Raw genomic sequence first — 72,089 nt, forward strand, 5'->3', positions numbered from 1 at the left:
GCTTGCTGCTTCCAAAGCATCTTACTGTCAGTCTAGGTAACGAATAGGAGATGGCGCTGTTATCAGTTTCAATTATTTTACACCTAAAGCTAAATGTGATTCCACAACACAATTATGCCTTTACTTATGCATTGTTTTACGTCTTTTAATAGATTGGATCATGCATCATGCATTTTAGGCCCTTAGTCCTGTTGTAATGATAAGTGAGGATTTTACTGTTTTTTTTGTCGAACTAGATCAGATAGAAATGATGGATAGATGAGAGAACGGGGACAAATAATCAATAAACAATTAGTATTTCTGAGTCGTTACTGATTAACGGACATGGTGGCATATTTTCCAGTGATGCAGATCATCAGCTGATTGCAGCCGCAGACAAACTGCGTTCAGCTTCTCCTCGGCAGCTTGGACAGAAGGGAGGGAAGAGACAAATCTGGGCTATGTGCACATGAAAAAACAAAAAGACAAAAAACACAATTGTTGTTAACAGTCCAGATGGATAAGACAAATGGTGAACCGGATCTGGTCAAGTCACATTTATTTCAGAATCAATTTCCAGGAAAAAAAAACAAAAACAAAAACACACACACATACAAAAAAGACAAAAAACCCCAACACAAAACGCATGAGACTGAAAACTTTGCAGATGATAAAAACATGAAAGACAAGGACACAGCGTCACACATGAGAGTCAGAGTGAGTGATGCCAGTTCAGTCTGTTGTCTAGATGTACCATATGCCTCCTAATGGGAACAAGGGGGCAGACTGACTAATCATGAGTGTGTGTGTGTGTGTGTGTGTGTGTGCACGAGTGTGTGAGATTGAGTGAATAAATGAATGATTGTGCGAGTGAATCACTTAGTAGAGGCTCTGCATCAAAAAACAAATGATGATTAAAATAAGTACACAAGAACACGAGGAAGTCCAACAGATGGGAGCTTCCCTGATGGGTGCGGAGAGGCTTTGTGCAGCTTTTTTATATGACGCTGCAGCGCTCGCCGAGTGTGTGTGTTTGTGCGTGTGTGTGTGTACATATGAATGTGAGGGGATGAATTCACTATGTACCCCACTTGATACATACAAAAATGACAGAGTGCAGGTAAGTAGATAAACGTGAAAGAAGGGCTAGTGGATGATGCTGCTCAGGGAGGAGGCATCGTAGTGGAGGAGGGTCAAACAGACTCCTGAAGTGCATCTTGGCATGCGTCAGTGGGAAAAGCTGCCGAGTGTAAGTGCTCTATTGCATTGAAATTTTGTCATCAAGAGGTGGAAGAGGGTGGAAGGACACTGTCCATAATAGTAGACTGCAAACATCGTTTTCTCCACCACTACCCCAATTGTCTCTGGTTCATGCCTCTGGCAGGAAAGACTTTTTTTTTTTACTTTTTCCAATTCTCTCCAACTTGCACAGAAATGTGTGTCCCCTGAAATGATACAGCAACCCTCCCAACAAATAGCCTCAATCCTGCGAGAAAAGCTTTTGGACTGGAGTCACAACAGACTGACGGAGGATTAAGGCTGAAGCATTTGGACCTGTAATCAATCGCCAGTCAACTGCATGAATGAAAAAGAGAGCACATTATTTGCTCAAACCTTATAATGATTATTCATGCACTTCAGAGCTAACGGTCACAGCTGTGTTTTGAGCCAAACACTTACATTAACAACAAAATGTCACATGCATTTCTGAAGGAGGTCACAAGTTACTAAGATCATCCTGAGGGTTTTTTCGGAGGTTATCTGGTGCAAGATGAGGGATCCGTTATGTGCATTCATCGGGCATCCATGAACATCTTTTCTTCAAGAAGTCATTCAAAAGATTAATGGAAATGGCAGTACACAGAATCACGCTGCTACATGCTCATCTTACACAACATTGATCGCCCTGGATTTACATTACTGCCATCTGGTTGTGGATACATAAGTTGTGCCTTCCGTAACAGCACTCCAGGTGTTACTTTATCTACGAGCCAGTTTTCCATCCCAATGTATCCAGAATTTAATAAATACTGCCAAAGAGAATGATGTAAATTTTACGTGCAACTGTATCCGCTGCTTTTGTGTAAATATTAAGCATTTCTTTATTAAGACGCGCAGTAGCTGCAGAGGAAGAGGGTGCGGCGAGATGACGTAAAGAAAAGCGAATGAACACTTATTGATGAGCAAAGCAAAAGGAGATTTTGGATTTGGATTTTGTTCTACGAAGAGTTCTACGAAGACTTCCGGTAATCGCCTTGACGACCACGAGCTGTGACATGATGGTCAAATGTGTTGTCATTAATCTGCTGAATCTGTTACCACTGTATTTTTTTTTAACATTCATCTGTTATAAATACGACAGTTTTTCCACCTCTCCAAATGTGAAAACACACACACACACACACACACACACACACACACACACACACACACACACACACAACAATGCAAAAGATTTATTCGGTGGATGGAAAGTCTTACAGAAATGTTGCTGAACAGAGAAAAGTGAGCACGTATAGCAGTATGCATTTATAAAAAAAAGAAAACATCAGGGGCAACAAAGACTCGTCTGCTCATCTGAAACAATTCATATACATATGTGTCAGACTGTGACAACAAAGACTATTTTAAAATCTGGGACCGTTGACATAGCAACCACATCTTCTGGAGCAGCTGGTAAATTGTGATTATCATTTTTATCATGTCATTCGTATTTTTTCTGACAATTTCTAGCAATTGATTAAACTATGTGAGAGCTGTACGGATCATGACAATTAATTCTAATAGAATGTAAATATTCTTTTAGCTACAGTGCATACAGTAGCTTGTATGTACTGTACAACCTAATCATTTTGCTTAAGGCTCACTGGGTGGGTTAATTGAATGCTCGTCAGGGTCGGGATGATAGTACTTTTACAGCGAAATCATTTTTTCTTTTACACCTCCACAAAATTTCCGATTTTCTGTGCAGTTTCAAAAGTGACATATTCATGCAAAAGCGAGATATATGGCTCTGCCCACCGAGGTTTAACACAACCAAATTTGTGTCTGTGTCACCTCAAGAAGAATAGTCTGGGCAGTCATTTCATGTCTGTAATTTAGTTTTCTATTTCAAACTCTCCAAGTACTCAGAGGTTTGTTCTCTCGTCATATGGTCCCTGAAATCAGGGACTTCTTGTACCATCAGAAATCTAAAAAGGTGGAAATTACTGTGCTGTAGTTGGGTTGAGCTTGCAAATGTATTCTCATTCTCACTTTGGTTTGCAGCTTCTCCCTTACGTGGTCAGGAAAGTGATTCTCTCTCTTTTTCGATCTATATTATGAAGTATTCCACTTCTATTTTCATGAATGTCCAAGGAACTTATTATGAAGTACAACTTTACGATTGCATTTATTCATAGCTGGTCTTATTAATCAAAGCTTCAACATCAAATGCTTTCTCTTGTGCCGTTTTATCAAAGGATTTCTATTTAGACCTTAAATTAATCATTTAAATCATTGATTAATTTAGCGATTCACACACACACACACACACACACACACACACACACACACACACACACACACACATATATATATATATATATATATATATATATATATATATATATATGTATAATCGTTTTTTGAAGTGATTAATCATTTACTAAACCATCACCAAAATAGTGAAAATTACTCCCAAAGGCAGGATTGTGCAGAAACTGGTTAAATGAATCAATTATTGAAATAGATTCAAATCTTCATCAAATAATTGATGAATTTAGTCTCTGCAAGTATGTTGATAGTCCAGCTAAGTCATGATCAGGAAACCATTTAAAGACTGTTTTAGTTGAAAAATCATTGATTCCAATTAAGCCACTTTACCATCTTAATGAGGATGATGTTCCCCAATATGTACAACTACTACAAGTGTCTCCTGAACCAACAACGCCTGCAGCCAGTCTTGAGCCAGGGAGCATCTTTGCCACCAAGTGTCACTATTGCAACACTGTGCTGCCGTGCCGTTTGTCTTAAGAGGGGTGGATCAGGGTGGATTGAGGTAGATGAAGAAGACAGCGAGGGAGGGAGAGAGAAAGAGCGAGAGAGAGAGCTGGGCAGCTGCCTGGCGGATCATCACCATCTTCTCTCGCCCTCCACCGCCTCTCTCTCTCTCTTTCTGTGGCTCCTCATGCCCCAGAAACAAGGCAGTTCTGTCTAATTGCTCTAATGGCATCTCATCCACATTAGGCTCTTGACCTTGGCTGATCATGATAAGAGTAGGTTCGCATGGATTAGAAGTCCCCCCCTAGGTCTCCTGCACTCTCCTGGTGACCCATCAATTCCTCTTACTGAATTTCCTTCCCTTGAAAACCCCCCTCAAGTCTTTCCCCATTTGAAATTGGGTATTATTCTAATGTTTTTATCCGTCTTGCTGTGCCTGGTGGGCTTGTCAAGTTCCTTCTTGCATTCTTTATTCATAAAAACTGAATCATTTAGGTTTTTTTTTTTTTAATTAACCCATTTATGGAGTATGTGGACTGCCTGGAAAAAATAAAGATAAATAAAACAAGTGAATAACCTTTCATACTGGAATTACTGCGTCAACTTTTAATATGTGTGTAACTCAATATTTTGGTTAATTTCCTAATAGTATGCTGCGTTCATGGAACGTCGGATCAATCGGAGTCCCGCATATCAGAAAAATGAGTTGAACCTCATATATGCAGAAATATGTTGAACAAAGTCAATGTAAAGTGTAAGTTGCTCTCGGCAAATGCATTGCATTCAATTAGGTTCTCCAGCATCCAAGTTCCTTGCACATAGAGAACCTGGTGTGTGTTACAATTTTCACCTCTTTGATTTTTGAAGAGGGCGGCACAGTGGTGCAGTGGTCTGCACTGTCGCCTCACAGCAAGGAGGTTCTGGGTTTGAGCCCAGGATCTTTCTGTGGTCAGGGTTTGGCACCACGTTTGATTTGATGTCCCATTTGATTGCACACGTTTTCGTGAGAGTCCCTGGAATTGTCACTCTCTTGCTGCTGTGTGCATTCTTTTGATTCAAATGTTAAAATAACAATTGTTAAATCTGTTGTTCAGTCCGTGGTCTCCCATGTTTGGTTATGGTTTTAGAATCTACTGTGCACCAGTATTTAATTGGTGGAGACAAGAAGGCTCAACCACATGCTTTCAAGAGAATGAACAGACCAGATATTATGAGAGGTAATAACAGACACTTAATGTTGGGTTTGGACAAAAGCTGCATATCAGGAGACAGATTATTCCCTTAGAAAATGTCGTTTCAGTATGAAATCTTCCCAAGAAATTGCAATTGATACAAACCCATATGTTGATCCAAACCACCCACCAGTATGATTGAAAAAAGCCACAAAAAACTAGAACACGTTCACTGTTGTGATCTCTTGCCGTGGGATGCAATAGTCACACCTTTTCCAGGTCGTACTTCCTCTCAGCTCTGACAAGAGTCTGTGTTTGAGGGTCGTAGGATGCCTCTGCGGGAAACTGTTGCGAACAAACACAGAGCATGTAGAGTTGTATCCCCTCAGGACAAAAACTGTAACAGCTACATTAAAAAGACTGCACTGGAGTATCTCTCCAGGCAAAGCAGCGACAATTTGCTTCTATCAGACCGTTATTAGACACCTATGCAATTACCAATGGCCTGGCTGAGCGCTCCGAAGCCCCTTTTCTCACTCTGTGTCATCTTCATCATTCCTACAGGCTGATGAAAGTGTGTGTGTGTGTGTGTGTGTGTGTGTGTGTGTGGGTGTGCGTGTTCAGAAAAGCCTGGACTCATCTTTGCATCTTACAGCAGAGTGCCATGTCTGCATTCTTGTGGTGAGGTATGTATGAAAGGAGCAGAAACAGTGACAAGAGACCGAGCCGTGTTGTGTCATAAAATGAAAAACAGCACTTTCATCCCTTCAAAGAATCCGACCAGCACTTCCTATCCGACAGAAAGACTCTGCTACTCAGTGCCTTGAGCTTTTGAGTAAACGAGCATCAACATGCTCCATCTGTGAGGATCTCCAACTTAATGAAAGCCTCACTTGCTATGACCAGCAATGATGAGGGTGATGACTGCGAGTACTTGTGGCCCCTGGCTATCACCATATTATGGCTGACCATTTTCCTCCAGTAACGATCATTTCAAACTCAGCATCAGTTAATGAGCTGCAAATCTATGGAGGGCCTTTTCGGCCACTAAAGGGAAGAACAAAAAATCAAACTACAAATGTTACAAAGGTATAGTATGACAAAATGATGAGATCCAATTATGAGACGAGAAAAATCTGACATAAAACGATCGGATTCAGTATGAAGTTGAAATCTGGAGATACAGACAGACTTTGAGATGATAGTCACATGAGAGACAGAAAATGTAAATAATGAGATAACAAGGTCAAAACTATGAGATAATGTAGATACTTATGACATGAGAATCATAGGAGGTAAACTCTGACATTGTGACATAAAATAATCCAAATAATGAAGGAAGGAAGTCACAACTAAGGTGAAAAACCCAAATTAGGACATATAAATCTCATTCGATTAGTCTCATAATTTGGATTTTCATCTCACGCTCATGATGTTTCTACCAACACGAGTTGTATATCTCGTAATTTCGATTTTTTAACTCATAAAAACTTGACTTCGAATGAGAATGTTTTTCTTATCAGGGCTATTTTGTCATCTATCATTTAATTTAGCAGAAGAAATAGAAGGAAGCTACATATTGAAAGGTCATAAACTGACGGTCCCAGCAGTGCAAGTGTCATTTGTGTAAATTCCTTGTATACTCCTTTTTTTCAAATATTCAAGTATTTACCTCTGCTCTTCCGTTCACTGTTAGCTGAAGCGGAAATGTCAACAGCAGGACAGGAGAGATCATGATCTCATGACATTTGAAGCGTGCTCAGTCGTGTGTCCGTCTCCTTGCTTGACCCGCACCAGTCCAGGTTTCATTTACATCTGTTTTTGTGTGTTGGTTTGTTTTTAGTTGACATCTGGGATAAAAATGAAATGCTTCAATGAAGAAGAAAAAAATGGCACCTTGGCTCATTATGACAAATCAAGAGGGAACAATAGTGTCTGACTAAAGGACACACGTCCCTAAACAAAGAGAAAATAAAAGAATTATCGCCGCAATCTCACTGTATCAGACCTGAATCAGTTTGCACAATGGCAACAAACCGTGAAGCCGGATGATATCCTCGTTCAAAGAAAATCAATTTCAGCTGAAAATGATGGAACTGATGGATACTTTCAGTTGGGATATTTTCCATCCCTCATGTTGTCTTTTTCAATCTCTCTCTGTACATTAGTGTCAGATCCACTTGCCATAGCATGCTTCTTTTTTTAAGTGTTATCTCCCCCCCCCCCCGCTTGAATGCCCCCAATTTAACACATTTTCTGTCATGCTTGGAGATGAATGAAATACAATTATCAACACACTCAGATATTAGATCCATTCCACTATATTTTCACAGAGGATCATTTTAAAGTATTTTCCACGCATTAATTCACACAAAGCATAAATAAATCAAATCAGTGCTCATCGGCTTCAGGAGCCTTTTGATACCTCACAGAGTGAGCAATATGATAGTGGGAAAAACAAGCACACAAGCCTGAAAACCAATGGGCGTTCAGGAGAGAAAACCTTTGCAGGCTGATTACTGCATCATCCGCGTGTGTGTGCGCACGGTAAGGTTTGCTGTTTGTACACGAGTGTGTATGTGTGTGTATGGGGGGAGATGGACAAACCCAGGGGTCCGTTTATCTAAGCTGACAGAAACAATTTACAGCACTGCCACATAGGGAGTCTGAACCCCCCCCAACACATAGAGGGAGCTGGAGGGGAACTAGACGGGAATGCGGAGGCTGTGTGGCTTTGAGAACGAGCAGCTATGACTGACATGCCCACCCATGTAGCCATTGTTTTGTTCATTAAGTATTTATATCATTTTTTTTTCTTTTGGTCATGAATTTCCCCTAACATAAATATATTTACCACTTCTTTGTCTGTTATTTTAGACATTTAAATCCTTTTTTTAATGTTTTTTTTTCTTTAATTCCTACGATGTTTGCTATTCTTTACATTGATGGCGATGTCCAGTGTTAATTCAGAGCATGAAACATATCGAGTGTATAAATACATATGTGTATTTGTGTACTTTTACTGCATTTTTTATGTTTGCATGAATCCATAGAAAGAAAAACAGAAAAAGTTAGGATAGAAGAAAGACAGTTTTTGATACTGCTAATCTTATATCACCATTTATATTGTTGAAATAAACCACTCAGCGCCAGCACAGACACATCTAGAAAGACAACCATCCGAGATGCGCAATATTTTAGCACCTATGTGATGTCTCGTCATCCAAACTAGACAGCTATATATGGAGAGGTCGGTATAGGCTGGGTGGAGGCAGTTGGACGGTGCAGCGGGAGACCACTGTTTGATTCCTGTCTGCAGCCACAAGCACAGATTGTTGTAATTGGAATGGAAGACCATTATTCCTTCCTGTTAGGAAACACCAAGATTCTCATAAATTTCAAGTTTCATGATTGAGAACACTTTTCATTTCCTTTCTGACTATGATTGCTGAATTACAAAACCAGGGAACACTGTGTTTCTGCTTCCAGCTCTAACCAAAAAAACGAAGCCACAATGATTTTGTAACCTCTAGCCAAGTAAACCAAGTATCAAATCAAAGCAATTGAGTCCACTTGAGTCCACCGCGTCCTCGATCACACTTTGTGTTGCTTAGGCCTGAAAAGTACACAAATGTATGAGGGTGCAAAACCAGCCCAGACTGACACAATAAAGGCCAAGCGGTAAAGGCGAGTGTCTTATTCTCCACAATATCTATTTGCAACTTTTCCATCGTTGTGCCAAGTTTTAGTTGTGGAGATTTAGTGTTGGACTCTTTAAAATTTGTGTTGTCATGAATTGTTTAGTTTTGATTTTGGTCTTCCTTTTTTTGCTGTGTTGTATTTGTGGTTTGATCAAATCTTTTTTTCTCCTTTCCTGTTTCATTTTGTCTTGGTTTACTTTAAATTTCCTTTTGGTGTGTTTCCACCTTGTTTTAAAGTCACTCAACTGTGTCTTGTCAGCTCGTCCGTCCTCTTCAGCTACCGCTCCTTGCGTCTCTCATCCAATCAACTCCTTCTGCCCTCGCGGTCTCTCACCTGTCATGTGTTTTGAGATTAGTGGAGTTTATATTTAACTTCAGTTTCTCATTCTGTCACCTCGAATCATTTGGTTTTAGCTCACCTGCCAGTCATTCCATTGCTTTTTTTCCCCCCCGTTTGTGTCCATCACCTTCCCCCAAATGTGACATGCAGACTGTTGTCAGTTAAGGTTTGAGTCAAATATGTGTCTAGATAACGAGAAGGTGACAGCGTTGGTCTATAGCAATTACAGGGAGCAGTGAGGAATGTAAACAATTAGCTGAAAACTCGACTGGTCTCTTTGTGCATCGAGATATCATTAATGTGTCACTAATCCTGTCAATGTGAGAGCGTGTTGTCTGAGAAAGACGTCGAAGGAAGTTTTTATCATTGCTTAAATCTAACTGGACTGTAACGTGCATTAGGTTCGCCACATCACGGTCATGTCACCTAAACACACACACAGGACATCAACATCATCATCATCATCATCATCAAAGTAATCATACGTATTCTAACGTTCAGGTGTGAGGGTGTGTTTGTCAAAGGTACCAAACTCCAATCAGTACTGGATTTGGAAAGTTGATGCGGGTTTTGAGATTTAAAAAAAAAAAAAAAAAAAAAATCGGATAAAAATATATCCTCCAAAAACAAACATTTCCGATAAGAATCCCTGAAATAAGATTTTCTTAAGAACTGTGACCGAGATGTTACCAGAGCATTTCACATGAGGAAAAATACTGCTGACGGATTTGAAATAATCTTGTTAATCTCTGTTCCGACATTTTCTGTTTGATACAGGATGAAACACGTGCTCGTCCTGATATATCTCCTCATCATACATCCATGTCTCATAATAAGGACACATAATTATGACTGAGTTGTTTTCATTCGGGGATGGTGATTGAGAGATGCTGTTGATTGCAAATAGATGTTTATTTGCATTATTATTTACGTTTTCCGGGAACAGATATATCAATTGAGAAAGCACAAGTCTCTCAGGGCTTTCTTAAACAGAATATAACCCTAAATAAAACCTCCATGTTGGACTGCAGGTGTGACACGTTATATTTGATTGAATAGTTTATTTCATTCAGTGAAAAAAAAGAAAAATATGCACACAAAATTTTCTAAATTTTGAGTTAAAGGGAGCAGGAAGCAGAAAAAATGGTATTTTCTCTGCCACTTGATAAAAAGAAATCTATTTCCAAAATTACATGATATAAATAAAATGTATGCAGCCAAGACATCCACTTTAACTCCTGTGTTCTTTTTTACAATTCTGTAATTATAATCTGTTTGGTTCTCCAACTTGACCAGTGGCAGTGTATTTCATTAATTTAATGGTGTAAATTTATCATTTTAGCCTTAAATTTCATGTCTGAAATGTCTGTTCCTTTTAAATTATAAGGGTCAAATGTGGAACAATCACACTGTTATTAAATGCGCAATGCTTTGTTACCTAATGAATCCTTTAGTTTGCATACTAAGCAGGGAGTTAAGGTTTTAACATTTTCAGCTTCAGATTGTAGTGTCATCTGCAAAGAGAGTACATGACTCGTTTGATGTCAACGTTTTCTTTCACAATATAGTTTGGAATATTTGATTTTTTTTTTTTTTGTAGCTTTAGTAACACTGTCTACAACGGACTGGCGACTCATCCAGGGTGAATCCCGCCTCTTGCCCAGTGTCAGCTGGAAAAGGCTCCACCCCCCAACCCTTAACAGATAAGTGGTACTGGAAATGGATGGCCAGATGGATAGTTACACTGCTTATTATTCCCCATGTAGCCTCCATATCATTCATATTTTCAATTAATAAATCATTAACATATTCCTTTTCATGCCTTCTAACTATCCATACTAAGTGATTTTTTTATTCTACACTTGTCCTATTCTACACACACACACACACACACACACACACACACACACACACACACACACACACACACACACACACACACACATATAGTTTCTGTGACTGTAGTGACATAAATCATTGGAAGTTGTTATGGAGGGTTGGTATCAACCATTATTGGACTTGGTTGTGGGTACATGTGCACTTGTGTGTGCAATACACTGCAACAAGAGCAGCAGCCCATCAATTTTGAGGAGATTTTGTGGATCGGGATCCAGCATTGTGCTGCCAGCATCCTGATGACAGAGCAGAAATTCGAACGCCTTCACACCTGCTCTTCACTCATGACACTATTCCCTGTTTCCTCGTTCCCTCCAGTGTCCAGAGAGAAAAGTCACACATAACACAGACGTGTTTCCACAGCAATATCAGCTCCCTAGGATCCTCCCTGTAACCTCCATGCAGGAAAAGGTAGCACCAACGCCAAAATTCGGACCGTAGGAGGTCGTTTATAAAGAACCTCTTGTTAGCAACCCCTATTTTTGAGGCATAAATCCTTTGAAATTCAGTGCAATATTTACTGGTGTATTTTATTTTGCAAACCAAAATGTTAAATTATACAAAGCTAGAATGAACTACAGACTCTATTTCAGGCATGTTTGCATGTAACATCGATTGTGCAAATGTAATTGAATTTCTGTTTGTCTGAGGTGGAGCCAGCTATTCACATATCCATCTGTCTAGGAGTTTAATAGAGTTGTAACACAATGTTTCATTTCATAATATGAAAAACCCTCATTCCGATGATCACAGGGTGGTACATTACCTCCGGGTTGTCAGTGCTCTGTGAGTTAATTAGTTGGTTCGTTAGTGAAATTGCAATTTTCACTTAAACACACATCCCCAGACAAAACAACAACAAAAAAAACAACAACATGAAAACAAGACTCGCGGTTCCCTCGGTGAGTTGTTTAAGGACATCTTTGCTGGCGGGTGTCAGCCTTTTGCAGATACTTGCGTCATATTTTTCACCAAGTGATTTCAAGTACTGTATAGTATTGGGTTGTGGGAGAATGTGTATGAGGAGCCCTGTTATCTCGGCGGTGGTTTCAGGTCTGTATGTGAGTGTGGAAGAGAGAAACAGGAGAAGCAGTGGAGCGGAGTTGAACAATGTTTTAGTGCAACAGATGAGATGATGCGGGGCTACAAAGACTCCTTTGAGTTTGGATGGTCGTCTTTGATGGTTGCTTTTGAATGCTGGTCCGACTACATCGTCTGATCAGAAAAATAAAGGAGCTGACGGGCATCAGCATCCAAGCGATGAGTGCACTTATGGTAAAAGGCTGAGACCAGTATCACAGAGTAATGACCAAACCAGAATGCATCGTAGCAGATGCTGGCCAAATAGCCATGATTAACATGATGGCTCGTGGAACAAGAGCCAAGAATACAAAGTCAGCTTCTTCTCATGTCGGTAACATGCACAATCACTCAAAGGCTAATGAGAGCTGCAGCAACCAATAGGGAAGTCTGAGTGAACCCAGGCCAAGTACAAAATAAAATAAATTACCCTTTAATAGAATAAAATAGAGTTCAAATGGATTTGTTTGGACAACAACAAGACTAGAATTAACAGAATAAGTGAGTTTGAAATCATTCCCTCCTCCCTGTAACAACACAAACCCTGGAGTCAACTTTACATTTAGGACTCTTCACAAATCAACTAATGTCTGCATTACAGTCACCACCCTGCAGTGGATCATCATTCTGTGCCATCTCCGTAATGGTGCACCTCAGTCATTGAATGCTGTCAACAAGAGTGTACGTGCATGTGTTGTGAATTTTTAGGGCACTTAGTAGTAGATGCATTTTATCCTCAGTATATGGACAGAAGTGTAAAATCAATCTGATTCCTTGTTTTTTTTCTCAAATCCTGTTTATTAAACTGCCTTGTGTTAATTTTCCGTCCATCCATTTTCTTCCACTTATCCTTGTAAGGGTCACAGGGGGCTGGAGCCTATCCCAGCAGCCTTCGGGCGTGAGGCAGGGTTCACCTTGGACAGGTCTCCAGTCCATCACAGGACCAACACATAGAGACAGACAACCATTCACACTCACAGTCACACCTACGGTCAGTTTAGAGTATCAATCAGCCTCGTTCCCTCTTGATGTCGTTGGACTGTGGGAGGAAGCTGGAGTACCAGAGAGAACCCACACAGGAACAGGGAGAACATGGAGACTCACACTTGCCCAAGCTACCTCATTGGCCACCACTAGATGGCACTAGACACCACAAACTCATCCTTCCAAATGCAATCTACGTCTTGTTTAGTAAAAATGGCTGTCAATGCCAAGATGGCTGATGATTGCTGATTCACCTCGGGAAACATATTGGCCAGGTTTCTCTGGATGCAACAAAATCTTTTTCATATTCATTTTCCTGTCATTTTTAGAGAATTCCTAATTACTCAAATATCTTCCACCAATTCTAAGGACCGATATCAACACTGCTTAAAGGCACACTAAGCCTTGTTGTATAGGTTCAGCACGATTTTATTTTAATCTCAAATCGTAGGCATATCCCCTTGATCTGCTAGCTACCTGCCCCCTGAATAGACTATGAATAAGTCTGGTTTCTGGAGACAACACAGGACTCACAAATGTCAAGCCCATCACTGAGTGCACAGAATATGCACATAAACATAAACAAAGTTCAAGCCAATCACTGACTAGATGATGATGCGGGGGTTAGTGCACGTGCATACATTGGGGAATAAACAGAGTCGACTAGGTGCTAGCTAGCGCTAGCTTTGAGTCCAGAAAGGACAAATTCTACAAGAAGTGTCTCTTTTGCATAAGCTCATAAAATAATTTCCAATACATCAGCTGTAACTCATAACCTGACAAAATAATTTTCAATACATCAGCTGTAACTCATAACCTAATATCTTAGATATATTGTATAAAGACAGAAAATAAATTTACTCACTGAACAGTTGCCATTTGCTCACTCATCTTAGCGACGTTAGCACAGCACAGATTCACTTTCCATGTCGACGCGTGTCCATGACATTCACAGAAACACGGGGGCGAGCTTCCACTGTGCTTGTTTGGTATTTACAACGAACATCAACGGAAGTGGCCAGTATTTACTGAGTTTGATATTATCTGTTGAAATGATTTTCAGGTTTTGTCTATGTTAACATTATAAATAGAAACAAAACATCTTTTAATGTACAAAACATTCTGGAAAGCCCATAAATCATTAACTGCATTGTTTCCTCCTTAACAGACCTCGTTCATTCATCGGATCAGTTAGTGATATAAATGCCAATATATTGCGCATCCTTTTTTAAAATTCATTTTTTAATCAACTTTTTTTTTTCAAATGAACATATTTCATTACAATGACATAATGACTTATCAAATTAAACAAGACTTTTTTCCCACCGTGGCTGGTCTGTTGTACAGTAGAGGGAGACGCTGTCGCCTGGAGCCATCCTAAATCATGAGTGATGAATCATGTGACAGAGCAGGATGTTTCCATTTATTGAGTGAGCTGCTTTCTTATTGTTCTGTGCAGCTTTATGTGTAATTATCTGTCCATATTGTGTCAGATTATATCACTGTCAATGACCAGGTGATCATTCAGGACTAATCTGCGAGAGAAACGACGCCTCTAACAAGACGTACCTTCTTGCCCACCACCATGAAGCTCAGACCCCATCAAAAACTAGATCCTGACATCATACTGGACTGCATGCTAACTTCTCGATATGGATTACTGGGAAAATTAATGTAAGTCAAATTGAGATGCTGTTTTCTCCATGCATGAATCTAAAACCCAACTGGAGACCGATTTCAGCTTGAGCTGATTAATTTCTGCCACGTTTACGTTAAGGGTAATCCATGTAAAAAGACACAGATGATGTATTGCTTCATAAATTGCTTGCATGTGTTAATGTGTGTATGAGTCAGCCCCGTGACCATCTGGTGACCCAACCACCTGTCGCCTCTGCAATACTGCGCCGTGATAAGCAACATAAAAAGACGGATGGATGATAATGTGTCCGCCCCAGGATGAGGTCGAATTTAATCACTTTTTTTTGGTCGATGTAGACCACGGCATTGTCTCTATTGATACTCACAGGATCTTTTTCTTGTTCGATAACAATATCTTTTATTACGGCAACACACCAAACTATGTATTTGTAATAAGATGAGTGAGGCATGGAGGTATGATGATGAAAGAAAAGTTTGTGACATAACAAAATGAAATGATGTATTACTTAAAAAAAGAGCTTTTTTTTTCCCCCAGTGAAAAAAACAGAAAAAAATTGGTAACCAGCAATATTATGGGTGGGAGAAATGATCACTACCGCAATATAATATTGATACACTGGTACCAAATATCAATATTTTTATTACAGCAGCGTTGTTCTCACCCCTTGCTGTTTTTACAAGTTTTTTTGCTTTGGCTTGTGTGTCCAAACGAGGACCCTGCACTCGATTGTTTGCATCTCAGTTGTCAACTTCTTTTAATTGACAGAAATATACAGTATCAATACACAAGTCCTGCATTTTTAGCATTGTTTCCTCTACAGTCTGTCATACGTGATTTGTCCGAAAATTCATAGATGACTGCAGAATCATTATATTGTGATAGTATCATTATTGACAGTAAAGTATTACGGCTTTATTTTTAGTCAGATGGTTTGATCTTTAAGAACATTTAAGAAGCCCCTCTTGTATTTTCAGCTTTTTCTAGAATCTGTTCTTAAAATGGAGAGTGAGGAGGGTCATGGCAGCTTGCTACTCAGAGTAATGGAGAGAAAAGTAAAGGCTGAACTAGTCTTTAAGTGGCCTTGTCCTTTCTCTAACAGTCTTGAAAACTTCGCATTAGACACAATAACATGATCACGGTCCTCAAAAAAGGTCCAGCTTCACATCGCCAGTCCGCTTCCTGTTGCAAAATACTCGCCTGAATGGAAACGTCTGTGGGAGGCAAGGCTTTTCATTACTAGAAAGAAATCTCTACATTCTGACATGAACCCTAATGCTTTGATGTTAATGTGATTATGTGAATGGTCACGTGAACATCCTAAATCTAATTATGTTGCTTCAATTAGCGCTGTATTTGGAGCATTAACGCCAGCATTAAGACAGTGAGTGCATCTTATTTGACAGCCAGCACACATGCTGATGCCCCTTTTTTGGGTCGGCATGGCTGAAGGCTTTTTGATGCCCCCCCCCCCTTTGAGACTGTGTCTTTGAGCAAGAGATTGAACCTCTTAATACTCCTAAAAAGCTGGCTTACATGCACCCTGGACGGTAGTACCTGAAATATCATGTTTATAAGAACAGGACAACTATTGAGGACCCCCCCCCACACACACACACACACACACACACACAAAAACAACTTTAAAAGGAGAAAAAGGTGAAAAACTCAGGAGGCAGAGCAGAACAGAATGTTTACACATCTGTAACATCTGTCCAATGAAAAGGAGTGAGCAACCATCTCCTTACGGGTACGCTGAGAGGATGCATGCCATTAGATCACGCATTATCAAATAATAGCTATTATTTATGATTTTGTTTTTCTTTCTTATGTATGTTGCATTGCTTGCCCTGCCCTGAAAGACGAGTCAGTTTTGCCGCACGTGCTCTGTACAATGACAGTACAACTGACTTTGAAGAGCAGCGCGCATATCTAAATCTATTAGTTTAAAATGTCAGTGATGAAAATTATTTGGGCGTTTGACTGAAAATCTCCAAACCTACCTACGGTGGCTGCTGATTCTGTGCATACTGTATTGGCTGTGTAGGACAAAACCGTGGTGATGAGTTTGCATAAGTCAATAACAAAGATCATGCATGAATGAAAAGACCTGTGGAAGAGGCTGCACTTTTCCTCCTCTACCATTGCAGTAATGGGCTAGAGTAGCTATCACAGCCTTTTAAATCTTTTTCCTCTTGGGAAGCACTTTCACTATGAATACATTTTCCCATTCAGATCATGAATATAGAAAGCTAATATGGACAGCTTTATAGTGAAACCCCTGGCAGAATATTGTTGCTGGAAAGGAAGCGCACCGATCACACACTCGTATAGAAGCTTAGGCTGTAGAGTAGAGGGTTATTGATCAGGGCGGGAGACAAACGTATAATATGTTACAGCAGATACATGTATTTTACATTGAAGGGGGGTACCTACTGACAAACTGAGAAGATGATTCGAGATAAGATACGTGAAACCTACTTAAAAAATATGCAAAAAGCCTTCTCAGCTATATATGTTTTATTTTCAACATTTGATTTACAAGCAAATTCTTATTTATATTTAACATATTTAACATATTTCCCCACCATCTGCTCATGACAACCAAAACAAGATTAATGTATTTACCATTATATTCAGGCAGTCACGGCACTGAGTTCTGATAAATGACAGTATATCTATATATCTATATCTATCTATCTATCTATCTATCTATCTATCTATATATATATATATATTTGAATGAAGTATTCCACTGCAGAAGCATGACAACAAAGAGCAGCACATTTAGTAGAAAGGAAGCTGACCATCTAATGTTTTGATCATGATTTTTCTATAACCATTATTAGATACATCTCAGTGCAATTAAATTCAAATCAACAGAGGGACAAACAACACAAGATAGGATTTACAGCTGATATATTGTGGTGCATTACAGAATAAACTGGAATTGCATGAGTGTATATTGATATTATACTTCACGAAATTCCAGGCAGCACTGAATCTTAGACTCCTGTATCGATATGATAATGATTTCTGTTCGCTTCTTCTTCATAGTGCTTAATGGAAAAGTATGTGGTGTGTAATGAATGTGCTGCAGGTCAGACATATGAATGAGACATGAAAAAAAAGGTAATTATGACTAATGTTGGCGTATGCTCTCAATAATATTTGTGGCCACAGGTCTTAAGCTTTAACACACATATGCCCAGATACATGAGATGAAACATGATGCTAATGTACCAGCAAAGGTCCTCTGAACTTCATCCAATAAAGCCGCTCACCCTTGATCAGGAATGATCATATGATATGATGTATGTATGTATAAGTATGTGTGTGTGTGTGTGTGTGTGTGTGTGCATATATATATATATATACTTGTGTGAAATTGGCTTTTACTTTAAGCTCCGATGCTCCACATGTCCCAATCAAGCATTCCAGAGAGGATGAAACCAATCACTGTTTAATTCTCCCATTTAATTATAGCCCACAAAAAACATCTTGACAGGAAGCTAGAGGGGGAGCAAATCCAGAGCTACCATTGTTACCGCTGCACAAGTTCTTGAATGAGCCTTCAGGTCCCACACACACTGCAGCCAGATTATCCTCACTAGTAATCATATGGGTGCCAGTGGACACTGACAGGGTTAAGGAAAGTATTGAATATAAGGGTTTCCCTGGTGCCCTTCATTTTCATTTTTATAACAAGTCGTCGGCTTTGCCCCGTGTAATGAGAGTATTTACTTGGTAGGAAAGAAAAGAAAAGGGAGATTAGAGCATCACAGGATGGGATTATAAAAACCTGAGACCACAAAGACAGTCAATCACTTGCAGAAAATCCCTCAACATCTTCAAGCTTTCATCTGCTGTTTATTCTCCTTCCTTCATCTGGCTGCCTGTCTTTATGTCTGTTCTATTGCCGCATGAATCCAGCCCTGCTCTTTTTCTTTCCTATTTTTAACTTAAAAAAGAAATTAGGAGACTCATAAACACAATATCTGAGCCAGTTAAACTGTCAGCGAATCATTCTTTTAACCCTGGGCCCTATTTTGGTCTAAAATGATTTTGGAGTGAAAGCAATTATGGAATTGGTCCAATCATGAGCAATAATGCTAGAACCAGCCAACTCAGAAATGGCTGTAACAAGCAATTGTCCACACCGGTTGCTTTGGACCATATCCAGTTGTTAGGAGTGTTTCAACATTCTGGAAATGACCCAACAGATATAGATAGATATGCCTAATATGCGCAGTAACCAAAGCCTGGACAGTCTGGCAGGAACCAATCAAACAAAACAAACAAAAAAAAACATATATTAAATCACTTTTCCCTGAAGATAATCTGCTGTAAATAGTATGGAGGTGACGTTAACCCAAAAAAGTAACGTTTTCAACTCCTGTGCTCAGGGGTGCAGCTTGATGAGAGTAAGAACTTCTTAAATTTAAGAAAAGACGCGACCTATTATATTTTGAGATGGGAAACGTTGTGAAAGAAAGGAGAAGGCGTAACCTCATTCTCATCAGGACCAAATGGTCACACTTTACATGAGATTTTAAATCAGAACGTCTGCTAATTGTCTTGTATCCCATTATTTTCCTGGTGATAAATAGGTGATCATGCTTAGTCTGGGGTGATAAACCATTAGTCTCAGGTCTGTTTCTCGCCTGTGTCTCATATTATAATCTGAGCCTTTCAATGGTAAATAGTGGGCACTTCTACACACGTTGACCTGGACTATTGCTTTGTAAACCTGTTTCACAGTTACCCGATAAAGAGCACTCGTGCTCAATATTGGACTAACTCCATTATATTTCCATAATTAATACTGTATAAGCGTGGCAGATTTTAAAAATAGACTCATGTTTTACACTCCACTTTTGTGATAAGTATTTGTTGATTGATTGATAGAAACTGGCCCGTGAAATACAAAGAAGTATCTAAGTCCCTAAAAATGCAGGGTTAGGGTGAGAGATAATAAAAAATGGCCTGCAAAAAAATACCCAAGATACATGGATAAAGAAACCAAACAACTCTATTTCCTGGCCGCATAACTCATCCAAAGACAATATCAAGACAATTTTGTTTCAAATTCAAACTGGCCACGCGTCCCGTTTTCATGAAGCAGATAGAATCTATGAGCAGGGTCCTTGAGAAAAGGTCAGAGATAAGACCGTCTCTCTGATGATACGGCAGCGCAGCAGTGCCTCTTCTTCAAAACATTTTTTTTTCCTATAAAATTGATGTGATAGAGGAAAAAAACAAACAAACCTGAATTCTTTTTTTTTATACTCAACTATGAAACAAAGTAACAAAGGGGATGGAGTTTCCTCATTATTCTCAACATGACTTTCCGATATTTTTCGATACTTAAGCAGAGCAGCAGTAAACTTCAACTTGATTGACGTCGGCATTCCGAAGGTAACAGTGGTTTGTGGTGATGTTTTCACCTTAAGTTTTGACAGAAATCATAACGCAGTTAACCTCCTCTAAAACAGAAAATGAATAACCACAGTTTTCTAAATCCAAACCTGCACAATGACACGCTGTGTAACTGCACGGAGGCTCCAGGTATGCCACAGGGACTACTTTTTTTCTCAATTGTTTGCAATATCAGAAAACAGCACAACCTTGTGTTGATGTTGAAGTTGTCCAGGACATAATTAAATGTAAACTTCTAAAAGATACATTCACACTCTTCAAAGTATGTTTCATTTGTGAAGTTTATCTCGCTGAACAAATCACGTAAACCCTTGTTTTCCAGGTTTTTTTTGTTTTTTTTTGGCCCTTCTGGGAAAGGGAACTCAAGGTGATCCCACCTTCCATGATGGCCTACAAAAATCCCTGCTGCTCTCTGCACCAACACGGATAATAACTTGTCTGCACATACTGAATTTATAAAGTATTTTATGGGAACAAACCCTAGATTTGCATCACTTTCAAGCATTGCCCTTTCAAACAAATGCCCTTGAAACTTTTTTCAATTTCCTGACAGTTGTTAAAGTCCATACTATCACAGAATTTGGTGAGTATCTGAATACCATGCAAAGACGGAATAACCAAAACAACCGGGGGCGTTAATATTCAGTTATTTTACTACACACTTGAACTGGAATGTCTCCGTCTAGATATTTTTGATTGGCCCAAAAAAATATGAAGGCTGTAACAATCCAACTTCCGCCTGAGCTTGGACCATGGAGAGCTCAACTACACTGAGAAGATTGCACTCTTTACCGCGGAGACTGATGGTGGGACACGGATGCCACCATGTTTATATCCCGAGCCTCGTCACACTTCAGCAGCTTACTTCATGTTAGCCTCTCTCAGAGTATGAAACGTTCATGTACTTGCTTCTTCTCTATAGTCACCTTCTCCTTCCTCCTCCTTCATTCTCCAGCCATGGACTCTGGCTGGGCTGCACGCTGTGTTCCCTGCTTAAGTTACTTTAACTCTGACACTAGTATAATGTTTTACAAACAAGACAGGAAAAAAAATATTGGAGGCTTGAAAAACTTGAGTTTTATTCATCTGAATGAGCAGTGGCAGTCCAGTGGGTCCGACGTCACAGTCATGAACAGACTGGACTACTAGTTCACACTGACTATCAGGACGGAGGCCAATAATTCACATATGCTCAAGTGTCACTGTTTCAGACTGTTTTCCACCACAGACAAACTTTAGTCTATGATACAGAAAAGTTTGTTGACAGCTTCTGTCTGACATAGATCCACCTGGAGAGAACAGCCCAGGACAGAGATATGTGGAGGACCCTGGTCTAGAGCCTCAGGAGGGGTGATGCGCTCGAGAAAATCAGTAAGTAACCAAAGTAAATACAGTATCTAGTGTGTGCCATGGCTTAGTTGTTGCCCCAGTTTTTGGTTGTCCTGACCATGATGGACTGACAGTAGCTTTTGTACAGTAGCATAAGCTTTTCTTGTTGCCCCTCATGATAAAATAATCTGTCAGTGAATCACACTATCTAGGACACCAACGATCAGATTCTATGACATCTTTATGGAATGACATGTCTCATTTCTCTTTTGTGACGTTTTTCAAACTGCTCTGATCAGCTGGGGAGGTGCAGCATCACATTTTCCTCACTGTATTGATTGAAACCCCTCATGCGCCTTCCCCTTTTGGGGAAGTAGAACACATTTTCATCTCCTTGCACCATTAACGCTCTGCATCAACTGTGGGGAAATATTTGAACTCGTCCACTGATATATATTTTACTGTCCAGCTTGAAGTCACGTGCGCTGTCTCATTTCCTGCCAGCTTCTCTTTCAGCCGTTAAAAAAGCTGTTGTAACAGGGAGCAGAGAAGTTACTGTAAGTTGTGTGGTAGGACCCAATTAAAATTCAAGTGAAAGATAGAAGAAATAAAAAAAATTATTTATGAAAATGTTTAAAGAATGTCCCAACGGAAGAGCTCATAGGTGAAATTACAACTGAACTGACGTTTAATCAAGTTTTTCATTTTTAGCTCAGTTCAAAGTGTATAGACTGTCAGGTTTCAGTGGTGTAGTGGAGGCACAACCAAAATAAAGAAGTTGGAGGCAGGCGGGGAAGGATGAGCGAGGTATGATTAAACAGTCAAAATAAATGAAAATTAAAGCTGCAAGCAGCGTTGTTAGGGCCTGAGCCCCCGCCTAACCGCGGCCGGATCGCCGGCCCCAATCCAACGGTGTAATCGGCAAATCCCTAGGCCTTGTAGTTTAGGAGATACGAGCCTCAGTGCGCTGCACAGTGCGAGTGCAGAGTTGAGAGCCGGCCCTTTAAGAGCCCCTCCCTTCTCTGCTCGCTCTCTGCCATCTGTGTCAGAGTGGAGAGCAGAGGAGGATTTGGCAGTTTTACTGTGAAACACAGTCATAACTCAGCATATGTTGGTCAAAAGTGGAAAGTTATAAGATGTTTTCATAGTTTTTTTGTCAGGAATTCAATAATATGGTTTTTGAAGGTGTGGGTCTTTTAATTTAGAAGCTAGAAGTGTTTGAGAATATGTACCATGAGAGCAGAGATGCTCCCCTTTCTGTTTCCATGACAACAGATAACAAATCTCTACCATCTGTATTAGACTGAAGGGCAGAGGAAGATTCTGCCAGTTTTACTGTTAAAAACAGTCATTAACTCTCCATATGTTGGCCAATAGTAATATTTTAGACCATCTTTTCCAGTTGTGACTCCAAGTGCTGAGCTGACAGCATTGATCCGTCTGCCTGTCATCTTCTGTCCTACCTTTGTCTAAGTTTGATGTGCTTCTCCTAGTGAAGGTGTTGAATGACATCATCAATCCCAGGGTGATGGAGAAGTGCTCCTCCATCCATGTTGGTATCAAAGTGGTGAGAGTTGAAGTTGAGGAGGTAGAAGCTCCAGTTGGACCCAAAGTGTGACTGCAGATGTGACAGCTTCATATTGACCCTTGTGTTCATCATTGTCTGTGCGACCTGTTGGCTGTCACTTTACTGTGGTTCTTCCAGTTAAGTTGCTGAATATCATCAAGCATGAATGTGGCAAAATACAGCATTGAAAACAGGACATTTGACTGTGGATTAGAAAGTTCAACATTCATTGTCCATGTACAGTTATTGTGACAATAAAAGACAGACATCAGCTGTGGTGAACATGGGAATTTATTAACTGATTAATTTGAACAAAAGGTCAATTAGAGACAGTCACTGCATGTGTAACAAAATGTAAATTATAAATCTGAAGTCAAACAAAAATGCTTTTAGAACATACAGTGAACATAATTAATCAAAGTAATTTAGAACTTCAATGAAATTTCTCCCCGTTGGGGTTCAATGAACAAACTATTTACAAGTTTAGTGAAAGAAACCCAACATTCCCACATGAGCAAGCACTTGGCGACGGTGGTGAGGAAAAACTCCCTTTTACAGGAAGAAACCTCAGGCAGAACCAGGCTCAAAGTGGGCGGCCACCTGCCTGGACCGGTTGGGGTTGAGAGGGAGAGGGAGAGAGATGGGGCTGGGGTGGAGAGGGGAGATAGACTTGGGGGTGAGGGGCGGGGGCAGTGGGAGAAGAGGAGAGAGATACAGAGAGAGAGAGAGAGACAAAGAGGGAGGGGGCTGAGAGGAGAGACAACAGGCAAAAATATACATGCATGATACATTTATAAAACATTCATAAGAGACCAACAGCAATAATGTGACAGACAGTGACTCACAACAACTATAAATAACAAACTACAACTATAAATAACCAACAACAACTATAAATATCAACAACAACAACGTGCTGTGACCCATGATTGTCACGCAGCACCAGTGGAACCATGATTCGTGGAGCTAAACTACCAACTCATAGTCACTACAAAACTGCAGTAAGTGCAGTGCGTGACAGTGGAATAAGTTAATAATAAATACATGAATAAATACCTTAAAAACCGCGCATGTCAAGACATGCACAGAATAAATAGCCAAAGTTAAAAAGGTTTAAAAAGTTAAAAGGTTAAAAAGGGCACAGAGAGGTGGAGTGGGACTTTCTAAACTAACAAATGCCAACAGTCATGCCAGGCTTCCTATCAACAACAGGTCCGAGTCAACTTGTCCTACCAGCACACACAGAGCCAACTGAGCTGACATGAGGCTAGTATTTGACCTGGGACAGCCATGTAGCTTTGACACTCAGTCATCCTGGTGGTCAGAATCGCCCTGGAAATCCTCAAAGTCATCCAAGCTAAACAAACTGGCGAGGTCATCTAACTCCCCCTGATCATCTGAAACAGAAAACCTACACAGGATCCCTTCGTGATCGCTGAAGTAGGCTGGCCAGACTGCACATTCCACGTCGTACTGTGACGTTTTAACGTAAACGTGGTCAATTAGCGTCCCCTTTTCTGTGGTCTCTTGTGTCACGTGTTGGGTGAACCCTTTTTCTTCCATAAATTTACAAATTGATGACCCTTTCAAAATGTTCTCATTAAAGTCTCCCATGACTACAACAGTGTTACTTGTTGGAGTTAACCAGTCAAGCAACCTCCCCACATTGCCTTTGAACAGCAAATTTGGATACGCTGGTGGACGGTAAATGACGGCCAGGGAAATGCTCAATTTTTTGTGCAGGCACACCAAGCACTCCAGATTGAAATCGGGTACCTGCAGAATGTCGACGTCCGAATGGGCTAAACTATACAGGCCGACGCCACCGCGTTCTAACTGCTGGAATTTGGAGAATGTGGGGTCAGCGGCGCTGTAACACAGAGACCGAGGACGACTGTGGAAATCGTAGCCAGAAATTTGCACACAGTCCAATGAGGACTGTGCAGTGAGCCATGTTTCTGTGACAGCAATGCAGTTAAGCTGCAAATGCTGCGTGCAGGACACCAAGTCTAGCAGGTGGCGACTTAAACTTTGTACGTTCATCAAATACACCGCGAACCGTGTATTTGATGAAGGCTGCTCAATCAAAAATGGAGGCATGCTAGCCATGGCCTCCTTAATGGTGTCCTTGCAGTAAATGGCCTTTTCTTCAAAGTCCTTGATGATCAGTCCCGACAAGGCCCTAACACGACTGAGAGCTACATACGCCTGCCCAGGTGCAAATACCTTCTTTAAAGACACAACAGCCTGGTCTACAGTCAACCCCTGTACTTTGTGGACTGTACAAGCCCACGCTAGCCTGAGGGGAAACTGCACCCGCACACAACCGCGCTTCCTGGTCTTCTCCCTGTCTGGTTCAATAGCAGTAGAATGCCTGTATTCTACTGCTGCGTGTGGACGCTCTGTCCTCCTCTGTCTGCCAATGTTGTCGTCATCGAACTTGACGTAAATTCTCAGAGGAAATGTGGGGTCGGGGCCAAATTCAATGTAGGTGACAGTGCCACACGCGCCATTGACCAGACCGTCCTGGACGTCGACGTTACGACAGAGCATGACTCTGGCGTTTTTGGCCAAACACAATTTAGATTCCAAACACGTGCCCTGCCCCTTGCTAATGATTCCAGGTTCCAATTTGCCGGTTTTGCGGTTCGGCGTAAAGTCTTTAGCGTCAATTTCAACATAATCTGGGCACGTGCGGAACAACTGGTTCAAATTAAATTCTTCCACTTGCACATTTGTGGTGAAAATATGCAAGGCCGAGCTATCTTCCCCTGTCTCTCGCGATTTCAAAATTTGGACGTCGCCGTCTAACATGGGGGTTTTCTTTGAACGCACCCGAAGCCTGTTCAACATCTCAGCAAAGGAGCTGTCCTTCTGTCTGACGACAGTAGTCAGCTCCACCACGCTAAAGTGGCACCACAGGTCCACACCAACCTGACCAGCGTACAGCGGCTTCCCTTTAACGGGAGGCAACTGGTAGAAGTCACCGACGGCTATGACGCTAACATTACCAAATGGGGAAAAGTCACCGGTCTGTTTTAACTGCCTCAACCTGCCGTGAACGTATGCCAACAGATTGTGATCAACCATGCTAATCTCATCAATGATGACAATTTGGAGGTCTCTAAATGTGGCCCTTAGAGAGTTCAGTTTGTCTTCTCCCAAGGGTGTGTAGGGCAAGCTGGAGTGTGTGCCAATACTCAGCGAGTGATGAATTGTTGCTGCATTTAAAGTGTATGCAGCTATGCCCGTGGAGGCCATTAACAGAACCGAAATGCTATCTGGTTGATGACAAAGTGTTGCCAGCAGTCTCCCGGCCTCGTACTGAATGGCCCTAATTAAGTGACTTTTCCCCGTCCCTGCACCGCCTGTCAAAAACACATGCAGAGGCTCTGGGTTCTTACCCATGGCCTTCTGCAGACACCACTGTCTAACTTTGTTGAAGACAGCCATTTGCGTCTCGTTCAGAGACCTAACTAAGGCCAAGCCGTCACTTCTGGGCAAAATGCTCCTGTTCCTCTCCAAAAACACATCTGTTTTTGGTTTGGCAGCCGCCAAATCGGGAACATTTTGTAAGGCGTCGGCCAAATGCTCATCAGCATTTTCGCCTTGCCGTTGCTCTTTCATCTCCTCTAAACACTCGATGCGTTCCGCTTCCAGCTCAGGACAGAGCTCCCCCCAAACATCCTCATCCACCTGACCTTGCTGAGCAATCTCCTCAGCGTGATCCAACTCAGGACAATCGACCTCAAACCTGGCCCTATTCTCATCGACGACGCTTTGGACCGACTTCATCGAACCGTCCCTAAACCTAACCTCTCCATCCTTATAGAACTGACTGAACAGATGAAAACCCTCAGGTTTCAGATCTGCGTCAATTCTGTAATGGAGATACATCTGAAGCAGACTCTGATAGTGTGCTTCCTCTTGCTTTTCTAAATCAAAGCGCATGTAGCGCACAACAGCGAACTGAGACCGCGTTCTCCTCAAGATGAAGCCAAGTCCATTCTTCAGTTGAATCATGTTCTTGGGCTTTTCATTCTTGCTGAGAAGACGATACTCAGACGCAAACGTAGCCATACACATGTCGTCAAAAACCTGGTCATCTGGCCTGCTCCTATACCTATCTACGATATTTGGCATCCACATATCCTCTGACCTCATGTCACCACAAGCGGCTTTCTGCCTCAACACACTGAGGGGTAAACTCATCCTAACAACATTTGCCCCTGTTGGCACAAAAACAACCTTCCTGGAACACTCCCTCAGATGCATGTTCGTTAGCCTGTACACCGACTCCTGGGCACAAACGTCCCTGTTGTGCAAATACACACTTCCTAATTTTTTCAAAGCCTCTCTAGCAGAGAGATTTGATTGTTTGGATGCTTCTTTTTGTGCGTTGGCCAATAAAAGCCCAATTTCTCTCTCGGCTTTGGTTATATACGAAATGATATAAATGATTACTGCATAGGCATCGGTGACAAAGCTAATGTCCATGTTAGCATTCCAGCACTTCAACAATTTCTTATTATACTGGTTCACCCAGACGTCCTTTACCCCTCTTTTATAGACTACCCTAGTCTTTGTGTGCAGGCGCTTATAAGCCAGCTCAAAAATCTCCTGATTAATGCCCAGAGTCTGGAACAAGTGGTCCACGCTAGCGTAGGCCACTTCTCCTGCGTCCGCTTTTTTAACAGCCTTCTTCACGGCTTTCAAAATGGCGTGTGCCGTCTCCTTATTAATGGGATTCGTGTCTTGAAAACAATTACAGACCGGCACGCTTGTTGACTGAGGATTCTCTCTGGCCTTCGGATCACAGGTACAGGTTTTAATTTCCGTTTTACAAACAAAAGTTCGTGCCGAAACAACTTTTGGGAAATGGAAGCGACACGTTCCGTGTTTCAAACAGGATTTTGTGTGTCGCCTTGAGTGGGCTTGAACCGATGCCACGATAGCCGATAACGTGTCATCGTCAGGGTTTAAGTCGCAGGTGACATATTGGTCAATAAATGCCACCACCTCCTCATCTGTGTTCTTATCAATTTGGGGAGCCCCCTCAATCCAAAACAGACAGTGGACATGAGGGGAGCCGCGCTGTTGAAATTCTACCCTATAAAAGTAATCTGTGATTTTGCCAATCGGTTGTGAAGGAGACTTGAGAACCTCATTCAAAAAGCAATGCCACCTGTAGTCAAACATCCTCGCGGCTGTCACGGGGTTCCTCCGCAACAGCTCGCACCTGTCTGCCCACTCCAAATCCTCTACCGTCTGCGTTCTGCCCTCCTGCTTCAGGATACTGGTCAGGAGATTCTGCCAGCGCAGATCAGCAGACGAAAACGAACAGAACCACGTCGGAATCCCCAACTGACGGACGCATGCTAACAGGTCCTTCTGAACCGACTGCCAAAAGGCAGGCGTTCCTCGAATGGGCTTCAGAAATCTGAAGCCCTCGTCGACCTGCAACATCTGCTTCAAAGTGTCCTCGTTCATCAGCATCGCTGCGCTAACCTTCTGGGACTTGTGACCTGCCCTACCCTTACGCCCTGCCACGGAAACTTTGGAGGACACTTGCTCAGTCTCAGACATGTACTGACTGAAAAAAATGTACTCAACGTTGCCGGAATAGCGGCCATCCGCATGCATAATCCGGTTGTTGAAGTACCGCGTCAGAGTCAACGCTTGCGAGCGCCCGTCGTGAAATGTTTTCCTACCCAGAGGAAACAAGACGGGGAAACACTTGGCCTCGTTCGTCTGGTCAGAAAGCAGCCTAACTGGACTATTCCCTTCCGCAGGCGCCACGTTGATTATGTCCTCGAAATACTGGTCTAATGCTTCCTGACCAATATCAACAGGCATAAGACAAGTGTCCTGAAACATGCAGTGCTGCTGTCTGTCATGCAACAGTTCATCTTGAATTATTTCTGTTGAATCATCTATCACGTCGTCTTGACCACCTGACGGAGCTGTCACCGCACCCTCTGAAACGACCTGCTTCTGCTCACAAGACTCTGCCCCATCTACGACAGCTCCGTCCTCACCGTCAGACTGAACCTCCTCAGTCTCGCCATCGTCCTGGCGACAAAAGTCATTGACCCAATCCTCATTGAAGTCAATGTCCTTGTAGAAAGGATTATTCCTTTTTAAAAAGTGCAGCGCCTGTCTTACTCGTGTACTATCGACAAACTGATATCGATAATGGCCTTTGTAGGTCAACTTGCGTTTAAGTTTGACCTGCATCATGGACCCTTCCACGCTAGTCCTAGGCAACACATTGGTTGTCTGCACGACATTGGCCGGAACGCATGTTACCGGCCCATGTACTCCGTTCTGCCCCCCTTTGGGCAATGCCAACAGTTTCATGAACGGAATATGCAGTGCAATCAAGTGTTGCTCCAAGCTATTTAAGCATCCCAGTTCCGGCGGAATGGGATCTGGTGTCAGGTTGTTGACCCAACACTCAGCTGGAATCTGCCCCTTTGAAATCTTACTGTGACACGTATGGCAGATCCAAAGTTCCCCTCTACAAGCTGCCAACCCACAAGGCACAACACAATCACTACCACACCTATGCAAATACGTGTCACTTATGCATCGGTTAGCAACCGCAACTCTAGCAGAATTTCCAGCGTACATTTCGTAACTACAACCCAGCACCTGAGTTCTGAACAACAACCGATGACAGACACAACAAATGAACTCAGGGCCATCTCTAACCTTCTCCAAGAATCGTTCCATGACAAAGTTGAAGTCTTGACACTTTTCATATGCGCTTTTCCTACTTAATTGAGCGGTCGCTATCACTTTTTGCTTAAAATCACAATCGTCACGATACTTTTGGCGAATTTGTTTATTTGCACCTCTAACTTTTTGTTTATGCAAAATGTTTTGTCTGTACTTGATGATACTTGCGGCTCTAACTCTCTGTCTATGCAAAATGTTTTCTCTGTACTTGATGATACTTGCGGCTCTAACTCTCTGTCTATGCAAAATGTTTTCTCTGTACTTGATGATACTTGCGGCTCTAACTCTCTGTCTATGCAAAATGTTTTGTCTGTACTTGATGATACTTGCGGCTCTAACTCTCTGTCTATGCAAAATGTTTTGTCTGTACTTGATGATACTTGCGGCTCTAACTCTCTGTCTGTGTTTGACATTTTGTCTGTATTTAATGATACTGCTGGCTTTAAGTTGCTGTCTATGGTGGATATTATGTTTATATTTTGCTACACTAGTTGATTTAACGCGATGTCGGTGCTCAACGTCTAGTCTATATTTCAACATACTGGCAGCTTTGCTTTTTTCCTTAACTGCCTCTCTGTGCTGGATGTTTTGCTGGTAACTTTTCTTACTCCTTGCTTTACTAATTTCTTTGACACGTTGTTTATGTGCCAATTGCATGTGATATTTAATATGACTTGTTAATTTTTTCCTTTCCCGACAGATTGCATTTTCAGAATATGTTTGTCTATGTTTCAAGGCATTTTGTTTAGTGAGCAACATATTTAATTTTTCGTGTTTCCTTTTCTTTTGCATCAAATATTGTGATCTCCGAGAGGTAACATTAACTTTTCCCTGACTAACATTTTGCACAATGTTATCGGTGTCAAGACCCTTGTCAGAAACTACAAATGGGAAGTTACATTCTGTAGATTCAATGTCAACATCCTTCATTGTAGTCCTCAAGGTGTAAGTTGGCACATCCACAAGTTTACAACAACCATAACACGTCTGTTGTCTAGGCTTAAACACACAGACCACATTCTCAAAATGCCTGTCCAGGATGTTCTCTACATAAATGCACTGTGGGGAGAAATGGGCACCAGCACTGCTATACTGAATCCAACGTCCATGAATAAAAGTACAAACACTAACTCCTAACAAATCTGCTGTGACCTGTATTTCCACCTCAGTGGCCCAAGTGTTTACATATTTCATCCTGGACTGCTGGAGGTACTGTGACACAGAGGAATACTGTTCTCTCAAAAGAGAGACATATTTCTGAGCATTTCTCTCCAGCTCTTTACAAACACCTGATCTAATCTTGCGATGGTGCTTCTGAGAGCCACTCACTGCCTGCGAGATGGCTCTGAAGAAGCAGTTCCCATCAGCAACGATCCTCTCATTCTTACATGGAGGACCGATCAATCCAACTTCTGTTGAGAGTGGAGGATTGACCTTGTCAAAATCAACATTTAACTTTTGACATAAAGATTTACAAGTATCAACACCAAGAGGACAAAACATCAGCGCACCATTTCTGACAGCTTCAATCATTTCTATGTCTCTATCAAGTGTACTGTCATCAAGTCTTTGTAATTTATTTGACACGTAGGTGTCAGGAGAAATGTTGCGTTTTATGCCATGGCTACGATGTGGTTCTTCCTGTGACGCAGTACTGACAAAACGGGACGATGTCTGGTCAGCAATGTGAGACATTTCCAGATGTGCAGCTACACAATTAACATCCTCAGATATGTGCACAGAGCCATCATGTACCATTTGCTCAGTAAAAGTAGGCTGTGTTGTCGCTCTGGATTCAATCGTACAACTGTCTGCAGACACACCAGACGGAACTGGATTTACACTCGGAATCACAAGAACACCACACAGTTCAAAAAGTTTCTGGTTTGAACTGAGACTCTCAGCCAAACAGCAGATGTAGTGGTGGAGGTCATCAATGCAAGCAAAATGTAGAACCACACTCGTACCACGGCAATGTGACAAGCCACTATAATTACGTGAGTGACTGTCAACAACAGCAAACTGTCCATCCTGATGGATGATGGAAGTGGTGTTGCCACACAGTGTCATGAGACATGTGCTGTACTGACTGAAGATCCTGGCCAGTCCATCACGCAGACTGATAAAGACACCAAAGTCAACCAGCTCCCCTTCAGTCACACCAACTTCACCTAAGAGTACATCCCCAAAATGGAAGCTGCATATCTGTCCATCAACTTCCAACTGATGTGGCAGATCAGGAACAGATAGCAGATTTGAGGGATGTCTAAATGAGCCACTGTCACGCAAGAAGGTGTATAACTCATCACCTTCAAACAAGATGCGATCCAGATCACACCGTATCCAGGAGAACACACTGCTAAGTGTGTGTTTGGCTAAGCTGACCAAAGCAATAGCCATACACTGTAGTCCTCCGTATCTGAACTGCTCATGTCCCTGATGAAATGAGCCCTTCACACGTTTAAGTAGCCTAATCCCTCTACTATTCGGAGCTACCAGTGCCACATCATTGCTGTTGGAATCTGCATTTGCCACTTTAACATCATGCAACGTAATGAAGTCAGACTTAGCTTTGGTGTGCGTGGTCTGCGTTGGTTCCTGGACAGTTGATTCCGTCAGCAAGGCAGGGCGAGCTGCGGCAACCTCCGTCCTGGGACCCTCAGGCACCACGGCAGCAGTCAGTGGCACCGCAGACTCCTCCAGGCACACCTTGGCTGCCACCTCCACCTGATAGAAGATGAAAAGAGAATGTTAAATGTGAATGAAGTAGGAGAGGAAATGTTGGTGATTTGAATGAGCCACAAGAAGTAAACTGTATGTAATTAAAGCAAGGCTAACCTGCTGCGCTGCTGGACGGGGCTTGGAGGCGGACACGTTCAGACGGGCAGGTGGTGTTGCCAGCACCTACATAAAGAGAAGGAGAGTAAGTACAAAAGAAGTGGATTTATAGGTTTAAGTAAAAATGCAGGTATAAGTTATATTGCAGTTATTGGAAGAAAAGATCCAAACACCAACCTGTCGCTTTCCTCCTTTGGGCTTTGAGGCAACACGTCGGCGCTGGCGCTTCCCGTGCCCAGGGGAAGGCTGAAGGAAAGAGAATTTTTTTCAGAACATCTGATATGCATGTAGGCTTGAAACAGTACATGTAATGAGTGGTATAGTTACCTGGCCAGCTGGTGGAACAGCAGTGCAGCCGGAGCCAGAAGAAGGTGAAACCTTCTCCATGGCATCCAGCATGTCACTGCTGAACCACACCGGGTTGGACGGGATGGGAGACTGTTGGGCCGGAGGTGTACCAGTCTTTCAAACACAAAGCAAAGAGGGGAAAGAGGACATATGTTAGATGTTGTTCATGTGACAGAAGCGTTTAAGAAATGTGCATTTGGATCATGTAGTGGTGAAATACATTACCATGCATGCCCGTCCAACGACGGTCCACTCCCGGGGGTCACGACGACGAGGCACAGGAACGTGTCCCGTCACGATCACCCTGGGAGACACCCTGACACGTGGCGATGTGCGGGGTGACACGGTGGGCTGTGGTGGAGGGGGGGCGAGCTGACGGACCGCGGCGTTCCACAGCAGATCCACCACAACCGGCATGCCATCGGAGTCGCTGAGGTGAACCTGAAAGACATAAAAACAAAGTAGACTTTAATGGCGTCGGGTAACATAGCATGGAACAAGAGGGAAGGTAGAGCATTTAACATATGTAAGGGATGACATTATGCTGTACTTACACCGTCGTGGCACCACAGCTCCAACCGATGGACTGGGAGGTGCTCCGCCATAGACACGTATGGGATACCTGGAAGATGTGGACGGCATAAATATCTATGGTAATGGTGTAATGTGCATTAAATAATAAAACGTCAAAATATGAATGTGACGTAACAAGGAGACGTGATGAGTGACATACCCATGCGCGCTGTGACACGGCGGTATTCCTGACGTAGCAGGTCCTGCAAGGCCGGATCGATGGTTAAGCGTGGAGGGAAATCCATCACTAACACCTTGAAGGGTGAAAGGAAACAAATGTCATTTATGACTGTAAACAATGACAGAACTAAAAAGTGTGACTGTGTAGGAGGGAAGACATAATAGCAACAGTATATAACAAACAGAAGCTCACCATCGGCCAGAGGCTGCTGACAGTGGTCAGGAGAGCACGGAAGTCCAACGCTGCCTCACCAACAGTCCTGCTGGCTGTGAGGTTGTTGCTGGGGGCCCCCACGCACACCAAATCCGGGGTCCAGGGGAGGGTAGCGTGCATGACCTCGGTCCTGAGGTCAGAGGCGGCTCCACCTGGAATGGATAAGAAGCCAAAAGTGAGAGAACCCTGCGGCATACTCACGAACCCGTCGACGATGGCGCGCAGGTGGGAGTCTCCGAGGACAAACACCATCTGTCACAGAAGCACATGTTTAGAACACACAGCAAGCATGAGATGTATGCAATGATGTAGAATGAGAAATATTGGTACCTTCTGGCCAGGGGTCTGAGCAGGAGTGACTAACTTCACGGAGTGGTTGGTGTAGAGTGAAGTTTGCCATCTCCGCACACGATGGCGGCGTCCGGTACCGCGCCCTGTTAGGATGGAGATGATGTAAGAATGCGAGGCAATGGAAGACATGTATTTTTTGTAGCACATTTTAGAGTGGCAGGAGTGGGGTTGTTCAAGACCAGTTAATACATACGAGCGACAAACTCGGGGACAGGTGGCCCAGGGGTCCAAGGCTGCTTCTCCGCCATCCTCCGCTTGGCCGCCTGGGCAAGCCGGTGGGACTTGGAACGGGGCATCTACAGAAGAGAAGTGTGCATTAAGTAAGCATTCACAGACAAAGTGCACAGGTATAGAATGGTAGTTGTACTCACAAACAGGAGGGACGTGATCTTCAGAAGTGGGTGAATTAAAGAAGAAGTGCAACTTACCTTGGTTTTGGGAGATGAGCAACCAGTAAATGTAGAGTAAATGAGTGAGTGAGTGAGTGAGTGAGTGTGTGTGTGTGTGTGTGTGTGTGTGTACCAATGCAAAAGTGGTAAATTAGACAAAAGTTATGTGTTTTAGAAAAGTATGTAACTGTGTGTATGTGTGGATTATTCAAATGAGAGGTTTCCTGAAGAAGAGTTGTTGAAGATGAAGGACAAAGCAGCAGAGCAGCAAGGGACAAGTAAGGATCTGTAAAGTAAAGATGAAGGTGTTGTTAGAATATAATTACAGCAATAATGTAATAGTGAGTAATATATGTTGTCATACATACTGTAAAGTATTAAAAGTAGAAATAAGATGTAGATATAGAAAAGATGTGCAATACAAATATGTATACACACATTTGTAGGCACATATATACACATACATATATACACACAAGTACACATATACAAATATAAACATCCTGCTTGTATTCTATGACGCTTTGGAAAAAAGCGTCAGGTAAATGAAATTGTAGAACATACACATACACACATATACATACGGACATACATACATACACACACGTACATACAGACCGATAAAAATACAAACAACCAGATATACATATAGGAAAAAAAATATGTAAATGGCCAACAAGGATGTAGCTATGAGTCGCGGTGTTGCTAAATGGCCGAGGAGGAGCTAGCGGCCGAGTCGCGGTGTTGCTAAATGGCCAACGAGGAGCTAGCGGCCGAGTCGCGGTGTTGCTAAATGGCCGACGAGGAGCTAGCGGCCGAGTCGCGGTGTTGCTAAATGGCCGAGGAGGAGCTAGCGGCCCAGTCGCGGTGATGCTAAATGGCCAACGAGGAGCTAGCGGCCCAGTCGCGGTGATGCTAAATGGCCGACGACGAGCTAGCGGCCGAGTCGCGGTGATGCGAAATGGGCGAGGAGCAGCTAGTTTCTTTGTAGCCTTAAGACAGCGGATATAGGGGTTGTAAGTGCATGATAACATTACTGTATTAACGGAGCACATGTAAGTAGTGGAAATAGTGTCGAATAACCAAATGAAAATACAGAATTAATGGTAACATGGCTGAAGCTAATAATAAGTCATGCAACAAAGAAGACTTCACTTACCTCCAGCCGAGAGAGCAAGAGAAAATGGTGACCGCAGCCCTCAGCTTTTATGAGCTCGTATGAGGAGACGTCACCGAGTGCTCTGAGGCACAGCAACTGATTGGCAGAGAGGTGGCATGATGACACGTCATGAAGTGCATTGCAGCACAGCAACTGATTGGTAGAGAGCTGTCAGATCTGACCATTGAGGAGAGAGCTGAGACTTCACAGAGCCTTGTTGCTAGGGTGTGAGAGCCCCTCCCTTCTCTGCTCTCTCTCTGTCGTCTGTGTCAGAGTGGAGAGCAGAGGAGGATTTGGCAGTTTTACTGACAAACACAGTCATAACTCTGCATATGTTGGTCAAAAGTGGAATGAAAGACCATATTTTTGGAGAGTTTTTCATCAGAAATACAATGGTGTGCTTTATAAAGGTGTGGGGGTTGTATTTAAAATGTTGTAAGCGTATTTTTGAGAGTATGTACCATGAGGGAAGATATGCTCCCCCCTTTCCATGAGAACTGCCAATGAGTGTCTGCCATGTGTTTTAGTGTGGAGAGCAGAGTAGGATTTGGACGTTTTTAGTGTGTGAAAAGCAAATAACTCTGCATATATTCCTTAAAAGTGCAATTTAATACCCTGCTTAGATGGATGTGATGAAGCAGTGTGATGTGTATTTGTGTTTGAGAGCATGGGGTTGCAAGAGGTAGCCTCACTGTATCCTGTCTGAGTTGACATATGTTGCTGTGACGGAGGTGCAGCTACAGCGCTGGTCTCTGCCATCTGTGTCAGAGTGGAGAGCAGAGCAGGATTTTGGCAGTTTTACTGTGAAACACAGTCATAACTCAGCATATGTGGGTCAAAAGTTGAATGTAAATACATCAGTGCGTAGAGTTTTTTCTCAGGAATTCAATGGTGTGCTTTTTGAATGTGTGAGTGTTTTAATTTAGAAGCAACAAGTGTTTGTTTGAGAGTATGTACATGAGGGCAGAGAAGCTCCAATTGTGGTTTCCATGACTACAGTAAACAAATCTCTGCCATCTGTGCAGGAGTGGAGAGCAGCTGAAAAATCCACATTTTCAGTGTGTGAAAGTCATGTAACTCTGCATATGTTGCTTCAAAGTGCAATGTAATCCCATATTTTTGTAGGGATTTTTCTGAGGAATCCAGTGGTGTGTTTTTTGAAGCTGTGTGAGTTTCAGTGTAGACGTGAGAAGCATTTGTTCGAGAGTATGTACCATGAGAGGACACGGCCTCCCTATTGACTTCAATTGTAACGTAAAACGTGTCTCCCCGACTTTGACGGCTTATAAAACGGAATCTGAGCGATTCATATAAAAACCTTTGAAGATTTGTGAAGAGCACAGTTGTGTGATTGAGGTGTGAAAGTTTGGAAGCGATACAATTAATGCCCGAGGACTAGATCGATTTTGTTTGGGGAGTAAAAAAAGTCCTTTTTTGACAGTTTTGTCCAATTTGTGGACATTCTGTTGTAGATAGGTGAGAGGTCAGAGCGTATGAAATTTTCGTCTTGATGAGACGAGTCCAACAGTGTTGGTCCCATGTCTGTGGGACATTTGTGCAAGAAGTTATAGCACTCCGATTGTTGTGATGTGGTTTTTTGGCTCCCTAGGTGGCGCTATACAGTTTTTGCAAATTTTTTTTTTTAAATATCGAATTTTTTGCCGGACCGGATGTGCGTGCCAAATTTCATCGAATTTCATGCATGTTCAGGGGGTCAAATTAAGCGTCAAAGTGGCGGGAGAAGAAAGAAAGAATAATAATAATAATAATAATATTAAAACGCAGCAATTTCAGATATAATTTTTGCCACCATTGGTTTCAATGGGGGACCTCACCCCCCTGTCCCCCCCCGGACCCCCCTGTGATGTTTTTAGAGGCCTGTGATCCTCCTAAGTGTGTGTTTTTACTGCTTTTAGCGCTGACTTCGTGTCTCTCTGACTTCGAAACATAATAGGGTCTTCGCCCAGAAGTACCTTCTGGCTCAGGCCCTAATTAACATTTTTTTCATGGACAAACTGAATCTGAGTGCAAAGTAAAAACAGACAGCTGAACAATAGGTAAAATAAATCAGGCTTAACCACATTTAAACAGAGGATACAACAAATACAGAAAGTCAAAAGAGAAAAATCAATCACGAAAATTAAAAAAAATAAATAAAATCCAACAAACTCTGCTAATGGCCAAACAGGAAACAGGTGGGGGAAGGTGAGGGCAGGGAACAGAGATGAAGCTAATTAGGACTGATGAGACACAGGTGAGTCACTCAAAAAAGGCAGGAAAAAAAAGAAGCCAGCAAACAAGTGCCAGAAGGCACTGCTGCAAAACAAGACTGAAATAATTGGATTATACTAGATTCTTAATGCACCAAGAATTGATGCAGGGGAAAGTAATAGCACCTAACTGTGAGTAACTGATAAACACATAACTCTTTTTCCTTCTTTATGGCAACTGTTAAATTTTCAGGAGTTTGACATGAGCAACAGATAGTGGAACCACAACAAGTGAAAGTCTTTTACCCTCAAGGAATTGTATATTTTTTAATATATCACTTTTCCATCATTTAATGTGAATAACACTAGCAAATCAAATCCTGCACCAGCCTGTGTGCATACTGTATATATTCACTGTAAATAGCCTTAGTTTGAGGACTCAAAATTGCTTGACGCAATCAGAAAGCAATGAAATGTGTGGCAAAGAGCAGAGCGACAAAAACCTCCCACAAAACAAACAGATTGCAGAATACTGTGCTACTGGCTGTTTCCTCTTCTTTTAGATAAAATATATTCGGTTAATAATACTGTTGTGACATACTTTGAGTGTGTATGTAAATATAATATATTAGGGCTGTCACTTTAACGCATTAATTGATTACACTGCAAATTAACGCGTTTATAAAAATGAACTCAAGATTAATTACAGCAAACTTGAGTGGCAATTCAATGCAAATTTTACCCAGACAAGAGCGTTTTAAACTTGGCCCATTGAAGGACCCGTACTCGGCAGCGGCTCGTCGCTTCACACATGCGTCGCTAGTGAAAGTGCCTATTTGAGACTCACCCTTAAGATGCCCTGACTTAGGTTTTATTCAATCACCAATAAAAATGTGGGTTTCAGATCTTCTCCTCTTAGTGCATTCATTTGATTACACTGGGCAACAATTTTTGTCCTAAAATTTGAATTCTTTATTGGGGACCTTAAGCAGATATGATTAAAATGTGATTAATTACAAATCCCATAATTAAATTAATTTTTTAATCGCTTGACAGTGTATATATGTGTGTGTGTGTGTGTGTGTGTATACACTCTCTATATACTGTATGCGTATTATTGTGTGTGTGTGCGTGTGTGTGTGTGTGTATAAAGACGCCAATGCCTCTCCTGCCAATCTAAGCCAGTATTAGATAAGCAATGCACTGGCTCGTTCAGTTTCAGGTCAAACAGAAATCTATTTGAATGGAAGGAAGGAAGGTACTGGATATCTGCAAATAAATACAAGATTCAAGATAGTTTTTCAGGTATAAAAATATGTACTGCGGTGTATCCATGACATCTTTATAGGATGTGCAGTATTTCAGCAACTTCCCTTGAAGATAAATTTATATTTTTATCTGTGAGGAGGAAGTGAAAGCATATAAGTGACAGACTGCAGTGTATGGGAACTCAAAAATGACTGTTATTTATACCCTTTTTATTTAAAGAATCTATAGGTCCTGGCAGACTTGCAGCATGAGGATTTATGTCAAAGTATTAATTGGGTGATAAATGCATTGAGCTCTGACACTTGCCTCGATGCTGTTGATGTTACCGGAGGCCATCACTGGAGGCGTCATGCTGTCTGTGTAATCCCGTCCCCGAAATGTCACCGTGTTCACAACTACAAGGCTGTCTTTGGAGTGGGGAAAAAAGACCACACCGGAGAGAGGTGGTTGTCACAGTTTGCTATATGTGAAGCACGGAAAGAGAGGGTGAAAACAATCACACTTACTATATGACATCTTCCTCTTCCACTGATTAGAATAACTTTCATTTATTTATTTTAATGTGGTTTCCTGATTGTATCCTGATCTAAAGAAACCAGTTGACAATAAATCATTTCTTCTTTTTTGTTCAGACAGCTCTATGAAGATATGCTTTGTAATTTCCAATATATTGTTGTTTCCCTTCCATCCATTTTCTACCACTTATCCTGTTAAGGGTCACAGGGGGGCTGGAGCCTATCCCAGCAGCCTTCGGGCAAGGGGTGGGGTTTCACCCTGGACGGATCACCAGTCGATCACAGGGCCAACACATAGAGACAGACAACCATTCACCCTCACAGTCACACCTACGGTCAATTTAGAGTATCAATCAGCCTCGTCCCCTCTTGATGTCTTTGGACTGAGGGAGGAAGCTGGAGTACCAGAGAGAGGAACAGGAACAGGAGAACATGCAGACTCCACACAGACCCAGTCCTCCAGCCAGGGGTTGAACCTGGAACCTTCTTGCTGTGAGGCGACAGTGCTAACCACTACACCACTGTGCCACCCACTCTTTTCCATGATGTCAATTATTTTATGGTATTTAACATGTCACCCGGTTAGATCTTGGTGACGATGGCTGCCTGCTGAAACTGTTCTTTTACCACATTGAATAATCTGCATCGCAGAGACACTGCAAACCACACCCACCGGGAGGACGCAATCACCACAGGACTATGCAGACTTTACTAACGCGTTCATGGTCATTAGCTGAGTGAAAAAGCAATTTTCTTTCTTGATGCAGATACATGACTTTCACACAGGATTTCACGATGAGACTGTTAGCGCTGTGACAGTAGCTCTTAACATAGCTGTGACTCATTCATATTCAGACAGACAGCGCAAAGTTGCTATCCAAACCGCTACAGTAGTCTGTCAGCACTCACAGTTGAGATAATTTTGGTAATACTGCACTAGATTAACTAATTAGTGACAAAATGCTTTTTCACGTCTTTGTAGTGAGTGTCAGACTCCAGCAGTTTTCACATTTGTCTTCCTGATGCTTCATTAACATCTGAATCCACCAATTTCATGTCTTTAAAATTAAGCGGTTCAGTTTGGCAGATAAAAAATAAAACTGCTGGATTTCTTACCCTGGTGGTCTTTTCAAATGGATTAGACAATGAGAGACCTGCTCAAGTCGGTGTAGAGCAATGATTTTTTTTTTTTTTTTTGGGTGAGGGTGAAATTAGGTGTGCTTTCTGTCTCTATGCAAAGCTTTTCATTATTTCAGTATGCATCTGATTAGATTTAAGCCAGTACATATGATTATAAACCCATATTCTGCGGATGTTAACTGTTAAATAATTACTGCATGTATGAGTGAGTGTATTGACTTGATTTTAAAAATGTATACATGTCACTTGAACTCCATGAGGAATTTAGATTCGGGCATTTAGACATGAATAGTTGGCTGGAGTTGTTTCTAAGTGGTGATTTTTAAATCCACCTTTAGAGCAATGTCCCAATTTAACCATCCAAAGACTATTCTAACGCCTCACGTTTGTATGTAAATGTGGTCTCCTGCATTACAATTTAAACTCATTCAAAAGCGTCATGCCATTCAATTAGAAAAGGTCACATCTCACTTCTGCTCTTGCTCTCTCCTCTTTTTACCATCATAGGAAAGTGCAAAATGTCAGTGGAATAATAAATTAAACTGAGAATGGAATAATACTCTGTACTCACTATGTCAAGGTTTCTCTGCGCTCATGTGTGGATTTCTTTTTTTTTTTTTTTTTTATTTTTTTATCAACAACTCCCAATGTTTAGCTCATATTGAATTAGTGATAATCGCGTGTCACGAAGGCTACAGGTGGTGTTTGGGGCAGCACTGAGAGAAAACATGCCACCAGTCTCAGGCGTATCGAAGGTTTGTTTGGTTGAAGCGCTTTAGCCTGCACCTTCTCATCATGGAACTGCAAGTATACTTGAATGTTGATCTCTGCACATCGAAAAATGTTCTCTCGGTTTTTTGAAGCATGCTTGCTGCCAGTATTCTGGTTGCACCGTGTGGGCATTGATTTTTATCAAAATATCAATATTTTCATTTATTAATGCTGGCTTGTTGGATAATGTAGTATTCTGTAATTCTAAGTTGTAACCAGTCTGGTAGGGTCACTGACCCCCAAAAGAAACACAAGAGACTCTCTCGACAAAATCTTTTTTCAATTACTTTTTATTTATGGAAATCATCTCACGGCACTCCCACCTGCATGTTGCCCGTGTTACCGTTTTCATCTTTGTTACACCGTACCTACTACTGTAAACGCTGTAAAGGGATTTTTTTTCTGTTTCTGTCAAATTGTATTATTCATCTCCAAATCACAGCAAAATTGTCTCTTTAAATTAATCTAAACAATTCCTCAATAGCAAACACTTACACGATAAAATAAGTGTAATAAGCGTAATAAATATGTCGAGCAGAGCCGGACTTTGCTGCTCCATTAGACACCCTTGGGACTTAATCGATTGTCTCTGTCAGATGTGTGAACTGATGTGTTTAAATGGAGGTAGTAATCAGTGCAAAATCAGTCAGAATGTCAGAAACACCAACAGGGTGCCTACCTACCCAGCTGTTGTTAAAAACTTTCAGTTTCTACATATTCAAGGGTAAGACATTTAGTCTTTTCATAAAACAGGGCTGTCTGTCCAGTGCAATGGTGGGCACTTTTATTTCTTTTTTCAAAAAAAGTATTTATTATTTTTTATTTTTTTCCCCTCTGCAGCTGAATAGCCTTGAACACTTTGAAATGATTTTGGCTGTGTAGACGAGTTGGCAACATGGAGGGGAGTTAATTTTCAGGTTTGTGACTTACCATCAAGTGCATTGTTCGTATGACTCCTTTTACGCAGCGGTGCTGATTGTTGGTAAATCTGACAGAAATGACCTGTGTGTGTGTGTGTGTGTGTGTGTGTCTACTAATTGGGAAGCTAGAATTTGTAGTTCAGCATGATGCCACACAGAACTCTGATGCAGAGAACATGTAGTGGGTGTGAAGATGGTTTAGTGTGAAAAGAAAATGATGTATTTTATGTTTTGTGTTAAGTGGAGTGCATCAGCTTGGGAGATGTACTGTACATGCTGTAACATCTAACACACATTATTCCTGGCTTGTTTAAGGTACTTAGATCCTGTGATGTCACTTTTTGATCATGGTTATTGTGTAAAAATGTAAGCTTATGGAACCTATAAAGGAATTAATGACCTAATACTGTACATTATTAAACATTTTGCATATCTTATTGGAAAAGTCCTTTAAAAGATTTATGAAATAAAATCGAAAAGGCTCCGGAAATGCACTTACAAGCACTTCACTTTTTGCACTTTGTTTTTCCTTTTTTTTAATTTATTTTTTTTTTAGCTTCATCAGCATCCCCAGAGAACAAGTTTTATGGGTAATTCAATTTTGTTTAAAACTCAAACGGTGATGACTGTTAGCCGTGTGGTGGTCGTAGTATAGCAATGTTAATCATTTTATTAATGCATCTTTTTAAATGTTTGTAAATAACTTTCATGCTGCGCCCAACATGAGCACAGGGACTTACCTTAATTCATGAACATAAATCACTACCACGTAGCATTTTAAATTGGTGCTGTCTTAATACGTGTGTGCGCATGTGATGTTGAGAAATTAGACGAATCCTGTGCTCTTAATTAGGTTCAAGGAACTGGCTTTTCAGTGTCATTTTTGGCTCCATTATTATGCGCGTGATGTAGTCTACCAGTTCAAGTAGATGTTATCTTTTCAAATTCTGACAATACAAGATATAAAAATTAATATTTTGATCTTGAGATATTTAATCTTCCCTTACCGGACAGTAGTCTTATAAACTTTGTACTTAGTTTAACCATGCTTTCACTCCTAATGTACAGTTGAAGCCTGTTTTCACTTTGCGTTTTGTTTTGAAATTATTTTTGCTTCCTGCCTCTCCTTTGATCACCCATGTCTCAGTTAATCAGTCTTCATTAGTCCGGCATTGTCTCTTATCCAATCAGCTCATGCTCTACCACCTGGAGTTCATCATCTCGGTTCAAGTGTGTCAGAGCCCCTGTTCACTTTGCCTGCTGTTGCTGTTTCTGTATCTCACTTGGTTGCGTGTTTGATTCTTGTGGTGTTTCTTAAACGTGCAGCTGAGGTGCTGTCCGGCTCCTTTGACCCCTCAAGCCCTACTACGCTACAGTTATGGCCTTGCTAACAAAAAATGTATTCTCTTCGAGAAGAAAGTAGTATCTGTGACAGCCCCAGATGATTTGCTAGGTATTTTACAGACGTTTCAGCAGCTGCATGGACAATATGATGGCTTTCGTCTCACTGTAACTCAAATTCTGCCCGAGGTTTTGTCCTGCTCTGCCCTTTCCACCCGGAAATCTATCACACAGAGAAACAGTTACAGTTAGTGTAATTTCTTCGGGACTCTAACAGCATGACAAAAATGTTCCCGTTCCATCTTAATGTTTTTTGGAAGAGAGGCTCAGTAATGGCACAATATCCCCACCTTGAACAGTCTTTGAAAAAGGATGTGGCTATGTGTCGACTGACTCTGCCGACATTAAAAGCAGCAGTCATAAGTCTTTTGCCAGTGCAGAGATCTTAAACGAATAAAAGCAGCAATGTTTTATTATTAGTTTTGTGAGAACTGTCTTTTAAAAGCTTTATAATAAAAATTCAGAGAGGAAGTCAAGCAAAGCCTTTGCTAACTCGTTAGTAGTAAAACTAATGTTCCATCGCTCGTTTGGCTATGTTTTGAATCTTTGCTACTGACTGTTTTACCTCCACTTTTATGGAATAACCAGGGGCCTCATGTATCAATACCTGCGTGGATCTCACACTAAAAAACTGCGGTGGCAAGAATCGCGAAAGTTGCATACGCACAAAAAAAAATCCGGATGTATCAATACGTGCGAGCGCCCGTTTCCTTGATAACGTCCCAATCAGCGTGGAATTGAGCGCAGATGTCTGAGGACCGGGTCCGCCCCCGTTACGCCCACCTATAAATACGCAAACTTATTTAAATAGGGTTTGCGCTGTCGGCACTCGCCAAATAATGTCAAAGAAAAAGAGGTTCACTGCGTGCGAGCTGGTCGGGAAGGTGGAGGAGAGACAGCAGATTCTGTTTGTACTGACACCACTGGACAGGCTGCCAAACAATAAACGTTGGGTGGGATAAGAAGTGCGAGAGGGTGAACGCGGTGGGTTCGGCGCAACGCACCCCGCAAGATGACGGTTTCCGCCACCCACGCTGACTCCGAGAGCCTGGAGGGTATAAAGTGGCAACTCCATTTCTTACGCAACATTTCCACATGCTTTGCCACAGATGTAAAGGCAAAAATACACAATCAGCCATTTGAATAAACCAATATGTTTAATAGCAATTGATCCGTCAGCCATGCCGCCGACGTGCAGCACCCCTGCCGGCTCCCGCGCCAGCCCGTCCACCGGCTCAGAGTCATCCGCCAGAATCAGCGGCATTCGGGCCAGCCCGTCCCCCGGCCCTAGCACCAGCACCAGGCCGAAAAGCGGCGGACAGTCCTCCAGCCCACCCGTACCCAGAGGCGCATCCTCCGGCCCACACGGATCCAGAGGGAGGGTCCTCACACAGGCGGTCCTGCAGGAGGACATTATTAGGGGAATAACGGGATCAATGAGCGGCTCGACCGCCTGATATATGTTCTGGAACGTTTCGTGGACTAAATAAATAAATAAATAACAATAATAATAACAACAATAATAATAATAATTTGGTTTCATGTTTATGGCTGCCCGGCCGGGATCGGCGTCCATCCCTCCAGCGTCTGCGCATCAATGTCTCCACATTTATGGGAGTGGAAACCCTTACGATGAAAGTAAGCGTGTTCCTCATGGGACGGTGCTTTTATGGCAACATGAGTGCAGTCATTAGAGAATCCGGCTACTGCTGCAAATTGTGCTTTAATATTGACCTGTTCAACCGCACCGTAAGGGAATTTAATGTACCTGCGGGAGAGTCGGATGATCAGGTCCACCACCCAGGGCATGGCCCGGCTGAGGGTCGACTGGCTCACCCCGGAACGGTTCGCCATCTCCCGCTGGAAGGCTTTTTCGTGCCCGATGTATGTGCGGTTATCAAATAATGTCAGTCACCAAACACCGCCACAGGGTGTCGCCAATGGACCAAAGTGCAGTAAACGCAAGAATCGGCTTTCCGCCAACTTCTACGGCAGCTCCACAGTTGGCGTGAAACAGCGCAAGAATCGACGAACTTTTCGCGTTGATACATCTGAACGTGAGCGTCGATCCTGGCGTACGCAAGTTTTTCTTGCGTAAACCGCGTTGATACATGAGGCCCCTGGTCTACCTTCTCATTTGACCTTCATCCATGTCCACCTGTTGCTGTGTAATATGACCTGAAAGTGAAAGGATCACGAAGCTCCAGCCTTATTATTTTGCCTTTGAGCAACCTGTATGGGCCTATATTTGGCTTTAATGGCAAACAACTCCATGGTAAATGCTTCAAACACGTCAACTAGGAGATCACTTTCTTTCAAATAAGCAGTATTCCTCCACATGCTATGATGTATCCATACTTAGAGTAGCTACTATGTTTGGCAGCAAAACAAAACATTGAGTCTTAAGAAAAGCATGTGGAATCTATTTTTTTAATGTCATTTTATTCAAATTTACAAATAAGTCATGTTTTGATACTCGCATGAGCAAATGTTACAATTTTAAGCACAATTTCTATTCTAGTGTATTTTAATACTTAACACCTGTTACACTCACTACAAGTGAACTTGTTTTATATCTTAACTGTCAGCGGTTACTATTTTTTTCCCTACTCATCCTCGAGCCATTACTCCTGTGAATATTTTACTTGAGTTATTAGACACACAGCCCCATATTAACTGTCACCATACGGTATTTGGGAAATTGCATTACGACTGCACTTGGATCTGTTCTCTTCCACCATTTTATGGAAAACATCAAAACCCATTTGAGACGTCGCTGAGCATAATTTGATTCGACTGCGTTCTTGAATGTGTTAGTTGTCTCTGATATTTGACTCCCACTGCCTGTTTGAAGCTCGTATAATAGTAATTGTGTACAGATTTGCATGTTATTGGTGTGTCACTTCCCCAGGAATAATCTCCTGTATCCATGCTGTGCAGGAGGAGCCTGCCAGTTACAGCAAACCCTTTTTATTATTCACCCCACACATACACTTTCCCATTTGTCTTTGTGTTTGCTCATTTCTAAAACCCTTTGCAACAGTCAAACTGACAGCATGTGACAGCTAAACGTAAGTTTTTCTCATATTTGTGGGTGATCGTGACAGAAATGTATTTTGGATATGATGCGTTGTGAAGGTTATGACGAGTGTGTTTCCCCGTCACCAAGAATCCTCGTGAATACACATGCGTTTATATGTCAAATGACGACGCTGTTTTCATCTTTAGAAACAATTATGTAAGAGATGTTACGCGCACGTAAAAAAAAAAACAGAATGGGAACAAGTTCTTTTTATTTCACAGAAGAGTAACATCATATGCAAAAACACAAATACTGAAGATGGCCGTAAAATACTGGACAGTATCCAACAACTGAATAAAAATTCACTACGACTTTGTGCTGCAACATTAAAAGTTGAAAGACCATGTATGTAAGTTGACATGCAGCAGACCGAGCATAAACTTGTGGTACAGTTTTATTCTAATTATGCACATACGTCAGATCAAAGCTACGGCGCAGGACACTTGTCTCCCTCTCACGACAGTGCCATATTCAAGTTAGCAGAGGGCCAAACAGAAATAACCTGCTGCGTCATCACCGTTTCAGCTCGGTGAATAAATTTGTGTCACAAAGCACCTGCAAAATGAGTTGTTTAAGAATCCGAATTTTGACTTTATGTTCCGAGAACATTTGTAAGATTAAATAATTTGTCCACGCTGAAAACAACCGAGGGCTAACCATAAGTAGCCGTCTCAACCAGCATGTTGCTCTGCTCAGTGTGTGTTCAGTTCATCCTTCCAGCAAGGGAATGTCAACACATACTACAAACCCCCCAAAAATGCAGAGAGAATTATCTGTTGACAATTCACATTGCAATAACTGGTTTGGCCGGAGCTTATATGTAACACATGAAAATATGGTGCATTCTAGCTTTAAATGCCAACTCAAATCAAATCTTTTTTTTTCCTGTTGCATCCATCAATGTTTTAACAATAGCTGAAAAATCTGCCTGTGAATGTCAGTTCATGCTTGTGTAGTCTCTTACTCTCCCGCGCACCGAAAAAACCTCCTCACAGTCAATGGAGTATCAGCTGCAGCACAATTTTGTTCACCTTGTCTCTACCTGCCGCAGCCAACTAGCTCAGCTGTCAATCAAACAGACACCAAAAGGGTTGAGAAGCATCCCTGGCAAAACCTTTTTTCCTCTTTCAACACTTAAAATATATATATATATATATATATATATATATATATATATATATATATATATATATATATATGAATTCAATATAAAGATTATACTGACAATTCAGACCACAGTGAAATTCATGAGTGTCTTTTTTTTAAGTTTTTGATAAAACAAATAACTTTTAGTCAAGCCTTGCAGAGTAGTTCACGGTTCAGAGTTTTTATTTTATTCACAGTAATTGCCGGAGTCAGTTGTGTCAGTTCAGTGCCAAGCACTTTTTCGTGACAACTCAGTCCAGATTTTAACAACATTGTATAACAGCCAATGATCCGCCAGCCAAAACACATCATCATCAACATCAGGTTATCACCCATAATGGATCTGGATCTAATCCTTCTACTGCTGAGGGAATTATGTTGTATCTGCTTAGTATCATCCCATCAACAGCAGTCAAGCACACAACAACAACAACAACAACAAGGGCTGTCATTTGGTGATAGTTTCCTTTCATGACATAAATCAAGAAGCTCAAAGTTAAACTATACAGCCAAGTAATCTCTTACCCAATCAACAAAGCAAATTTATCTTAGTCCCACCTAAATCCATTATCAGCATGAAGCTAACAACAGCTGTTCTGTTGTAATTGAAATCTTAATTACACACATTAATTATACTTGCATGAATGCAAGAGAAATTATATATAAGCTATTATCATCAAAATCAATTGGACCATGCAAGACATGATGGAATCCTGCACTATGGATGATTGGCAAATGTTCTATACCTGAAGCTATGAGTCTATGACATAGATCCCTCTGGAGCAAACAAAAGGCCTCGTGAAGACTTTATTTCTATCAGTCCTCACTTTTCCCCATTACAGGATTTTTATCTGGAAAGCTGAGGGAGGGATCTGTTTGAATAGAATTTGGACAGGTCTGGAGATAGTCTGCTATTAGCACCTCCGCTCAGTGCCACAACAACCATCAATCCCTGCAAGTTTCTTGGTTTACATGCAGTTCAGAACAACAGTCATGAGTCATCACTGCTGTTTGCGGTGAGAGTGAAATGATGTTTCCCCACCTCTGCTGCCTGTCGCTCAGGCACTCCTAATCAAGCTCAGCGGTTGATGGACTGTCAGTGACGGGAGCACCTCGCAGACGACGTGAGGAACAGCCGATCTCCAGCTAGTTATTACACCCGACATTGTTCACTTTGATTGTGATCACATGGCGAGGCTCTGTTTCCGAGAGCGGAAAGCTCAGAGATCGGTGTGATTTCATGGTTTCATGTAACGTCCCCCCGTGCACGCACGCACATACATTCACAAAAAAAGATACGCCTGGCTTGTCTGCTTGTCTGATATGCCACTGTGGCAGCACAACTGCTCCAATTCATTTTCTGTAACTGAAGGATATTGGTTGGGTCTCTACATTGTAACCTTGATGATATCCGTTTGTGGGGGCGCCCTACTTAGGGGTGACCTTGTGTGTGTTTGTGTGTGTGTTTGTGTGTGTGTGTGTGTGTGTGTGTGTGTGTGTGTCTTCTGTTGCTGAAAATGCACCATGCAGTAGATTTTTCCTGGTATGTGTCAGAACAATAGTCAGTGTGAAAAAGACACATAATACTGTATTTTGACACAGCACTGAGCAAAACACTGCTCTTCCTTGGTTTGATTTAGAACTCGCTGCCCTCTGCAGCAGTATTAGGCAGAGTGCACATCTTCTTTTGAAGGGTTGCCGGGTGGCAAAATGTCCCTAAGCAAGCTACTGAACCCCTAAATATGAATAAGGAAGACTGCCAGCCCAAACCAGTTCTTTGTGATGTGTCCAGATTGCATCCAGTCTTTTGATCCTCGACAATTTAGTTTGTCAAGAACCCAAATCACTTGACCTTCATGCGCAAATCCTCATGAAAACTGATGTTTGCAATCCTGATTCAACCCACTTTTGAGGTGATTCTGAGTCGAACCAGATTTCTAAAGATGCTGGACACTCAGGATGATCAAGTAGGATTTCAAAATGTCATTTCTTCTGAACCTGTCTGTGTCCACTGTCTCCATGTATTTTAGCAACTTTAAGTCTGTGTCTTGTAGATAAACTGGCAACGTGGACAAAGAAAGATCTGATCCGAAATAAATCTGATATGAGAAATGAATTGTCCCGCTAACATCCAAAGCTCTGTCCATACCTGACTGGGGTGAGATCATCATCATCATCATCATCATCATCATCATCATCATCATCATCATCATCATCATCATCATCATCATCATCATCATCATCATCATCATCATCATCATCATCATCATCATCATCATCATCATCATCATCATCATCATCATCATCATCATCATCATCATCATCATCATCATCATCATCATCATCATCATCATCATCATCATCATCATCATCATCATCATCATCATCATCATCATCATCATCATCATCATCATCATCATCATCATCATCATCATCATCATCATCATCATCATCATCATCATCATCATCATCATCATCATCATCATCATCATCATCATCATCATCATCATCATCATCATCATCATCATCATCATCATCATCATCATCATCATCATCATCATCATCATCATCATCATCATCATCATCATCATCATCATCATCATCATCATCATCATCATCATCATCATCATCATCATCATCATCATCATCATCATCATCATCATCATCATCATCATCATCATCATCATCATCATCATCATCATCATCATCATCATCATCATCATCATCATCATCATCATCACTGGAGGATGCTGGATCAATTTCTTTTCTTTTTTTTCCTGAAGAATGAGATGGTGTGATCTTTAATTAAAAAATAGCTGCAACTGCCAGGATGTAGACCCTGTGACTTATCCACAGAAGACTGTTTCACATTTTTTTGTGTTGTGTATATTCATCACATTCCTTGTGTGTAAAGACGTTAATAGACATAATTGTGGAGGGAAAAAAGCAGATGTCTTCTTGGCTCTGAGTCACAGAAACTCATTGACGTGCACCCACAGGACACGACTACTGAGCAACAGATTACTTCACAAGGAAGAATAGAAATGTTGCCAGGATTTTAATTAATTTCGGTTACTTAGGTTGGAAGTGCCGTGTTGGGTTTATTAACCTTACACCACGCAATTTGTGTTGTAAATCTGACAATTCTGCTAGAATCAGATGCCAGCAGACATTTCTCTCACAAGGAAACATGTACAAGACTGACTTCCTCATGCATCCAAGGTGTCCTGTTCTCTCAGGTGATGGAACTACCTGATAAGCGAGGAACTGTCATTCATTAATCTTTTTTTTAATGTAAAGCTAGATGTTTATACACCAGCAGATTTTGGCCATTCAACAATCTATGCAAATTAATACCTGAAATGACAACTTTCTAAATCCACGTGTCTGCCGTATGAATCTCAGCAATCGTAGCATCAGGGACACGCGCACGAGCCTCATCTCTACTCCTTTGCTGCATGAATTGATTTTTTATCTTACTTAAAGAAGCTACATGAAAGGGAACTTTTAGTTTCTTTTTCCTTCTCTCTTAGCAGCCACTGTGGACAGAAGCAGTTATTTCCCCAGATTGAAAACTGCATTTCCCATGAGCACCACCACCTATTATGAAGGTCTTTAGTTTATTGTAATTGCTTGCAAACGCTTGCTCTGGTAATTATTAGATAGTGTTGATCAATCGTAGGCTCAATTTAATCAAATCGGTTAAAAAAATAAATATTTGAGCCAATCTAATATTGAGTGGGAACACTGTAGCAGGCGTTTAATCATGATCCTATTAAATTCAGTATTGTTCAACATTTTGTTGTTCACAGGCTCAAAATTTTATATTTTACACAAAACAACAATTCAACCTGACTCGTGATATAAAACTCAAGTGCGCACCGAAAATGAGCTTAATTGAAATCCAGCTTTAACTGGATGAATCTCGCTTTGTATGCAACCGTTTAGCAGGCGTTAATGACTCAGAGAACACGTTTACGTTACTAGGTGACAATCACAACAACACGCACGCAGATGGCACTTGTTTAAAGCAAACATCAAAATCATTAATTACCTCATAGACTGCAATACCGCCATCCATTTGTCTAGAGCCACACAAACGTTACCTTCCTGAAGAAATGGCTGTGACTGTAGATTGTATGCAGAGAAGTCAATCTCTCTTTTGGTTTAGCACTCTGGAGTACAGCTCGAACAGACGGTCAAGGTTTACTAGACTTACAGCTCAAAAATTCAAAATTCCTGGTTTTTATTAAATTTAGTGATGTCACTCTTTGTAGCTTTTGTTGAAAGTGTGTTTAGGGTCACTTCAGAGTTTCTGTCCATTGATTTAATCTGGAATATGGATGTATTTAGATGATGATTGTGGTTTGTTTTTATAATCGGTTCTTTGAGTTCAGCTGTGTTATGTCAACTCATCATTTTACTCGTTCAACATAATTCGTTTCCCTACATACTTTCCATTTTGGTTGTTTCTGTTACTTCCTTTATTGTTGTAACTGTACTTGGGTTTGATTATACTATCAGCAGTAATTTATAATACAGGCACTGATGTCTCACTCGTAGGATCAGATTAGTTCTCCGATCACGTGTACTATTATTTGGGATCCTGTAAAAAAGGAAAATCTTAATCTAGCCTGGGCCCAGAGAAAAACTGTCCTGTACCAGATTAAAGCAGTTCGCTAATGTCTGTCTGCACTCCCACGCGTGAAAGGCATCTGAACATCAACCAAAATCACCACAAACAGGGGTCGGCAGCTTATTGACAGTTAACGTCTGCCTCAAAAATCTTTGCTCCAATTTACCCATGAGGGTGAAAATGCGTGTCGATCGCTGCACGTCAGAGCCACGATTAATAAATCATTGGTCCAGGCTTAACTTCACAACATCGACAAGCAGCACCGCTAACAGAAATGTTACTCGTCGTTTTTCTCAGCAGGAAGCTACAGAAAACATTGTAGAAGTTGATTTATGTTTCTCTAAATATATCTGATCATAAATAAGTTTTGTACATTACGCGTCTTGGCTTTTTATAATTGCTGTGTTTGTTTTCACAGTGTGAGGGTGAATGAAAGCCACTGAACCGCTGCTTTAAAAAAAAAAAAAAATTTTAGAACTTCCCAGGCAACGACTGCTCATTGTGCCACACAAATCATTATGATTTTTTTTTTTTTAAAGAACTTCTAATCATATCTGTGTTTTTAACCCACCATGTTCGGTTTCACCAACCTTTCCAACATATAATTAACAGGAATCATGTGGTCACTCACGTCTCCATTCCTTCGATACCTCTCCCACCTCTTTTTCAGTGTTTATTCTAATGCTACTTTCTGCTTCTTAATGTATCTTTTTGCTTTCTTGATTCCTCTATGAACTAAAATAATTGCCCCATTTTCAGCCGAAACACGTTTATTATACAGATGCAGCCTGTTGTTTATTAGTTTTGAGAATAAATTCACTTTGCTGTAACTGTTCCACATGATATCTTAAATTGTGTGCTCAGTCAAGCAATTTGAGAGTGCAAAATTGTCTTTATAAACATTAAATCAACATGAGCAGAGACATTTTCAGGCCACTCTTAGTTCTACAAGTTACAGTTTAGTACATTTGTTCCATGATATGTTGCTATTTGAAGACAACTGGTGTTTTTTTTTTTTTTTTGTTGATTTAACAGCTTCCAGCGAGCATAAAAAAATAGAAAAAAAAAACATTAAATTGAATTAGTTTTTAGAATCCTGCTGTTTTTTTTTTTAGGAAAGAAAGAAGGCTACTTAGGATCTAGTTTGATTTGTATGCCTTAAATCACTTTAGAAAGTCAATAATTGGATTAAAGTTTTGCAGTTCTTGCTTTTCACCATAAAATGCGAACACCTCACAATTCATTCAGTTTAAATCTGGTGGAAAACACAAGATAATTGCCTTTTAATGGAGCTGTTTTCTGAAATAAAAGGGTGAAAGAAAGGTTAAACAAAAGTAATCTAACAAAGTTATTATCACCAGAGGGACACTCCATTTTATAACATCCTGTGAAAGTGTTGGAGTGATAGACTAATTTTCCCCTGCTGATTTCCCGTTTCCCCTCCCCTCTTGGTACTATTTTTGAAAGCTGTCCCATCTGGCTTCTCTTCACAGGAATATTGCCCAATGAACTTTCATTTCCTCTTTTGTTAAGTAGAAATGAATCTCCTCTCTATCACAGGTGGGAGGCAGACTTAATTGACTCGTGTTAACATCTCCCCATGCCTTGTACACCTGCTCTCTTTCTATATGCACATTTCATCATTGCATTTCAATCCAATCTGGTGACTTGATCATTAACCCAATGATGGACAGTCAAATCAAATCAACCTGGGCTGGCTTCACATTTGCATGCAAGCATGAAGTATACACGAGTGTGAAAATATATCCAGTATTGAACAAATACATAATATGTATAATATATGCTTAATATGCATAATATGTGAGGTGGTGTGTAAAAACCCACCTGTGTAACGGCTACAAAAATCTTGCCCTTTTGGGGTTAATTTGTCTTGCAGTGCTCTGAAATGCTAATAATCCATGAATGAGAAAAAAAATTCTGATGAGCTATCTGTATGTCGCTGGTCTGCAAAATAAACGTCAGATTCGTCTCATCTATTGCCTGACAGAACTTAAATTGGATACCATGGTGAATAATATGATAGAAACGAAATCAACATTTACGTTTTGGGCTTCCTCTGACACCTGTCACAGTTGTTGATTCAATGGCGAGAGTATTTTCAAGTACTTTATTAAAGATAACGGAACAGAAAGTTTTAAAGTCATTTCCTTGAAGCGGCTTTACGCTCTTCTTTATACCTCTTGAGAGGATAATTAACAAACAAGTTCCAATCCCTTTGGAACACACACACACACACACACACACACACACACACACACACACACACACACACACACACACACACACACACACACACACACACACACACTTCCTAAAGAATTAACCTTGGGCTAATGCTAATTTAAGCCTTGCATGCCCACATGTTGCTTCCTGAAAATGATGCAAGAACACCAAGGAGCCGGAAACATGAAGCTGTAAAGATTCAAGATGAAAGAAATGAGCAGATGTACCAACAGGAGAGTATATAAGTGCATAAATCTATACGTGGGTCAGGCCACACCAACGCACTCGGCATCGTAAACACAGGAGCTGGAATCATTATCATTTTGCTTTATATGAATGTTCTTCATACTTTGTATGAAGAACATTTCCTAACTCCCTTTCCTCAGCTTTGCCATTATTTTGGTGCAACATCCAGAATTATTTGACCAGGTGTGTGTGTGTGTGTGTGTGTGTGTGTGTGTGTGTGTGTGTGTGTGTGTGTGTGTGTTATCGCTTTGGCTCTGGATGAGCTGATGAAAATGCATTCTGTGCATTCCACACAACAAATACTTCAGCTATCCACCCTGAAATGTAAATTCATATACGTTGTCCTTTAATTTCAAATACAATTAGCCAACCGACTCCAAGGAGAACTCCACACTTCCTGCACGTGTTAGCCTCTCCAGATGCCACCTTTTTTGGAAACATTTTTTTGCAAGGCTAAGTTAAAAGAAGAGAAAACCGACTGCTTGACTGCTTACCTAATATAGTCTACTGCTTTGTGTCAAGTTGTTCGAGGCACGGGGGTAATCATTAAGATGGTTAAGTTCGCTGTGCGCTCTGTGATTATGTGCTAGAAGGGAAAAAAAAAACAACAACAAAAAAACCCCAAAACCAAAGCAGGATTAATATTGTTCAGTGGTGTTTTGAGATCATGATGAGGTGAGGGAGAGTTCCTGCTCTTTTTATTCATTTCATTTCATTTAATGAATCATTTGCTTCTCCTCTTGCAATTGAACTGTATCATGCTTGATGCTCTGCCAATACTGTTCACCTGACGTTCATGCCAATGAAGAATATTGAATTGAAGAGATAGATAGATAAAGAGAGAGAGAGAGACAGAGAGAGAGAGAGAGAGAGAGACAGAGAGAGAGAGAGAGAGAACAAGCCGAGCCTTTGATCATCTGCGATGCTGAGTGCACTGATTTACTGCACACATAAAGCCTTTGAAGGGCCCCCAGCTGAAGCCACGGGCGCATCAGTCCTCTGAGTTTCACTTATTTATTTATTGATTCATCTCTCTGGACCCACATAAGATGATGCTCATGATTCATGATAATTGGATCAACACTTATAAAGTCTTTTAGAGAATCAGCTACCAAACAGCTTCTTCAGATGCTCTTAACAGCTGCAAATACTGTTCAAATCATCAATTTGTCAAATCACATATTTTTCTACTAGAATTCAAAGTGTGACACTGTTATCACACGAAAATGTCACATTCGTAGTTCAGGAAATATTCCACAACTGGAAATACGTTCTTTCCATCAAACTGGGTTGAACACATTTTTTTTTTTTCAAGTGGTGTTTACATGAGGAGCCAAACCACAGAAAATGGGCTGCGCTATTTGCTTTTGATCAAAAATTGAGAAACTAACCAGAAATCGCCAGGCTTCTAATCTTCCAAAGCTGCTGTACCGCTGCTGTTATTTTCTTGCTGTTATTTACTATTCATATTTTCTGCCCATTTGTTCAGGTGACGACATGGAGGACAGGCTGTTTGGATTTTAGACTCGGGAGGAGCTCGACGGGACTGTCCCTCGGTGTGCAAAATATGCGTATGATTGTTAAAAGAACAGCTCAGCAGTTGTTCCACCTTCGGATGAGCAGAGAACCCTGGGTGAAGACAAGTGTGGAAATTGTTCCATATGTGACTGCCATTATGATGATAATTCAAGTAAGCACAAATGTGAAATTCCGGGTTATTACAAATAAGTCGGAATTTGGCTTTTAATCTCAGCTTTGTTTATGCTTTGATTTATTTCTCCTTAAGTGCCCAGGTCAGAAAAAAAAAACCTCCAAAAATAAACAAATAAGTAATTTTTCACTCCTGTTGCCATTTTTCATATCATATTTGGGGGAAAATGTAATCCTACCAATTTCTGGAACCTTTACACATCAACATGTCATCTCATTGAGGCCGATGGCAGTTAACAAGGCAAATATGAGCCCACATTAATACGGCGCAGGCCGAAGACACTTTTTATCCCTGAAAATCTTCACTCCCAAGAACCAGTCTTGATGGAATAAGGAACTATTACTGAATATAATATATATAATGCTCAAGATGACTTGTGCGTTTGAAGGTACACAACCCCCCCATGACAAAGCAGTCAGAAGAAAGTTTGAATTCGTCCTGTCACTTAAATTCTCTGTCGGCTTCGTGGTAAATGATGACATCATTGTCTCGACAGATCTCTATTTATGATGTTTTTTTTATTTGAAGTTAAATCACCTTGTTGCTGTTACATATATGTTCAGTAAATCATGGCTATCAACCAATCAAAATTTGAGATTCTTTAATTCCAATTTTGTAATTTAATTTATTTCACTTTCAGATAAAGAAAGAAAAGCTACAGCAAGCCATGAAAAACTGTGAGAAGACTAATTACAATGATATCCCCCAAGCTGAATAAAGTGAGGAATTATGTTAGGCGTGATAGTATCAATGTGATCTCGATTTCGCACATTTTGTGGAACAGTGAGACTAGATCTACATGATGATAAATGTGCTAATATTAGTGTGAAGTAATGACTCCTTTTCTGAAACGGGTGATTTTACTTCTTGATGCCCCGAAAACTATTTCTTGTTAGAAGCAGATGAGGCATTGATTAAAAGGACCTTCCTTAAATGTCTTTATCTGAAAGTGTTCTTCATTTGGATAAATGAGAGGGAAAAAATGAGGCACAACACCGAGTACCAGAAAATGATCTGAAGTGATGTTCAACTTGCCCCCCCCCCCCCCCCCCCCCAAGTAATTAGGACCAGAGCAAAGAAGGAAAACGGGTAGAAGATGAGAGATCAGCAGCTTGGTCGAGGACAGGAGACAGCTGTCTCATCCCTGCGGAACCATGCTGCTGTTTCGGAGGAGGCTGCAGCAGGGTGACTCTTTTCATTTCCCATGCTCAAGTGTGATTCAATGTTTCTAAAAGCACAATTGTCTGCTGTTGTGACTGTAATTATAAGTTCATAAGGTGGCCAGGCTGCTGATTTTTCTGGTTCGTTCAAAGCAGCCTCCACATGGTTGAACCCCCTCAACTGGCTTCTTTCAACTTAAGACTTCCAAAAGCAGAGCAAAAGCAACACCTAATTCTACTTAAATCACAAATAAGCTGTGTCCACAGGGCTTATTTGTTGGATCAAGTGTTGCTTTTGCGCGGTTGGAATGAAAACCTGCAGCCACACGTCCCTTTACTGGATCAGTTAGACACCCCTGCTCTAAGTCATAGGTGTGGTGTGAATGGTTGTCTGTCTCTATGTGTTGGCCCTGCGTTGGACTGGTGACCTGTCCAGGGTGAATCCCGCCTCTCGCCTGAAGGCTGCTGGGATAGGCTCCAGCCCCCCCGCAACCCTTAACAGGAATAAGGGAATAAGAGGCAGAAAATATATATATATATATATATATATATATATATGTGTGTGTGTGTGTGTGTGTGTGTGTGTGTGTGTGTATATATATATATATATATATATATATGTGTTTATGTGTGTATATGTGTGTATATATGTGTATATATGTATGTGTATGTATGTATGTATGTGTGTATATATATATATATATATATATATATATATATATATATATATATATATATAAATGTGTGTGTGTGCATACATATATATCTTAAACTTGTAGTCAAGAGATTGCAACCTTTCCCATGATGCCAGTTAAGCTCCACATCTTGTGTCACAAAGACATCATCTCTTTGGGCCTGGATCTAAGCCAGTGTGATAAAGTATCACTGTTACTACCACACCTGTCACATTGTGGGGAAGCCCATTAAAACCTGCAGGAAACCCTGAGATTCCGTCCCACTGATGTGGTGTGCGGTGTCTTTCTGAGATTCCCTCTGGCTCTGCTTGTCAGTGTCACCTCTATCAGAGAGCATCTCCACCAGGTTTGATTTCCACCAGGATAAAATTTTCATTTTCAGAACTTTACTGTTGCTTTCTGTTTAAAAGGTTATTGACAAATTTCTCGAATGCCCCGAGTGTCAGAAATACCCACCTTCTTCACACCTGATCATTTCCTCCAATACGCCTTTATGCATTTGGGTTTTGAAACGCCCCCTGCGACATTCCAGGAGCTGATGCATAACATGTTGGCTGGAGTGGAAAATTGTGAGGCCCATTTAGATGATGTGGTTGCTTGGCTCAACTATTGGAAAATACTGTCCCTCAAGCTTTTATAGTCAGGCCTTTTTTACCCTAAACCTTTCTGATGGAGAATTTGGCAAAGCCACAGTGACTTATTTGGGAAAGCAGATGGGACCAGGACAGGTTAGTCCAGTAGAGGCTAAAGTGCAAATGGCTTTTAATTTTCCCTTTTAGTCCCACGGGGAAGGAAAAAAAGGTCATCTTTCTTAGTGTGGTTACATCTGTGGATCTTGTAAGAAATAAAAAATAAAATCTTTACTGTCATGGCCTCCTCACAAGTTTGGTTAATTAGATGAAACGCTGTCTGGTCTCCTGCTTGCGAGACTTCCTGTGAGTCAGCATTGTTATGCAGCCTGCCCAACTTTTTGATCCTCTTTAAGCTTGAAGTAGATGCCAGTGTTCTATCAGGAAGACTCAGGATCTTAACTTGTCACCTGGCTGAGCCTGCCATGGCGCCCTTACTACAATCCAGTAGCGAGCACACTTTTCATAATTGTCTCACCTTCCTCACCTCTCCGTCGTTATAGTACGCCGACTCAGACGACCCTCTCTCTGCCCCAGCTCTACCTTCTGGTCTCCTTGTGTTGCTTTGGCCCTGTCCCCTTTCCTCCCACCTTGCCACCTTTCATCAGTCTCTATCTCCCATTGGGCTTGTGCCAAAGCCTGCGATGCCCTATAGAGAAAGTTATGGGTAAAGACACATAAAATGGTTTTTTTTTTTTTACATTTTTATCTGGAGAATCCAGCTGTTGTGTAGATAATTCAACAATGATAATCAGCAACTGCTATGAGGCCTGTTGCTGAATCCTGGAGTAGAACTCTCACTCGAAGATAAATTTAGTACTGCTGCTTTAACCATTCGTACAAATGGTGGCTTTTTCTGCGCTTCCCATTGTAAACACAAGAGCTTACATCAACATGTTAAAAGGTGTGATGCCATTGTCTGTGCAAGTCTTGTTTGAACACTAGCACTGAGCACAGCAGGCAAGCATATGAGGCCGGAAATCTGAGAACCGTAAGCATGCAGTGAGTATGGGAATGCTCCAAGAAATCTTATTTGTGCTTTTCATGCCCTAAGCCTCTTGTTTCTAATCTATCCCGCTTGATGTGTAGGTGTGTACGGGTGTGAAATATGCTTTCCCTCCATGGCAAGGATTCCACATTGTTTTTGCCAACAGGAAGGAGAAAATGTTAGCAAGATCTGGCATGAGTTTTCTCAACGGCAAGAACCCACAAAGCAACAGTGGAGAATAAAGAGACGACGCTGTGAGCATTCAGCGGCTTTGTCGGCACCATGGCATCATCATTTTGTGGTTATGAACAATTATGTCAGGCACAATTGAGACATGGAAAACATGTCATGACCCCAGATGATCGTGCAGTGGAGACATGTTGCTATGCTACATTTCAACACATAAAAATGCCAATTGCTGTCAATTCTCATTGTTCAACTGATATATATAACAACCTCTATTCAGCATTGTCCAGTGGAATAAGTAGATTTAACTTTCAGCTGCATTGAAATGATGAAACTATAATGAAACAGTGGGACAGCGAAGGTGATTCACTCAATTTTGTAATCTTCTTCCTCAGATTAAACTGTTGCAGACACATTTAATGACAACGAGTGTAATTTTTCAATACCTTCCTATTTTTTTTTCTGTGTTCAAAGGAGAGAAACATCCTGCGTCCACGTCAGATTCCCGGCATCTTGTTCTTAACCCACAGAATTGTTCACATCTGTGTTTTTATAATGATGAATCCCATTGTCCTTGTAAAATGAAAGCTGGCGTGACAGTTGTTCCTCATTAGCATGGGTAAAGGCAATGCAAATTCCCATAAAAGGGCATTGGACTGCAGGGCACACACATGCAGGGCACACACACACGCAGGGCACACACATACAGTACACACACACACACACACACACACACACACACACACACACACACACACACACACACACACACACACACACACACACACACACACACACACACAATGCAGGTTCAGAAAAGAGAAGTTGAGGGAGAAGTCAAGAATCTAAAGATTTTGGAGCATTGAGTCCAAAGGTAATGCTGCCTTCACATGATAAGAGATTTGCTCCTCCCTCACCGTGAGGTCTGGTGGTGATGAGGACATGCGGAGGGATACATCATCAAACACTGAGGGGGTATTCTGAAACAGCAGTCATCCCCTGCTGACTTGTTCTGGTGAGGTCACGTATAGCTCTCACTGGTTGCGGCATTACTGGCCACAGAGGTCAAAGTGTAAATAATTTCAACTTTGAGGTTGTTGTTTTTTTTTTGTCCTGGTGATCGTTAGTTCGGAAGTGAACGGCATACAGGCTGTCTGTCAAGTAGCGTCCTCATTGGATGTAAAGAGGCATTTGATACCTCAGTTTAGTCAGTGTTACCAGAAAAATATTGCTTATGACCGGGCATTTTCCCATTTTTACATGAAACAACAAACTAGCAATTTATATGCAAGGTAAAAAAGACAGGTGTGTTGGGTGAATAGTTGTAAAATAAACACATATGAATATTTAGTATAATAAATCTTTGCAAAAACTTCTTTTATTTATCGTTGAACAGTTATATAGATATTCTTTATTATTCACTCACAAATAAAAATGCAAAGAAAGGGACATTTGGGTAGAAGGGCTGATATGACGAATAACAAACAGAAAAAAAAAGTTTTTGTTTTCATTCCAAAGAAGGGATAAAAATAGCAGAAAGCTAAGTACATGTGCTTATGACTCAACTAATCATAAATTCTGATGTAATGACAGAAATGTATAGATTACAGTCAATGTAACAGCCCCTCATAATACCTCAGATATTTATTTTGTGTCTATTATACTAAAATATATGATTTCCCTCCACAACTTGAGCGAGATCTATAAATGCAAAATTATGCTGTGAAGTGCTAACAGAGGAATTCCATTTACCTTTCTCACCGTCTTTCACTGTAATAAACCTCAGTGTTCAACGCCACAACAAATGACATTCACGGGTCTATATTAGATAACGTTAAATGAAATCCATACATCAAAATAAGTCTTTGCTGCAGCTGCCAGGCACCCGAGAAGAAAAGTCTAATATTGTTGGTGGGAAATTAATGCTCCTTTGTGTAAATCTCCAGGGTATTATTGAATGTTTGCTGGATTTCTAATCCTTTCATTTCTCTAGACAGTATGTATGTAAAGCAATAGAACATTGAAGATCAACTGCTGATGCCTCCCGCGATGACAGCGTGTGGTCATCTCAAATCTGTTGACCAATTTTAATACTATTTAAACCCCCAAAGCTAGAGCTTTCCTTTATTTCCCCTCTTATTTTTCTTGTAAATCCCACAGCAGCGAGTGTTTCCATTAACTGCATTGAATACTGTTTAAATGCCCTTGAGCAAAAAAAAAAAAGAAAGCCTGCCTACTCATTTATTGAGTGAGCATACGCTAAATAGATAGCACTGTATGCAAAGCATAAAAAAGGAAAGAGTGGGTGGTCCGTGTTTGAGCATAATTATAGAATTCCCTGTTGTGAAGGTGTGGAACCACAGTGGATATTTGGTGTGAATCTTTCTCACACTCACAGAGAGCTGAGCTCTAATGATGGAGGTAGAATTCACATTGCACCAAGAAACAGGAGTTTGAAAAACAATGGAGGTGGTGTTATTGATTATTTTTCTATTTGTAATGCAATTAGAATTCTGAATTTTTTTGACACTTAACCTTGCCGCTGGATCTGCTTGAGAACTTCCACTTGCACGAATCACTATTTTTTGGAATCAGTAACTAAAATCAATGAATAATTCTGTTAAATGGTTGACAAAAACACCGATCTTGCATGGTTTTGACATCTTTACAGCAACCCACTAGCAAAAGCACATTCAAGTGTAAATAAACCGTGTTATTTCCTGTTACCACCAGGTGGTGCTGTGACTAATCCGAGCCAAAATTTAAAGGGTTCTTCTTTGACCCATACTGCACCCCTCCACTACAAATCAGCCTCAAAGTTCCAGATATTTCTTCTGACAATCAGATGATCATGACTTCCCTGGTGGAGGTGATAATAACCTTTGAAAAGTTTAATTTTGTTAATTGGGCTAAATAGGAATTTCCCAAACAGTCTGTCAAACATTAAATGATTCAGACTTCATCTGCTGCCTCGTGAATCTATCAGTAGAGAATGCAGCATCTTAGGCGCTTGTCTGTATGTGTGCTATTAAAAACATACGTAAGACCCGATGCATATCTTGAGGCTAGATCATGTTTTGTTTTGTTTAGTTTTTTCCAAGTCCTTTATATCATTACAGTCATCATTTGTATTGTTTTATGCAGTGAGAGCTGGAGCCCAAGATACCTTAATAACAGCAGCCATTAAAGCAGACCTATAGAGGTACTGCTGATAATGGAGACCTCTTGTAAGAAACTGCTGCATGCCTCTGCTACTGTGTCAGAAGGAGGAGTTTGCCACTCTGTTCTAACTGCATTGTTTTAATGAGAAAGTGATGCTATTTGAGGAACACATGAGATCCAGTTTGTTGTTACAGCTGTGACGTCTCTCTCTCTCTCTCTCTCTCTCTCTCTCTCACTCTCTCTCTCTCTCTCTCTCTCACTCAACAAAAAAAAACTGGATCAGAAGACAGAGCAAAGCCTGAATTTTCATTTAAAATACATTATTTTGGAAATGCATCATTCTTTTCTTTGCTGTCATTTTCAGACAAAAGCTGAGGGAAAAAAAAGGCTTTCTGAAGAAGGGCTTCTCAAAATGAATTTGATATGTATATTTATTCTGTTTTTGTTGTAGGGGGGGGGATGAAATTTCCTCAGCGGCGGGGAAAGTGTTCAACCACTCATTCCTAATTTTATTCTTTGTTAAAGGCACAAAACAACATGCGTTGAGCTTTAAATCAAATCTTTCTTCGCGATCCTCAGCCGCCAGAACATTGAGCAAGTGTCTACAGAAGTACAGCATGAACTCTCAAGCCACGGCATGATGATGCGCATGAACTGTGAGCTTTTGCTTTACATTGCAAACTCACCACCTCTACTGTTAGTGAGAATTAAACAGTGTGTCTTAAACAGTACAGTGCGTGGCCCAGCTTCAGCCAGTTGAGCACGTAAACCCATTTGTAGCTGGTATGGATTACAAATGATATTTTGGCTGAATCCATGCTGAGACACAGAGCTCTCCTGTCTGTTTTCATCAGCGGTGTCGACATGACAGGCAAAAGGAAATTTGGCAGGCCGACTCACGCAGGAGCTGAGAGGGGGCTGGTTGCAAGGTTAATTTGGCGATGGGAATAATTGGCCACTGGGCTCAATTTGTCTGATGGGAGGGACTGGAAACCAATCTTACTGTCTGTTTGGATACATTCCATGCGCTTCCTCAATGGAAGCATCTTTATCTGATGCTCCCTTCTTGAGCAGCCTCCTCCTCTCTGATTGCACTTGCTAAAGACCCAAGTGTTGGCACTTGATATCTGACACAGATCTGTAAACAAGTCTGGAATTCTGTTTGTAGTATTTCTGTTAAGGCAACACCTCAGTCAGAGCGGTGCTCCACTCAAAACTCGAATTTTTTTTTCAATTTTATTTTGGCATTGGAATAGAAAAAGAACTGTTTGTATCCACAAAATATGTAGAATATTAGAACATATTGGAAATATTGAAAAGAAAATATTGAATAGACATTACCATCCTGTTCCCCTGTCTTGTTTTTCTGCTCTTTAACCCTCCGACAAACACATCCTGCCTCTTCCAAATTATCTGCGTACAAATATGCAGCTCGGGTCATTTCTGTTAATTACTATTGGGCAGGAATGTGCTACTACAGTAGCATGTGTATAAAAAATGATTACAATTTTTGAGCTTTAGGTAAAATATGCCTCTACATACCATTATAAAAGATGAATTATGGTACCATGGAGATGACCCCTGCCTCCAAACTGAGTTCTTGAGATATATATATATATATATATATATATATATATATATATATATATATATATATATATATATATATATATAATATAAAAGAACGTGCTTGTTAGGAACAGACTGTATAGCAACCAGAAAGGAAAAAAAAAAATTCCATGAGTCATAGCATAGTTACAATATATACTTAGGTATCATTGATTTGTGTAGAAGAGTTGAGAATTGAACGTGGACTTTTCAGGTAAACACACAAAAACAAAAGCTTATTGGTTTACAAAATTAATGTAAATACTCTAAATATAGCCAGGCTTATTAAAATTACTGCCAATGTAACACAAGATATGAAAATAGAAATACAGCCCTCTAACCTCACTATTTGATTCTTCACCTAAGCTTGATTTTCCAGACTGGGTGTATGAAATATTTCTGATCCCTCATTTGGAACGGTGGCCTATGAGGGCGTCTCTTCCCTGAGTGCGTCAAGAGAAATTGTGAGGTTTTTTTTTTTGCCTACCCAACTTCTCACTCTTGACTGTTTGCTAAGCGCAGCCTTTTCTCCAGGGCATGATTTGCCTTCCTGTCTACTGATTGTTATTTGTATCTACAAAGAAGCAGATCAACAGAATCAGCATCCGAAATTGATTTTCTCTCTGAATACATGTAAATGAACTTTCGCCTGATTTTCAACTCAAAGGCAAATGATGCAAATTTAAGAGCATTTTGGCCTTGGTTTAGACTGTAACTCCAGTCAGACAGACAGTCTAATGAGACGACATGTGCCAGACTGTAGTTATCAGAGAAAAATGGAAATAATATGCACAATGATTATTCATGGTGTTAAATTTTCTAAGGTGTTTATGATTCATTTAATCACCGTTGGCATTTTCATACACTTTTAGTAATGGATTGTTATTGGCGACTGCGTTTAGATCTAATTTTATAATGATAAATGCTTTTACAAGTAAAAAGTACAGTATGCACAGTCTGTGTAATTGAGTAGTTGGTCTCTACAGGATAGGTTTTGCTGCAATATGATGTGAGAGTTCTAACAAGAGCAATATTAAAGGCAAATTAATTGCAAAAAATCCCATTTAATAATAATTATTAGAAGCACGTGAATGAAGGATTAATGAACTATCTAAGGGTGTTGGTCAATGGAAGTGTCCTCACACTGGCTCTTCTTTCAATAGGAATCAGTATTGATGTATTAAAATGTAACGTTTGAGGAAGTGTGTCTATTGTTCAACCTCCCGTGGGCCTCTTTTTAAACCAGATTAAAAGTGATATAAGTAAAGGTGATTGTCATTACTACCACTACGACTACACACACAAACACATTACATGTTTTTGAGCAACAATGACAATCATTTTTCTTCATTGTTCCATGTCACAAACACATCAGAAAACATCCATTCATTTTCTTAAGCTTGTTCCTGTTAAGGGTCACGGGGGGGCTGGAGCCTATTCCAGTGGCTACGGGCATGAGGCGGGGTTCACCCTGGAGTCACACCTACAGTCAATTTAGAGTATCAATCAGCCTCGTCCTCTCTTGATGTCTTTGGACTGTGGGAGGAAGCTGAAGTACCAGAGAGAACATGGAGACTCCACACAGAAAGATCCCGCGCCCGAGCATCAGATAACAGTTTAAACATATTGCGAGATAAGAGGCAGCATGGAGGGCAGTGACAGAGTTCCCGGGTTACAATGACAAGGGATGGGAATCTTGTTGAGAACCGGTGTTTGATTGACAATTTTGCAAACGATTCCTTTATCGATTCCAGTGACGCGCAACGTCATTCACCAGTGCAGCCAGTGTAGCTGAGTAGATAACCAATTAAAAAGAAAAAATTGTTTCACATTATATTATTTTGGTGAACCTTCTCAAAACCTGTCTTGCAAGAGTAACTCTTTCAATGTGCCTTTAACCTGTCATGTGAAAGATTTTTGGTTATAGATTATTTAGTTCCGCATCACTTGTTGTAGCAGGGGGGACAGGTGTTAATGAGACGCAGCTACGTGTTCCCGTCAAAAGCAGCCAGGCTATTGAGCTGGTAAGACGCATAGTTATGGGCTCTCTCATTGTTTTAAGCTAGCGTGGGTAAAAAGTGGCTAAACATGTCTAAAACTGCATGAAACTGTAACAAAAGTTCAATGTGAGCTTTCATATACGTTGTATAGTTAGTTTCGGTAGGTCAAAAGACGGCAAACTGTTTTGAAATTGTCGGAGATTTTGCCTCATTTGCATATTGTTCCACTCGCTACAGGAGAGAGAGACTGCTCCGTTGTCGTCTGTGTTTGACGTGTGCTCCTCTGTTTATCTACAGGTGCGTTACACTGTTAATGTAAAGGTTCATGCATTTTAATACACTAAAAGAGATTGACTGCACTTAGTAAGGATGTAAAAATGCCGCTTGATCATTGTTTTGTGGCAAAACGTTTACATGTGAATTTATGGGGAAATTGTAAATGAAGTGATCTAAATTGATGTTTTTATTTTTTATATTGATGCAATTCCAGTCTGATACAGAGGTGTTAAAATATTTTGTTTTTATTTCATTTTTGGGCACTTACATTAAGATGATATTGTTAAATTCATAATTATTTTGTGTAAAAGTATTCTTTTTATAAAAAAAAAAAAGCAGCCAGGCTATTGAGCTGGAGAGAGAGACTGCTCCGTTGTCGTCTGTGTGTGACGTGTGCTCCCCTCTGTTTATCTACAGAAATAAATGTACAGACTCTGACTACGGTCTGGGTCCTTGAATTCATCTGTACTAGCAATCATCTTAAGTCTGCTACACCAGCAGGAAACATTGCGCCGAAGCGGCACAAACCCTCGTTAAGTTAAAGTTAAGTTACATTTCACGAGAAAGGATGACTACAGGGCAACTTGTAATACTTGTAAAGTGGATATTTCATCAAAAGCAGAAAATACTAGCAATATGCAGAAACATTTGCACACACAGCATACGATAACTTGGAATGAATGTCGTGTTTTCAGTCTGCTCCAGTGTGAATCTCAACCCAGCAGCAATGTTCACACGCCCTCCGCTGTTGATACTGCAGGTAACTAACCTACTAACACTGCCCATCACTTTAGCGCCACCTCACTATTGGGGTTGTAAGGTCAAGCTACTTCTAAATTAAGCAAAGTTTATTTTAATTGGCCTGTTTTGTCTCTTTTTTCCAAATGAGACTAGATAAGTGAATCAGTAAAGAACCGTATCATTGAGCAGAATCGAAAATGGAATCGGAATCGTAAAAATCGTATCAATTCCCATCCCTAACAATGACCTGTCAAGAGCACGTCTTGAACGTAGCTTCAGTTTACTGTCAAGATGATGAAAGTGGCTAAAGTTACCTCTGTGTAGCACTGGGCAAGAAGTGGGACACAAATTTTAGTCCCACAATCATTTGGGTTTTGTCTTTGGTTATCAGCTCCAATCAGAGCCGCAGATGATAAACATCTCTGTCTACTGCTGTGCGATTTGTCCCGGGATTGAATGCCGATCAACCCTTTCCCATTTCAGAGAAAAGCCAGATGTTGGGTTTTTTTAAGCCAGTGGAAAAGGGGCTTTATACTCTGCAGCCACATATTTAGTGAAGGCAACACTCCAATGTATCCAGGGTTTATGCAGTAATGCTCTTCCACTCTCTTTTTTCTTCTTTTCTGTACGCTTCTTTGAAAATGTGGTGAAAGTGCACCTCCTGCATCTCTAAACTTTGAATGAACTGTCACTGCATTGCTGACTAATGTGACTTTGGTTTCAGGGCTTAGAGCCAGTTACTTTGCAGCTTTTTAAACTGGGTGTGTTTGTTTTTTGTTTTTTGTCTTGTTGCATATGCTCTTCCTGTCCATAAAGTGTCCGCAGAATGAGCAGGTTCAGAGATGTTCATAGCAGCAGAGAAACACCTGCTAACACTCGCTCAAATACGCTCAAAATGACTAAACAAAAGGCACTTGAGCAAAAACGATCATCTCTTTGGTTGTTGATGACTACGGATCACATTTGGCTGGAATAGTTGACTAACAAGAACCACGAGTGACTTCTTTTGGTGCAGCCAGGTCGTCTTTTTTTTTTGTTTGTTGCTACTTTGATAAATCCGCACTTGTCTCCAAAACCACACATAATTTTTTTTTCTTCTTTTCGATCGCTAACTCACATTTATTTCCCTCTCCAACAAGTACACTTTTCTTTAGCACAATGATCTCTTCTTTTTTCTACGCCTCTGTCTGTAAACCCAACCTGTTGAGACAGACGGTCGCCCACCCAGAGGCTGGTAAACAAAAGACTTCACCTTTGTTGCCAAGTGCTTGTTAGCAGAGGAAAGTTTGGTCTCTCTCAATGATACTGCAAGGTCCAGACCTCTTCTACCACCAGATAGCCTTGGTTATGGTTTGAGTGTCATGCAGAAAAGCTGAGCCCAGGGCACTGAACTTTACTTTACTTTAACTTTTAATTTATCAAAACTTTTAAAAGACATATAAAAATAAGTTTGAAATGTAAAAAAAACCAACCCAAAGCTTTAGACCAGTAAACAGTATACAGTTCTGTTTTTAGCATCATGAAAAGATTTTTATTAATTATTCGCTATCCCACCAGGTCCTACCAGCTTATCCCAGTGTGTGTTGCCCAGTTGTTTGCTCCAAACTGGTTGAGGAAACAAAGGTACATGTCAGTGGAAATAATCAATAGCAGTTAGACTTGGAGTCACCCTCTTCTGGGTTTGATGAAAAGCAAAGGGTAACTTTTAGTTATCACTGGACTGCAAGGTATCGCACTCGTTAAAATTAATTCCAGTCGGATATACAGTACATAGTGCGGGGAGCTGCATCAATTTCATTCACAGTTAAATTCCTAAGGCACTTGCACTAAGGTACATCTGGGGATTTATTTACTCTTCTTCCATAATACAGCTGACATAAGGAATCAAATTAGAAAAATTAATTTAAGATGAAGTTGAAGATGAAAGTCAAGTATGCTTTTTTTTTTTTTTTTTTTTTGACTCCAGGTCCCATTTTAGTGATTACACAGTGCCGCTGATTGGGCTCAGCAAATCAACTTTTACACAAACCTCAGCAGTACAATTTACACGAGTTTTGCTGAGGGGGGCCAGGCTGGGAACGAGGTGTAGAGATTGAAAGTGTTAGAACTGGTGGGAAAGCCTTTTCAACCCCCCCTTTTTTTTCTAGCTCTCTCTCAGAAAAAATATGATGACACGTCTTCATCTTCAGTCTCTTTGAACACACGCTCAGGTGTTAATACAATACCTTTTACTCACTCACCCCCCCCCCCCCCACACACACACACACACACATTCACATGCGCTGAAAACTAAATCCAATTTACCTTACAGTTTCACTTTCTATTTAAAAAAAAAAATCTTTCAATTGGGAGCATGTTTTTCCCCCTCAATTTATCTTTTGACGAAGCAACATTCAAAGTAATTGATTGAACACGAGTAACAAAGGTAATCGATGTAAAAATAAAACAAAATCTAAGAGTTAAAAAGTGTGCAATGTCATCTCTCTTGTAGAGCAATTGAGTTCATTACAATACCGTTGTGGGATGTTCACCTTACTCTGACTTTCTGCACAGACGATAGCAAAGCAACTCATCCAAGATCTCTGCTAAACAATGCCCCCTAATCATTATAGAGGCTAAGCCAGCAGATGAGTTCATCGGGTATAACGCACCCATCACAGTAATCATTACTGACAGGACATGCAGCTGCTAATGATCTTCTCTTAATCACACTTAATCAGGTAATAATGATTTTGAGGTTAGAGATGAAGTGCTCGTGCTCTGCTTTCGCCATGGAGGGGCCTGGTTTCACTTGGCTGGTTGCGGTGTCTGCGCTGACAGGAGCGGCACCTTCAGATGCTGCACTTCTGGGGAAGTGGAAAGATTTGTGAATAAGGTCGTACGTCTGCGAGGCGAGACACTAATGAGATGGGAGAAGACTGCACAGACCTGTTGAAAGTTTAAAAGATCCCCTCAGCACACAAAACACACCCATAAACTAACACAATGTGTGTCTGACACAAGCTATAATAACCACATTAAAATACTTGGAATGCCAGCTACTCCTTCTCCCCCATGAGCAGCGGATGAATATGTAAATAGTTTAACTGCAGAAAAAATATATCTCCTACCTCATTATAAAGTCCATTCTCAGTGTTTGTGCAACCAAAGCTGAAAGTTTAAAAACCATATTTGAAATTTGGACAAGGATTGGCTTTCAAACAAGCGTGATCATGCACACAAATCAAGGTCCTGCCTTTTAAAATCAGATTTTCAGTATGGAAAAAAAAATCAGACATTTTCATTAATTAAATGTGAGAACAGCCTTCATGTGTCAAAACTCCTTGTTATTTTCCACATTGAAGCTCAATTATACCATAGGGATAACAAGAAGATAAACTATTTTAGAATGGGGGGGGATACATTTACATGCAAACATGTTAAAAGTAATAGCTG

At 40.9% G+C, this 72,089-nt stretch overlaps 1 protein-coding gene and 1 long non-coding RNA gene across 6 annotated transcripts in view; one reads left to right on the forward strand and one right to left on the reverse strand.

Moving 5' to 3' along the window:
- Window positions 1-23,405: 23,405 nt before the first annotated feature.
- On the reverse strand, window positions 23,406-36,037 carry LOC147254881 (uncharacterized). Its single transcript, XM_086215030.1, has 12 exons — window positions 35,919-36,037; window positions 34,799-35,045; window positions 34,564-34,666; window positions 34,350-34,453; window positions 33,999-34,271; window positions 33,786-33,879; window positions 33,607-33,674; window positions 33,278-33,493; window positions 33,032-33,154; window positions 32,882-32,950; window positions 32,705-32,770; window positions 23,406-32,593 (listed from the first exon to the last, which is right to left on the reverse strand). The coding sequence occupies exons 3-12, from the start codon at window positions 34,664-34,666 to the stop codon at window positions 24,431-24,433; spliced, it is 9,279 nt and encodes a 3,092-aa protein (XP_086071156.1). The 5' UTR covers window positions 34,799-35,045; window positions 35,919-36,037; the 3' UTR covers window positions 23,406-24,430.
- A 31,610-nt stretch (window positions 36,038-67,647) lies between these two features.
- LOC147254882 (uncharacterized) overlaps window positions 67,648-72,089 on the forward strand; it is a 66,336-nt gene continuing 61,894 nt past the window's right edge. For 4 of the 5 annotated variants that reach the window (XR_015118196.1, XR_015118195.1, XR_015118197.1 and 1 more), the window contains exons 1-3: window positions 67,648-67,661; window positions 67,875-67,934; window positions 68,609-68,673. This is a non-coding gene — a long non-coding RNA (uncharacterized LOC147254882). Of the gene's footprint in view, window positions 67,662-67,697; window positions 67,798-67,874; window positions 67,935-68,608; window positions 68,674-72,089 lie in introns of those variants that run through there. The other variant, XR_015118198.1, reaches the window with a different exon arrangement.

The sequence above is a fragment of the Aulostomus chinensis genome, chromosome 10 (assembly GCF_037954235.1).
Source record: "Aulostomus chinensis isolate RoL2024-O1b breed Wild chromosome 10, RoL_Achi_v1.0, whole genome shotgun sequence".
Classification (NCBI taxonomy): domain Eukaryota; kingdom Metazoa; phylum Chordata; class Actinopteri; order Syngnathiformes; family Aulostomidae; genus Aulostomus; species Aulostomus chinensis.

Bases quoted from the DNA above. Each gene is read 5' to 3' on its own strand.
- LOC147254881 (XM_086215030.1), bottom strand. From the start codon at position 34,666: ATGCCCCGTTCCAAGTCCCACCGGCTTGCCCAGGCGGCCAAGCGGAGG. The intron at 33,155-33,277 runs GTAATGTATTTC...ACTGGTACACCT, and splicing joins TCGTTGGACGGGCATGCATG to CCGGCCCAACAGTCTCCCAT. The intron at 32,594-32,704 runs GTTAGCCTTGCT...ATCTTCTATCAG, and splicing joins CCCGTCCAGCAGCGCAGCAG to GTGGAGGTGGCAGCCAAGGT.